The sequence below is a fragment of the Solanum pennellii genome, chromosome 2 (assembly GCF_001406875.1).
Source record: "Solanum pennellii chromosome 2, SPENNV200".
Classification (NCBI taxonomy): Eukaryota; Viridiplantae; Streptophyta; class Magnoliopsida; order Solanales; family Solanaceae; genus Solanum; species Solanum pennellii.
In genome coordinates this window covers 5,882,023-5,954,111 of record NC_028638.1, presented here as the reverse complement: position 1 = coordinate 5,954,111, position 72,089 = coordinate 5,882,023, and positions in this window count along the sequence as shown.

Here is a 72,089-nt window from a genome sequence, read left to right as displayed (position 1 = left end):
CATCATTAATCAATGCACCTTGTTCATCAAAAATTCATATATAGGGAAGTAGATTATTTTTTTTAATAATAAAATAAACCATGTACAAGTTTCTACGAGATCATATTATAACATAATACAAGGCATCTCACATGTACTAGGAAGTAGAAGAACATAGACCATTAGTCAATTTCTTTTATATGGATTATAGATAATATTTCAACAATAAAGTACATTCTAGGCAGTATCTAATGAAATTATAGTTCAGATGAGACACTACTACACTTGCCATTAAGGTCGACACAAGCATGCTTCATATAAGGAGTTCATGGAATGTAAGTTTACATAGGTTAATCCTATTCAAACTATCATGAATTTACCCATATTGGATTTCTTACATATAATTCATCCTCATATTACTTTAAAGGCAGCATCTTAGACATTAACCATGATCAATTCAAATAACAAATAACCTAACATCAAGATCACAAATTACAACTCCATAAATTAGAAGAACCTAGATCAATTCAAACCAAGCCTTCTTAATTTTGATCATACAAGATTTATATCCTCAATTATACCATAATATTGACCTAAAACAGTAGCTACAAGAACCATAACATAATCGAGTTCAACATTCAATCATAAAAAGGGGCATGTTAGAGTGTATTCCTAGAATACTAAGCTAGGCATGTTCAACTCTTCATACATGGATCCACATGGATCCTTCATCATAAAATCATGATAAATTAATGTAAATAACATTATATGCAACCACTTCAACATAATAGAATCATAACTCAATCAATAGCAAGTCAAGATCACAAAGCCCATGGAAGGCTAAATCGTTTTGGGGATGGAGCATGGGTTCATCATGCAATTGGATTGAAAACCACTTCCAAATAATTAGATAATCATCAATAAATTCATATTATTCTCTTTCAATCAACTTAAGAAAGAACCCATGGCTATAATGAAGAAGAAACACTTGATTATATTTTTCTCTTTGAAACCTTTGAGATTAACTCTCTAGATGGAAGGATAACTAGAGATGAAGTAAAACCATACCTTTTTCTAGTTTAAACATATTAAACTTGATTATTCATCCATAGAAAAACAATCTCCAAGCAGTTCTTGAGCTTCACAAACAATGGAGGTTTGGAGGGAATATTTTTGGAGTGAAAGGCTTCAATCGTGTGAGAGGATTCTAGAATGAGGTTATCACGCTTTTGATGACTTATATGCACACAAAAAGAGATAAATAAACGTATTAGGGTAAGGTTAGTACGTGAGGTAAATTTCCCATTAACCCCTTTAATTAAAACAGACGTTGCTTCTAGTTGCACGCCACCATATATGGAGGCACCAACGGGGCATTGGTCTGTCAACAGACCGTGCCTAGCTTTCATCGACTTGTACTTAGCCAAATTCTTGGCTGAGACCTGCCAAATTCAAGTGCGAGTCAATGATACCTGGCCAAAGGGCCGTTGGTTAACCAACTAGCCGTTGTTGGGTCCGTCAATGGACACTGCCAAGGCTGTGTCTCGACCAACCTTGGGTCCTTCTTTTGGGCCTCTTGTGGAACGCTTTTAGAAGACAAACCCGGACGTTTCCAATGTGATTACACACCTTAACCAGTTTTATTCCTTCCACATAAATTTCATTCAAACAAACTACTACAAGACTTCCAAAAAGGCCAAGCCCCATCATGACACATGTTGAACCTCTTAAGGGCTATCTTTTGAACGCCTTGGACATTCTTGGTCATTTGACCTCCAAACTTCTCAAAACTTCATATACAATCATTAAAACTTTATAACTCATTTAGAGGCTTCACAACCTCATGAAAAACAAATAAAAGCATGCATAGACACATGAGGCACATAGGTGATTAGTCGTCAAACATTTTGGTCGTCCCTTGACGTTAGACTTCCAAATCACATCAAACTTTACACACTACCTCTAATGCATAATATAATTCATTTTAGGACCTTATAACCTTACAAAAATATTTTACTCTCTAGACACCCTATCTCATTTTGGGGTCTTAAAATATCTCCCACTGGGGAACATTCGTCCTCGAATTACACTTAGGCTCTTTAATCACAACAAGGATCTCAATGCATCATAGAGCACTTCATAACATTTATAACAACATGAAATCATTTAAGCAATCAATCCACAAAATCAAGCAAAACCATTACTCACTCACTCTATAATGCATCAAAAACATAGGTTGATTTCAACAATACTAAAAATAAGTAGGCACTCATACTTCAATGCACATAGACCTGAGTTAATTGAATCAACAAGGATCTTCATTAGTTATACCTACTGCAATGAAGGTCATACTCAATCAAAACATGCTTTGTGGTGTCCATGGAGGAATGTCCTTCTCCTCAGCACACTAACATATATCATCCGTTCACACCTAAGCAAGGTACAAGGTCAATTTCCTCTTAAATGAGAAATTCTCAACTTTTAAACCAAGATATGCTTATGTTTCCTTTCCTGTGAAGTCTAAATGGTAAATCACACAAGAACATCAAAACAAATAGGATGAAATTTCACAAAATGTCAATTTCTAGCATAGTACTAACTTTCCCTGGACGCATATTTTCATATGAATCACACAAATCATAGGCACAAACATGAACACTTAGATAAACATGCTTTCACTTTTTAAAGAATGAGCTTACAATTATGCACTGCAAATCATAAAAGTCACATAGTTTTTAAGAAAATCAATACATTTCATTTGAAAGAGAGACAACTTTCCATTTTAAGGATAAACATTACAACTCACAAGTGACTTCTACCATGTTTCTTATCTTATCTCATGAAGTCAAATACACAACTGGCATATCAAAATGTAATTTAACATCAGAAAACATGGATTTTATAAAAAAATTTCTTTCATGCACTTTGGAACATTCATAATATTTTCAAGGTAATGTCAATCAATACATACCAAACATATAAGGTCATGCAATTCATACTTTATGCAACACTCTATTCATAAACAAGCTTACTAAAATTTCAACATATTAAAGCTCAAATAATAATAGAAGGTCAATGGAAGAAAATATCTACAACCTTACTACTCAATCACCACTCCCCACTTAGGGTAACCCCAATTAAGAGCAACTTAACCCCAACTTAGGAGGATATTTAACTAAACAATCTTCATTTGTCATCACTTAAAAATGATTACCATTTAGATGGAGTTTACAGTAAGACAAGCAAGGTATTCTAAACTTCATCTCCTAGGAAATTTATCCCTAATTATCAAGTTAGGTCATCTCATTCAACCACATAAGGTTTTTATACAATTCAATAGACACCAAAGTCATACATCATTAGGGGGAACAACAAAAAGACTTTGACATAAGGACTCTTTATTTTCTTTCAACATTAATGTAAGGTAACTTCTAGGTCAAACAAACCCATGTCATCACCCTACAAGGATAAGATTACTACCCCCAATTCTAGGGAAACATGAATTCCGCAACATCAAGGGACTCACAACACACTAAGAAGTTAGAAACAATTCTACAATTTGTCATGCCATAGGACACTCATTCTTTATTTCAAATAGCAAAAATCCTTTTTACATTCATTATTATGTTCATATACATGAATTTTGTACATGTTTCAACAACATATAATCAAATATCAATTTAGTTGATTCTTCAAAAATCCTACAGTAAGCTATTTAGCTTTATTGGGAGCATACTTTCAAATTCCAAAAATGCAACATTTAGGCAATTTATGGGAAAAACATGACAATATGGGATACAAAACTTTACCAAGACAAGCATACTATCATGTCACTTAGGATCAAGTCTATACAAAGGACTCCAATCCATACTAGGCAACTTATCATAGACTACATAGATACAAAGGGAAACATTGGACATTTTTAAGCACATATTCTTAGAGTAGCACGCTTCCATAAGTAGTCACCAAGCATTTCAAGTTCAAATCGTAAAATAAGTCTACCATCATGCAAAACCATTTGGAACACATCATTTAAAAATAACTCATTTTATCCTTAATAACGTCTAACATACTTTAACTATATCATGACCTATATTTTTCAACATAACATACTATTTCACATAGTTTTCATATATAGCTATTATTGGCATCACATCATTAAAACATGCCAAAAATCACCTTCACACATACTCATTCAAACCATAAAACCAAGATAAGCATTTAAACTCACATTTTCTCCCTCAAGCATAGAGAACAATCTCATCCAAACAATCATATCTAAAAACACTACTGGACAAGAAAACGTAAGAGCGATATCTTATAGAGTTAAGTTCTATCGCACGTTATGAGAATGATAAAAAAGTGACTATCTTCCTATCGCCTCTCGTACCATTTTACTTGTCGCGACTCACCATCAATGATACAAGACTCTACTAGAAGTGGCAATGTGAGACTTCTTAGACCCTAAACCACTTTTAAAAACCTCATGCTTTGATACCACGTTTGTCACAAACAGGGAGCACCCCCTAGATTAACATGACGTACTTGAAACTCGGAGGTCTTATACAAGCCCATAGTTATCATTCATCGCATCAATATAGTAAATTTAGCAGAAAATTTAAGACTTTTCATAGCACATCATATGCTAGAAACTTCACTTCACATATACATAAAATATAAGTCATATTACATATTAAGACCCTAAGTCTCTTTTCCATCTTATACTCAAAAACATTAAAATACATTAGGGACACGACCCTTACAAAATAAACATAAGTAAACTATTTAAGACTTTACAATAAACCATAACGTAGGAAATCCTTGGACTTAAGGATTCCTTTCCTTGAGCTTGCGAATAATCTATCAATAGCTTCACTATTCAAGACAACCTTTAAGCATCCACAACCTACACTTCGTGTAAAAAGTAAAGAAGAATGGGATTAGTACCAGAATGCACCAAGTTTGGCAACCATGCAAAAACATGAATTTAAAAAGGGACATTTTCTTGAAGGGTTGCCAAAAACATGAATTTAAAAAGGGACATTTTCTTGAAAACCACATTTCATGCTATTTGAGTAAATCTTTATGAAATCTTTAAAATAATCGCATTTACATAATTTTTTTCATACTTCATAGAAACACAATTAAAGGCTAAACATCATAGAAAACCACATATAGAATTTATGTTCAATTTGAGGTCACTTTACAGTGAGCTCATTCCGCTGTATAGTGAAAATTTATTCATTTGTCTCTCAAGTAATTCTTTAAGGATACATGGTGCAATGTATCACGTTAGGACCAGAAGTAAAATCATACATATCATCTATATAAGACAACATATACCATCATAGAAGTATAATACAACATAGACATAGTTAAGTCAAGACATTCTTCATATAGTCAATAAGTTCAATATCATGCATAAAGACTCATTTTATGTAAATCTTCATAACAAGTAGACCAATACTACGAAGTCATGCATATGGACATAAGCATAAACATACACATTAGGTAACCTTCCTAGGACTTCCTACGGAGATACTTGTGCAATGTCTATGTGGGTTCATTACTTCAACCTATACTATGTGACTAACATTAAGTCCTCCTAGTTAGGATCCTATTCAATTATTTCCATTGTCCATTTTACTTTAGGGAAACTATAGCCTTAACCGACACTAAGACCATGGTCCTAAACATGGAATTTGGTAATTGGGCATCACCTCATGAGAAAACATGGGTGAATCTTACTTCAAGGAAAGTCAACACATCATGTGGGTCCTCAGGTGAGTATTCCTCTAAGGGAAGTCAACACTCTATAAGGTACAAATGGTGAATCTTCCTCCAAGGAAAGTTAACATCTCTCAATGTCAATTCCACTTGGTGCTAAACAAAGTTCACTTTAATCAAAAACATCTATTACATTTATTTATAAAACATAGGCTTAGTATATTTGATTCTCATATGCTTATAGAATACTCAAGCACCTATCTAGTTTAGAGTATTCTTGGGCACACCTCTCAATGTCCCTCTATTAACTAGATCATCATTCACATGTGTGAATGTATATACAGATGTAAACAAAACTTTCACATAACACATTAAAACCACACATGACCATACATTCATATTCATGCATATATAGAAACTATAACTAGAACTATCTAATCAACGTACACATTTGCAATGCATAGGCAAAGTCTCATATCCTTGCCCATACTAGTACACCTATCAAATCATCCTAGCTAAGGAAAAACATATCATGCTTTCATATACATCATCTTAACATACATAGTAGTAGACACTAGTGAATATGAGAACTACATTTCATTTAGACACCATGACCTATACTACTTGTAACATGCATGTGAGTGAGTGTGTGTGTGTACATTGGTCAACATCATCACACAATGTTTATTAATAACATATTGAGGAAGCCACCCTCTTATATCATAATACCCTATCAGGTATAACCACACAACACACAATAGCATAGCAGACAAGTCAACTTCGTATTACACTTAGGACTCCTAACTTGAGCCATTCTTGCATTCACATAGGGGTACATAGGTAAGGGATTATCAACCATTTTTAATTCATCAATGGCATCACTTATGCTTTACCCTAACATGGACATACACATGCTTACACAATAGCCATACAACCTAAATCACAACTACAATAGGAATGTAGGCATAAGCTTCACATAGTATGATCATAAGCACATGTTCATATATTCATCGATTTTCTTTCATGGCTATGGTCAACACATATATAATGGCAATAAAGTTAACACTGCCACCATTAGTGGACCATACGACTCAATTCCATACAAGGCTGCATAAACTATAATACTATAAAGAAAGTATTGTTAATCATTGATCAGTGCACCTTGTTCATCAACAATTCATATATAGGGCAGTATATAAATGTACTTTAATCATAAAACAATCGATGTACATGTTTCTACAAGATAATACTATAACATAATAAAAGGCATCTCACATGTACTAGGAAGTAGAAGAACATAAACAATTAGCCAAATTCTTTTATATGGATTATATATCATATTTCACCCATAAAGTACATACTAGGAAGTAGCTAATAAAATCATAGTCTAAATGAGACACTACTAAACATTCCATTAAGGTCAACACAAGAATGCTTCATATAAGGAGTTCATGGAAGATAAGTTTACATAGGTTAATCCTATTCAAACAATCATGAATTGACCTATATTGGATTCGTTATATATAATTCATCCTCATATTATTTTATAGGAACCAGCTATAGACATTAACCATGATCAATTAATATAACAACTAACCTAACGTCAAGATCTAAAATTATAACTCCATACATTAGAAGAACCTACATCAATTCAAACCAAGCCTTCTTAATTTTGATCATAAAAGATTTATATAAACAATTCAACCATAATATTGACCTAAAACAGTAGCTACAAGAACCATAACATAATCGAGTTCAACAATTAATCATAAAAAGGGCCATATTACAGTGAATTCCTAGAATACTAAGCTAGGCATGTTCAACTCTTCATACATGGATCCACATTGATACTTCATCATAAAATCATGATCAATTCATTTAAATAACATTAGATAAAACCACTTCAACGTAGTAGAATCATAACTCAATCGATAGCAAGTCAAGATCACTAAGACCATGCAAGGATAAATGATTTTGGTGCTGGATGATATCCTCAAATTTACATCTCAAATAAGAAATAAAGCGGTCGTATCGAGTAAAAAATCAATCTAATGAGGTTGGTATCGATCCCACGAGGAAAATAGTTCAGACTGAACTTTATTCTACTATTATTATTATTTAGTCAACTATTTCCCTAGAAAAAAAAGAAAAAAAGGGGGGCTTTATTTCAAAATTAAGGAAAATAATTAACAAAATTAAAGTAAATAACTAACAGATTCAAATCTCGGATCTTAATCAATTAATAAAAGTAACTACGGCTTAAGTGTTCCCCATAGGTTCCTAACTTGATAATTCTAACTATAACAATTCTTTCCTAGTATCTTGCATGTAAAGTGATAAGTTATGTATCTGTAAATCCTTGGTCCGGCATCTAGTAAATTTCACTCCGCACCTTGGTCCAGCTACGTGTTTTTCTATACTAACCCTTACCTTTACCTCATATTAAGCATTTTATTCGATATTTGACTAAGTTATTACCTCGTACCAACCGACACTAGCCTATTAGATAGTGTACACTAAATCTATGTTCATAATTTTTTTCCTATTATCTACCTCCTTGGTCCGGCAAGTAGCATAAAGGCGATTTCTAACGTTGGCCATCCGTTTAAAAGACTTCTAAACGAAATAATTATCAATACATGCAAGACACTATTCTAGAATTGCTATTTTAGTTAGATTTTACCTCATTATTCATCCATGGTTCCCACAACCCTAGTTATGGAGTTTAGTTACCCATGGGCATAATCACACTATTTATGTATTTAATATAATAATTCATCCACTTACTTTAATGAGAAAGAATAAAATCCAGAAATTAACTTGATTAATAAACAAACAATCAATTACAGAAAAAGTGTATCAATTACTGAAATTAATTCTTCAATACTTGAACAAGATAACTAAAAATTATTGATAAGTCTAATAGTCTAACTAAAAGTCTCCACCGAAAAAATGAGGTTTTTTGAACTATTTATAACAAAAACAAAAACCTAATAAAAGAAGGATTCTAATTACTGAAAATCTTTCCATACGCGTCTGAGTCAACGGACCTCGTGACTGACTGTAGTGGTCACGACAGGCCGTCATGGACTCCGTCGTCCCATACTTCACAAATTCTTCGACTACTTTCTTTATTACCCTCAACGAACAGGTATGATGGACCGTTCCAAGCACGGCGGTCCGTCGAGGGTCTCCGTTCTATAATACTTTAACTTATTTGGAACTTGGGTACTAGGACTACTCTTTGATCATTACAACAACCAGCAGGACGGACCGTCGTGGCTATGACGGTCCGTCATGGAATTTCGTAACCTCACACTAGGTCAGCCTTCCCCGTCCTCCTTCAGCAGCTTCTCTCCTCACTACGATGCCACCTACGGACCGTCACAGACTCGACGGACCATCATAAGCTCCGTAGGTGGTATGTTTTGCATATCTCGCTCAAAAACTTCCGTGTTCATCTTTGGAAAGATTTCCTGCATATTAGGAGAAACTTACATAAAAATCAATACAAAAAGGCTTTTTGACACACACTAACCTTACGGAAAAAACATTAAAAGTACCGTTAAACTATGGTACATCAACACCCTCCACTTAATTTCGTTGTTTGTCTCAAGCGAGGCACTATGACTCACTACAAAATCTTTGTACAAGAGTATCCATATTTTAGATTTCGCAATCATTAGAATATCAATCCCGATCATTCTCATCATGTTTATGCATGTTATAACTATTAGGCTTGAATTATGTGGAACCAGACCATGGCACAGACTCACCACACACTGACACATATCCTCTTCAATTTCTCACCGAGGTGCTAATATTTCCGGTATTGCAACTAGTGTCCTCACTTCAAAACACCATCCCAATTTTTCACACAATGATTTCAGTTGAGTATAAGGATTAATTTTCAACACTCACTCTCAGAACAAATTCAGAACTCATTCATACATATTGCCATAAGCTCGCCCTTATTTTCACTGCTTTAAGTTTGCCATACAACTCTTAGGATCACGATAGAACTTTCTTAGCTTGTAGCATATGCTCAGGGTTAGGTAGGGTATATTTAGGTATACTTTAGTGACTTTCTGCGCTCCTTGACATATCTGCTAAATGTACCACCTTTCATCCTTTCATTTCGCCCAATTTCTCAATTTTCTTTTCATCTTGCTGTTTTCACTTTCTAATCCCTATATGTAAGTGACTTTTTTTAGTCACTTCTGTTTTTTTTCTTTCTTTGAACCCCACTTTCCTGAGTATTCCATATTACCACCACCCTCAACTTATGACTTTGCCATGAGTCAAGGTTCACAATACCCACGGTTGGGTCAGGGCCACGACAAGGTTGTTTTCTGCATTAGCCACCCTCAACTTATGCTTTTGGCATAAATTGAGATGCACATGTCCAAGGAGGGACCAGGGTTAACACATTGTTCCTAGAGAAGATCAGTTGGGGTGAAAAAGAAAGACTCTGTTTTTAGGCTCAAATAATTTGGATCAATACGGTATTTTTTTTGGGCTCAAGATTGACTATTTCGAACAAAGGCCTATGATCCTTTCCTTATTGTTCAATTTGGCGTACTTTTATAAAGACTAACTAGGCAAGTTCTAGCTTAATCTCAATGGTGGATCCTTCGAATTTTCCTCTCACTCACTTGAAATTCATTACATTCCCAGATTATTAGATACCTAGTTCGAGTCTTAGATTCAAGGTCATGACGTATTGTATCTCTATGTCATGTTTAGAGCCACACAATTATCAGTAACTATGCCTAGTCATGCATCATTTTCATATCTTGATATCATATTTGTTTTAGCCATCATGCTTTAGAGTTATACTATGTACACAAGATATAACATGTCGGTTCAACAATAAAGTAATCAATCATTTTGGGAAAAAAGAACATAGGCAATAAAACCCCAAAAGAGGATCGTGAATTGGGCTACTCGGACTTCACCTTAGCACTCACTTTAATTTACCCCACCCCCAACAAAAAGATATGCAATTGTCCCCAAAGCATAAAAAAACTGAGTACGAGAGTGGTAGGTGAAGAAAACCTGAGGCGCAAAGCGCCGGCGATCAACAAATTGGTGGGTCCGGTTCCGTAGAACCCACTACCTCTATAGTCTGGACACTCGCAGTAGTGTCCTCATCAGCAACAACACTATCAGCCGTGCCTCCCATTGTCTCCACATCTCTAGAGCTAGATGCCCCGGAAGCTAACTATAGAACCCTAATCTTACGTGCCTCTTCATCAGCAATCGACTCTCTCCTCACAGCCTGCATCTGACGGTGCTCCTTCCTCCTTGCCCTAGCCTCATCATCCTCTCGACCCCTATGCATCTTGGCATGCTCTCGAGGGGGAGGTGGTAGATTCTCAGAAGTGGCAAATAAAGCAGCCAACACTGTGTCCTCAGCAGGCTCTGCAGAAGTGGCCTCAGGCTCAGGCACCGTAGCCTGTACGATCATATCAAGATCTACTCGCAAACTCTCAACCGCAGCCTGAAGGGTCGACACGTCCGCGGGAGGGGCTGGCCGGGCTAGCAACCGCAACTCAAAAGAGTCTAAGCGCTGATGAACCTCCGTGATCTTCCTCCCCAACAGCGGCGCCAAAATTTTATACGCTAAAACATACTTCGAAAATAAGTAGTAAAGAGGTCGTATCAAGTAAAGAACCTAACTAATGAAGTTGGTATCTATCCCACGAGGAAAATTGTTCAGACTTAGCATTGTTCTATTATTACAATTATTTAGTTTACTATTTCCCTAGAAAACAAAAGACAAAAAAGGGGGTTTTTATTTCTAAGTAAATGAAAATATTTAACTAAATTAAAGTAAAAAACTAATAGATTCAAATCTCGGAGCTTAATCAATTAATAAAAGTAACTAGGGATTAAGTGTTCCCCACAGGTTCCTAACTTGATAATTCAAACTCTAACAATTCTTTCCTAGTATCTTGCATGCAAAGTGATAAGTTATGTATCTATATATTCTTGGTCCGGCATCTAGAAAATTTCACTCTGCACCTTGGTCCGGCTACATGTGTTGCTATACCAACCCTTACCTTTACCTCATATTAAGCATTGTATTCGATATTTGACAAAGTTATTACCTCGTACCAACCGACACTTGCCTATTAGATAGTGTACACTAAATATATGTTGATAATTCTTTTCCTATTATCTACCTCCTTGGTTCGGCAAGTAGCATTAAGGAGAGTTTTACCATTGGACATCCGTTAAAAAGACTTCTAAATGAAAGAATTATCAATACATGCAAGACTATTCTAGAATTGCTATTTTAGTTAGATTTTACCTTATTATTCAACCATGGTTCTCACAACCCTAGTTATGGAGTTTAGTTACCCATGGTCAAAATCACACTATTCATATATTTAATATAAGAATTCACGCACTTACTTTAATGAGAAAGAATAATATCCAGAAATTCACTTGATTAATAAACAAAAACAACAAGAATCCATTCCCGAAAAAGTGTACCAATTCCTAAAATTAATTCTTAAATACTTGAACAAGAGAACTAAAAATTATTGAAAGGTCTAACAGTCTAACCAAAAGTTTCCACCGAAAAATGAGGTTTCTCGAACTATTTATATTAAAAAAAAACTAATACTAGAAGGATTCTAATTACTGAAAATCTGTCCAAATGCTTCAGAAATAAAAACAAAGAGCCTTTTGGACACACACTAAACTTAAGGAAAAAGCATTAAAAGTACTGTGAAACCACGATACATCAATGGGGCATGGGTTTGTCATTCAATAGGATTTAAAACCACTTCCAACTCAGTATATAATTATCAATACATTAATATTATGTTTTTGAAATCAATTTAAGAAAGAACTGATGGCTAGAATGAAGAAGAAGCACTTGATCATATTTTTCATTTTGAAACCTTTGAGATTAACTCTCTAGATGGAAGGATAACTAGAGATGAAGGATCATTATACCTTTGTCTAGTTGAAAACCTCTAAAACATGATGATTCATCCATTGAAAATCAGCTCCAATCAGTTCTTGAGCTTCACCAACAATGGAGGTTTGAAGGGAAATATTTTTTGAGGGAAAGGCTTCAATCGTGAGAGACGATTCTAGAATGAGGCGATCACGTTTTTAATGACTTATATACACCCAAAAATAACCTAGAAACCTATTAGGGTAAGGTTAGGACGTGGGATGAATTTCCCATTCAACCCTTTAATTAAAACAGACGCTGCTACTAGTTGCATGCCACCATCGACGGAGGCACTGACCCGACGTTGGTCTGTCAACGGACCGTGCCTAGATTTTGTCGACTGGTAATTAGACAAATTCTTTGATTGAGACCTGTCCAAGGAAAGTTCAAGTCGACCAGACCTGACAAACGGTCCATTGGTGGACCAATAGGCCGTCATTGTGTCTGTCAATGGACACTGCCAATGCAGTGTCTCGACTAGCCTTGGGTCCTTCTTTTGGGCCTCTTGTTGGGCCCTTTTAGAAGTCGTACCCGGACGTTTCCAACGTGATTACACACCTTAAACAGTTTTAGACCTTCCATATTAATTTCATGCAAAAAAAACACCTACAAGACGTCCAAACAGGCCAAGCCCCAACAAGACACACGTTGAACGTCTTAAGGGCTATCTTTCGAACACCTTCGACGTTCTTGGTCATTTGACCTCCAAACATCTTGAAACTTCATATACATTCATTAAAAATCATTATAAATCATTTATAGGCTTCAAAATCTCATGACACACAAATAAAAGCATGCATAGACACATGAGGCACATAGGTGACTAGTTGTCGAACGTTTTAGTCGTCCCTTGAAATTCAACTTCCAAATACTTAAAACTTTACATACTTCCTACAAACCATATTATTATTAATTTTAGGACCTTATAAACTTAATACAAACATGTTAGGCTCTATAAAACCTATCTCATTTTGGGGTCTTACAGAACTCTTCCACCTTAGCCTATATTTTCTTTCTTTTGGAAGAACCTATCAAGAAATGCCCTTCTAAGCACCTCCAACTTATGAGACCCACTTTCAAAGTCATATTGTCCTTCCATTTGGTATACTATGTTTGAGCCACATCATTGAATTGATATGAGCCTAGCTCGACCTTCTCATTAGAACTCACTACCATACAATATAGGATTTGGTAGACCTCATCAAGAAATTCTTGTAAGTATTGATAAACCTTTGACCCATAGAACATTAAAGGGTTCATCCTTGTGAAGTCCCTCACGTGAGAATCCATGGTAATAGAATTTTGGTTCACCTGGGGTCCAAGTTTCTAGTTTGCTTGAGTCGTCATGGCTTGACCTTGAGTAGATATGACTTGAACTTGAGTAGTCATAACTTGTGACAAACTTGTAAAACCCAACCTTTTCTCTCGATGTGTCATGTCCAAAGCTTGGTTATTTGTGGAGATTTATCTTAGGAGGAGCTTTATTGTCTTAAGGAGGAATTCCTGGATTAACAATCTCTTATATAACTCTTTTTGCTACGTCCCTTCTAGTAGTCATAACCTACGACCATGATAAAAGTGTTAGAAGAAAAAGGACACATAGAATTACCACTTTTGAGGCACGAAATTCAAGATTAACAAAGAGGTGAGAATTTCCCAAGCATCACATTGCCTCCTCATTCATAAGTGTGGTGAGCTTCACACCCATGAACAAGACTCTACGTTGACGTGATTTAGTGAGGCATTTAATCTAAGATTACTTCAAACTCATGGTCTGATACCAACTTTGTCATGACCGGGAGCACCCCTTAGACGTAACCAGTATTTCATCATTGGAGAGGACTTGGACTAGCACTTAGCATTCTTCATAACATATCATAGTGCAAAATGCGGTAAATTAAAAACTTATACACAGTGAAGTATACTTACACTTCTCACATATGATATATGGAGTTTACGTTGACTACTCGCTTATGAAGTTTACATAGACTTCTCTTTTAGGAAATATAACGAATACATAAGAAATAGTCTAATACATTGTCTCATTTTAAACCATCTAATAGAGAATTAAATATTGGGCATAGCCCATACTTCAATACAATGAGCTACATATAGGCTTAAAATAAGAGTCTCAAAATTATAATGAAAGTAAACAATCGTCTTTAGACATAACAAAAGGAACAACTAGAATAGAGAAATGGTAACATCCCCGAACATTGAGGACCTACCACTAACGTTGGAGATAGTCCAAGTCATCTTGCAATGTGGCCTCCTATACTTCAATAGACCGAACCTACATTGTTTTGGAAAAGTGAAAGAATATAGGTTATTACAATCACATGTAGTAAGTATGGAAGTATCTGTAAGTAAAACCATTGAACTCATTCATAAAAGGATATTTTGTTCAAAACCATGCTAAGTGAATTTTAAAAGCCTTTATGCACATATAAGATCACATACAAGTCAATGATCATTATATCAATTAAGACAAGTGCATATCCAACACAAGACCAACATTATCATATGGTCATATAAACATGAATTGCATCATATTAAGTTCATATCAATATGAATAATTCCAACATAATGTCATAACAATAATTCATATACAAGAGTTCATAATATAAATGCATAGAAGAACCTTACTCACAACCCTTCCCAAGATTGCAAGTGCAATGCTAATGTGAAGGCCCATAACCCCACATAATCAATTAAACCAACCAAGAGAGCATAAACAATGTCTATATTTCATGTATCTTCATATCATGCATTTCATCATCATATAAAGCCATTTATTATATCCTTCACATAAATTCAACATCATGTAAGGTCAACAACATATAAAGTCAACAATTACATTTCATTCATATCATAAGTACATAAGAACAACATCCTAGGAGTTTCCTCAAGGTCAAATTGTGCCTAGTGTATGTAGAGTCTCATACACCTACCAACACTGAGTAGAACCCCTTAAGTCACCCTAGTTAGTGTTCATTTTATTACTTACATTCATTCATTTTACTTTTGGAAAAATCGTCTTATCCAACAATAAATTATGTGATCTAAACATGGAATTTGGTGTCATGAAACCCTACACCAAAAGGAGGTGCTCTACTTTCCACGGTATAACAAAAACATGAACATAACATTCTAGGTGAATCCACTAGCTAGTATTCTTATGGGATAACATAGTTAAGGAACTAGGAGATATATATTTAACCCTCAATAAGGTAATTAGAATTGGAGTCCTCATCCCATAAGAATCATTGTGAACGTACCTTCCCACATTTGGAAGGGACACCTCTCATTTCTAGTTCGCTCGCTGCTAAGATAAAGTCCCTTTTTTAAACGTCTGTAAGTCTTTCTTAATAATCATATCTTTATATAAGACATGGGAGACTTAATTATTATATAATCATGTCATCATTCATTAGGTATTGCATGAGAATTTCCTTTCATAACAACTCTTCATTTGTGAGGTCAATACATCATAGTCATATCATAGTAAGGCCTACAAGTGATTAAGATTCAACCTTGTATCATCATACACTTAACATGATCTCACAACTTTACATATTCATAACATGTCATAACATTAATAATCTTCTTAATATATTTACATATTATTCTTAAACTGAACATTATTTTTAAGAATAAGCCATCAACATTGAAGTAAGGAACTCAAGATCATAAAGTCTTACCAATTTGCCTCCAAACACCTCCTTAAAGAACTTAGAGTCAATCCAAAAATATTCATCCATAAATACACTTAATATAATCATATAATAGTAATCTATACAAGAACTATGTCAATTGTATCATCACTAATCAAATCAACCTCAAGGTTAAGGGGAAAAGGGTTCAATCATGAAATCTTCCGTAGAACTAGGTCAAAGACTAAGAACTACAACAATTAACCACTATAACCTAATATATCAATATAAACCAAAGGAATTCAACATTAAATTAATTTGAAAGATCATTTACAAAATTGGAAGAAAATCCAACTTTTTGACATCATTGGAAATTCTGAAGAGCCTCTTGGGGAATGAGATCCCAAGAGTGAATTTTTTCCATAGCTTCACAATCCTTGAATATTGATGGAATAAATATTGAGTATTGGAGCCCTAATCATTCTTGGAGTAGGTCTTCAATGGGGTCTTGGAATAGAGAGAGAAAGTAGAGAGATGTTGGACAAAATTTAGGATAGGGAATAATGGGGTGTAAAGTTGTGTTAATGAGGGTTAACTTTTATTTATTCCCCCTAACTAACTATTAACAACCAATTAACCATTTAAAAATTAATTAAGTAATTAAATAATCAACCCACTTAACACTAAAACTTGGTAGTGAACTCTACCCCAAACAATGAACCCCCGTCCCCGAGCTATCGACCATACGACAGTGCCGTCTTGGATTTTCATCATTCTGGTCCGAGAGTGCATTTTGAGAATTCTTTTGAAAACTTGTAAGTTTCAAAAAATTACACAAGACGATGGAGACTCATTCAAATTATGGCTCGTCATTTGTGCTCGTGGATGCACACTGCCTTAAAGTTGTTTTGGTGGGTCAATGAATGTGTCAACCTCGAGGGCTCTTGGGGGGGAGTCCTTGGGAAGTCATATTTTGCCGTTTGGACCCTATACACACACTCTAATTCATTTTTTATATCTTTTCTCTTTTTCCCCAATTTTCACTAAATTCCAACTCCGAAAACTCTTTCAAAGTTGCCAAGGCACAGTAGCTCACATTTCACATTTCTCCGAACGTCATGGTCGTTTCTTGATGCTTTGACTCAACACTTCCAAATTAGTTGCAATACATTTATTTAGTCTTAGAAACATTCTTCAGAATTTATTTTATCATGTGAGGCTCTAGTATAAGTCATGGACTTTTGAAGTGTTACATCATCTAGATGAATGTGTTGTCTTAATTCTGGTTAGGATTCTTAGAATTAAATGAGGACGATGTTTTGTATCCTACGCTATAAGGTGGTGTGTGGTCTATGAATGATTGTGTATTTTGATCTCTACAGGGTAGCTGGCTCAATACTATGTTGGTTTCCATTATGTGATCATGTTGACCAATGAACACACATACTTCATGCATGCCTATTAGTAGGATAGATTCATGGGGAATAATGAAAGGATAGTTCTCATATATTCACTATTGTCTACTACTATGCATGTAAAGTATATATTTATGAAAGTATGAAAAATGTATCTTAACTAGGATAACTTGATAGGTGAACTAGTATAGGTAAGGATATGGGACTTTGCCTATACATTGCACATGTTTACCTTGATAAAATAGTTCCTAGGGTTGTTTCTCTATGTACATGAGTATGAATGCATGGTTAATCTATGAAAATAAAGTATATATTATGATGTCAAGCATATGATATGATGAAGTATGAATCTGTGTAGTGTCTAAATGTTTTTATGTGAAAGGTTTTATCATATAAGTACGCGCACACACACATGAATTAATGAATGAAGCATGCATTATAATACAGTAAGTATAGTATTTTGAGAGATGTTGTTAATTATACTATTAAGTAGACTATAATATAAATATGCTATGTCCATATGAAAGGATATTCTCACATGAGTTAGGTTGATGAAAGGGACTTCTGATCAATAACCTATGAGTTATGCATATGAGGGGTTGATCTCCTAAACCCTATTTTAGGAAATTTATGTTCATTAAGGCTTCTCAGAAAGGGAACTTAGCTTAGCATCTTGTGAACTTGACGATGAGAACTACCCCTCTTCAAAGACGAAGTCCTATTCACCCTATGTTTTCTCATGAGATGAGGACCTAATTCTAATGGGCATGAAGAGGGTTCAATACATATCTCCTATTTCCTTAAATTATGTTGCCGCCATAGGACTTAAAAAGTGGATGCACCTAAGATGCTATCATGATATTAATATTCCACCGTGGAAAGTAAAGAACCTTTTTTTGGTGTGGGGTTCCATGACACTTAATTCCATGTTTAGATCAAATGGTCTTAATGTCGGTTAAGGATATAGTTTCCCTAAAGTAAATTGGAAAATGGAAGTAAAGTAAGGAACCCTTACTAGGATAACCAAAGGGAAGTTGCTTAGTGTAGGTTAGGGTATGGTACTTTACCTATGCATTGCACAAGTAGCTCTAGAAGGGAGTTGTAGGGAGATGTTCTATATGTATATATATATATATATGTCTCTTATGAATGACATTATGTAATTTATTTATTTGCATGATTATATGTGTGATGTTGGCTTATTGATCATATGATGAAGGTCTTACTTTGTTTGCATGTAGTTGACTATAGTTGTCATGTTGATGTAGGAAGTAGATGATGATGCTTGTGGTCTTTTTGTGAGTTTACATAGTATGTGTGATGTTATGGGGCTTCACATCTATATTGCACTACTAGACTTAGATTGGTATTATGAGTAAGGTTATATGATGTCTTCATTAAATGAAGTTCAAATATGCTATTGTTTACTAGTACCTCATTGTGATGGTATTTGTAGTCTTGACTTGTATGTTGTGTATGAATGAGTATCCTATGTGTTCTATGAAGTATGTTTCTCATATATGAAGTATGTGTCTAATGATATGCGATGCTTCCATGAATGTCAATGTTTGAGTCAATGAAGGTTGTATGAATTTCATCTTGGTGAGCTTATGGTGATGCTTGAGTGTGGATGGTAGAATGGGACACTATTCATTCATTGCACCAAGTATTACTTTAAGGTTACTTTGGGATAAGTGGGTTAAGGTAAAAGAAGATAATGTTATGTGCATGATTGAAGTGCTTTAAAAAATACATATGGCTTTGTGTGTAATCTAGAATAGTATCCATGCCTCTATGAAATATGTGAATCATATGGTATAATTGTGCAAATGTAATAAAGATTCTTTAAAAAAAGGCACTTCACATGATTTCTATGTAAAATGTCCTCTTTAAATACATGATGACCATACTTATTGCATTATCTTATTAATACCATTCTTCTTCATATTATTACACGAAATGTAGGTGATTGATGATTATAGGATATATCTTAAAGTGAAGGGCTTGATACATGTTTCCCAAGCTCAAGAAATGGAACCTTAAGATTCAAGGATTTCCTATGTCTAGTCATTATTCATGTTTATGTAACAGCTTGATTATTATCTTATGTTGCTAAGGGTCGTGTCCCTATTCTACTCTATTGGTTTTGAGTCTAAGATGGCAAAACAGACTTAGAGTCTACTGTATTATTACATTTAATATATATATGAAGTAATGATTCTAGATTATTATTTGCTATGAAAATATTTAAATATCCCGCTAAATTTCCTATGAAAATGCAATGAATGATGTCTATGGGTTTGTACAAGACTTCCGAGAGGTCAAATACACCATATTACTTCTAGGGGGTGGTCCCCAATTGTGAAAAATATGGTATCATAGCATGAGGTTATAAAAGTGATTTTAGGGTCCAAAATCTTATATTGCCACGTATATTAGAGTATTGTTCAGTGGTGGTGAGTTGAGACACATCTATGATAGAGAGGCTATAGGACAATAGAGTTTCACTTTCTTCAATACTCTTGTGTCGTGCCATAGAACTAACTCTCGAAGATTTTTCTCATATGTTTTCTTGTCCGATGGTCTTTTAGACGTGATTTCTTGGATGAGATAATGCCTCATGCTTGAGGGAGAAAATGTGTGTTTTGATACTTGTTTTAGTTTTGTGGCTTGATGAGTATATGTTAAGGTAAATTTGAGATATTTTGATTTGATTCCATTTGTGGCTATATATGTGATTCATGAGAAATAGGATGTTTAGTTGAGGAATTATGATTATGATATGGTTATAACCTGTTAATAGTTTTTATGGTTAAATGGAGTTTCCTTTTTGAATGATAGGTTGATTTATGTTATGCATGATGATAGTATAATGTGATTGTATAGGCTTAAAATGCTTTGGAAAAATGTGGGGAATAATGAATGATGAATGTTGCCTTTGTATATGTGTAACGTTTATTCATTGCCTTGTGTTGATTGGATTCTTTTATATAGGCTTACCTAAGTAGGGGATGATGTTAAGTATGGTCTAAATGGTATTTTTTCTAAGTGATGAGGATCTTCGTTGATCTACCTTACTTATGGACTATGTGCAATTTGTTGAAGTTGATTGTTTGCCTCTTAAGTTTTAATGTTGAGCATGACTACATGCGATTTAAAGATTGTTGAATGTTGAGCTCTTAATGAAATAGAAATGTTAATACCCTGTTATCATTAGGATAAGGATGTTCCTCCTATGAGCATGAGAAGAGCCTATGTTTTTTATGCATTGAATATTGAGTGAATGAAGGTTTCTACTTACTTTTATTATATTGAGTGCATGATGATATGGAGTTGGTATTTCTTGTAAGTTTTGTGCATTTAGTATTTCATGTTTATGTGTTGAATGTTCTAAGATGATCTATGGTTCATTGAGTCCTTGAAAGTTTTTAAAGCGTTTCAAGTGTCATTTGAAGATGAATTTTCCTAAGAGGTGGTAGGGGTATTGCAAGACCCATCAAAATGAATTAAGGTGTCTAGATCCTCATATGTGCCTAAAAAGGTTAATAATATGTTAATGAAGTTATTTTCAGAATGTATAGTTGATTTGAAGTGGTTCGGAGGTCAAACATCCAAGAAAGTCCAAGACGCTCGAAAGTTAGTATTTAGACGTGCTAGTGCGTTCTACTATGACTTAATATATTTTCCGTGTTTTTTGGTCCTAAAATTTATAGGAAAGGTCCTTAACATGTGTCTGAACATATTTCGGTTTGCTACATCTGGCCACTACTCCCCTAGTACCACCCAAAGGTTCCTTGAGGAGGACTTAAAATCAGGCAGCACACCGCTTTAGCGAGATTACACGATATCAAGCAACACTCAGAACGTGAGATGATATATTAGACTAAATTCATATATGTTATGTATATTTTCAAAATGAGAAGCCGATGTAAGATTCCTAAGTGAAGAGTCTAAGCAAGCTCCATATATATATATATATGTATATATATATATATATATATATAAGTGGGTGGTCTATGTAAACCTTAATATGTAAGAAAAGTATTAATTTTCTGCACTTTTGAACCAAAAAAATTGAATGACATTGCTAAGAGGATAGTCTTAGTACTCTCCAAGGACGCTGCCGCTAGTTGAATCTATGGGATACTTCTTTGTGGTGACAATCTTGGTATTAGAGCATGAGGTTGAAGTAATATTGGGGTTGATGTCTCACTAAACCACGTCTACGTAGAGTCTTGTTCATGGGTGTGAAGCACGCCACACCTATGAATGAACGTCTATGTGATGCTTAGGAATTCTCACTTATTGGAAATCTTGAAAGTTGTTCCTTATGAGTTGAAACTCTATGTGTCCCTTCTTCTTCTAATCCTTTTCTTGTGGATATTGGAGATTAATTGTAACACCCCTAAAAAAATTTAAGTGAAAATAAAAGCTAATATTTTTATCCTAAAGTTTGGAAGCCGTAAAATGGGTTATAATGATTTTTGGAGGCAGTGATTAAAGTTTCGTGAAGTTTGGAGGTCAAATATCAATGAACTTCCATGACGTTTGAAAGGTTTGCCTTGAAACTTGTTTGTGTGCCTTAGTGTGTTTTGTCAAGTTTTACGTGCTTGTTTTGGATGAAATTTACGTCATAGGTCTTTAACATTTGTACGACTATATTCAGGTTGGAGTCATCCAGGCAAAACTCCCCAACTACAAACTAAGGGGTCTTTCAGGAGGACGAAATTCAAGAGCCTAAAAGTTGTCAAAACTAGGCCGGAACGACGGTGGCGATCGACCCCCAGTAGGCTGGTTGAATCCCCATCGATGGAGGAATATGTCGACGCGTAGGCGTGGGGCGCTTGAGCTCTATTTTGCTAGCCTTTGACCCAATCCACGGACTAGTAGGACATTACATTTGTTTGGCTACTAGGCGTCCATAGTGGCTGTTGGTGAGACCTACAATTTTCTGTAGGGTCTTCGCCAAGGGAAGGTTGTTTTGGGTTTTCACCTAGCCTTTATAAAACTAGTTTGACGACTTCTTAAGGATATTTTAGAAATTTTAAGTGGGTTTATATGTCTTAAACACTTGAGGAATTCACTTTTCAAAATCAAAACCCGAAACCTCTAAAGAACTCTCTAGAACACCATTGAAGCTTGAAGGGAGATGAAAGCTTGAAAGTTAAATTTTCCATAAATTCTTCTCAATTTTTATTGCCTAGAATCAACTAAGGCATGGTTTTCAACCTTGAATATCTATTCTTCAAGGAGGCAATCTTCAATGTGTTTTTCAAAGAATTCTAAAAAAGATGAACTTCTAAATTGTAATCTAGCCATGGGTTCTTGCATAAAACATTTTGAATCATTGTAATATCATTTAATTGATGTTAATTTGGTTATTTCAGACTAAATATACTATGAACCCATGCAGTTCATGAAATCCTAGTTTTGATTATTTTATATGTGATTTGATTATGTCTCAATACTTCTGAATTCTTGCGTAGTTTGATCAGGGCTATCGAAATATGAAAGAATCATGGTAGTATTGTAAGTAGCATGCTCTTAATTGATGAATTCATATTGTATTATCTTCTATTCGTTGGATATTATGATTATTGGATTGAATTGTTGACAATGGCTATTGGTAAGAGCGTTTGTATATTGAGTTGGTTCAATTGGCTATTAATTAGAGTTGTGAGATTTAAATAGTAGTATGCTGACCTAACCTTCTCTATTTTTTCTATTATAGGTCTTAGATGATGATGATATTATGTATAGTCTTCTTATGGTGGCGGTGTTTATGTGCTATACTTGTCAACAATGTTACCTCGTCGGCATTAATTTATGAATTGTGAAACAATGTGGCCTCGTCTGCATTACCTTATGTATTATGGCTTTATCATTTCATAATTTTAATATGTAAGTGTTGTGAATTTCTTTCTTACTTATGTATGTATGTGGATTCAAAACATGAGTTCTTCTAGTTGATAATGTGTATTTCTAGTATGCTATAGTGAAGTAATTATGTGTATTACATGATGTTGAAGTATGGTAATTCTTGATGGATTATATAAGACTTGTGATAACTTAGACTGATGATGGTACAATAGTGAATAGGGTGACCTATAGATGACACTAGTTATTCCTATGTGCTTCTTGGATGATATGCTTGATGTGATATGCTGAAGTATGTGTGTGTCATGATTTAGTAGATTTATGTTCCTTACTTGATACATGTAAAATGTGAAAATGAGTTCTAGAAGTAGTATGCTAAAGATTCCTAGTATTGTATGTGTGATTGACATATGACCTTGAACATTGTTAAGAAGGTGGTTTATGTGGAACCTTCATCCTAGATGGAAGTTTATGATATCCTTGAAGTTGAAAGTCGTAATGGTATTCTTCTTGTGTAAATGGTGGACTTAGGGTTGATTGGCTGGAACAACATGAAGTTATCCATAGGAAAGTGATGGAGTTATCCTCTTAATCATTGTAGGTAGCCTTAGTTGACTCTCTTTGGTAAGGTGTAATATGATTGGGTTGTGAACTAGATATGAAACCTCTTCATATACTCCATTATTGAAATATTCAATGAGAACAAAGGCTTACAACGAGTGAGTATACTTTGGAAGTTTTTCTAACTAAGAAGACATTAGAGAACAATGAAACCCTCGATATTCCTTAACCATGTGCCTATATGGGATGTGCCCTACTTCTACCATTGGCAAGTAGAACAACCTCCATAGGAGTAGCTTCATGACTGCGAATTCCATGAATAGCTAGTATGGTCTGTAGGTTATTTCCTTTTCTCATCATACGGGATACCTGCTAGTATTGGAGAAGTTCTATGAAGTTTAGGTTGTGGTATGGGAGCTATCTAGACATTACACAATTAAATTTTGAAGATGTTAGTGTTGGAGTTCCTAGGTCTTCTCCAAGACCATTATTTGAATGTACATAAATGTTGAATGTCTCTTAATGAACTAATTAAGATAATGACTTAAGTTAAAAAACATGTTAATGATTAAGTACTTGCCTAGAGTATTTTTATGGATTGTCTAGTTAAGGTGAGGAGGGGGAATAGGAATGGTCTCTCCATGTCTTACATACGGAAGTCTTAAGAATATCTCCAGATAGGAAAGTTAATTGATAAAATAGACACCATCGAAACNATTGTCTAGTTAAGGTGAGGAGGGGGAATAGGAATGGTCTCTCCATGTCTTACATACGGAAGTCGTAAGAATATCTCCAGATAGGAAAGTTAATTGATAAAATAGACACCATCGAAACTTAGGTAGTCTTAAGGATTATTTAAGTAAGCTTGGAGAGGGTGTATGGGTAGTCTCTTCTTTAATTACATAAGTAAGTATTATGATAACCTTTGGGAGGAGAATGTCATATCATATGCTATTCTTTGTTATATAGTTTACTTTGAAGTCCCTGTAATGTTGCTATAAATTGGATATGACTTGGACTGTTTTTAAATATTATGCTTGGTGTTTAAATGTGATTCTTATACTTTTAATATGATGTTTTATCTAAAAGAGTGTATTTTTAATTTAAATTTCAATTTCTCATGATTTTATGTATTATGTCATACTTAGTACATGCATTGTACTTATTCCATACATTTTGTCTATCTCTAGAGGTGTATGTGGAAGGTGAGAGGCACCTTGAAGCAATACTTGGAAACAAGGACTCTTTCAAAAAAAGTTGCGGCATGTCCTCAATTGAATCAAGGATATAACTATGTTTAGACTTCTTTATTCAATGTATTTTAATAGACTAAGTATTTCTATAAATCGATTGTATGGGTCGTGTCCCAGGTATTCTTGAGTCTAAGATTAGTGTATGTTGAGACATAGTATTTCCTTTGGTTTTATATAAAAGAAGTTTTGAGAGATTAATAGTGTGAAAAGTTTTAATTACCAACTAATTTTCATACATATATGCAATGAATGATGTCAAAGGACTTGTACAAGACCTCCGAGAGATCAGGTATGCCTCTGTCGCACTCCGAGAACATCATATCTTCTATGGTGTACTCTCAGGATGTGACATGAATACTAGAAGGATGGACAGAGGGAGACTGGAGGAAGATTTGGCTAATGCGGGAGTTCCTCCCCAAGGCAATCAAGTCTCTCCAGAGGACAATGAAGTGGCTCCACAAGAGAAAGCTTCAGCCATTCCTCCACCTATGACGGATGGAGAGATAAGGTCGACATTTTTGACTTAGGCTCAAGCTATGACTACATGAGATCATGAAGTAGCCACTCACGCTCAAGCAATGGCGGCTCAAGCGAAGAGGGAGGTTGGATCCCGTGTTCAACAAAATGCTAGTACCATGGCTTCCTGCTTGAGGGAATTCACTAGGATGAACCCTCATATGTGCTTTGGGTTGAAAGTGAACAAACATCCCCAAGACTTAATTGATGAAGTTTACAAAAATTTTTATGCCATGGGGTTGACTTCAAATGAAAAGGCCTATCAAGCTTCGTATCAACTCAAGGATGTAGATCAGACATAGTATTTCAAGTGGAGAGACGATAGGGCCTTGAGAGCAGGTCCTATCACTTGGGAGGTGTTTAGAATGGATTTCCTTGATCGTTTCTATCATAGAGAGAAAAGGATGGTTAAAGTGGAAGAATTCATCAACCTTCATCAAGGAGGTATGAGTGAGCAAGAGTACTCCTTGAAGTTCACTAAATTGTCCAAATTTGCTCTTTCCTTGGTGTCTAACCCAAGAGATGAGATGACTTACTTTTTGATGGGAGTTTATGATGATTTGGTTTAAGAGTATAGTTCGGAGATGCTACATGAGAACATGGATATTTCTAGGTTGATGTCTGATGCTCAACTAGTTGAAGAGACTAGAATCAAGAGGAAGAATAGGGAGTTCAAGAGGGCCAATTATTAAGAGGGAGCTACTTCAAAGGGTAGGCTTGAGATTCAAGAAAACCCTAGGTTCAAGATGAGGGTTTACAACTGTGATCCTTCCAATTTAACTAAGGAAAACACGTATAGGGTGTCTAACCCTAGGTCCCAAAAGTCATAAAGTGGAAATTCACCTACCAAGAAACCTACTTGTTCCAAGTGTGGTAACAAGCATTAGGGTAAGTGTTTAGTTTGGATGGAAAATTGNCCCTAGGTCCCAAAAGTCATAAAGTGGAAATTCACCTACCAAGAAACCTACTTGTTCCAAGTGTAGTAACAAGCATTAGGGTAAGTGTTTAGTTTGGATGGAAAATTGCTTTGGATGTGGTAAGAGTGGCCATGCAGTTAGGGATTTCCCTAATGTGAGAAGTCAAGAGAATGGGAATGGTTAAGCTCAAGCTAGTGGTTCTAGTTCCGACGCTCCAATGAGGAATAATTATTATGCTCTCCACTCTAGGGGTGAACAAGAAGAGTCCCCTAATGTGGCCATCAGTATATTACAAGTCTTCTCTATTGATATTTATGCTTTACTTGATCCCAGTGCTAACTTATCATTTGTAACTCCTCTAGTAGCTAAAAAGTTTGATGATCTACCTAATATTTTGGTTGAACCATTTTCGGATACAACCCCGGTGCGCGACTCCGTTGAGGCTAGAAGAATAATTAGCAGTTGTTCTATATATATTCCCAATAGAGTTACATGGGTGTATTTAGTAGAACTTGATATGGTTGATTATGATGTAATTTTTGTAATGGATTGTCTCCATGCTTATTTTGTTCCATTGATTGTCAAACAAGAGTGGTTAATTTAAATTTTCCTAATAAACCCATCTTACATTGGAAGGGGGTGACTTAATTTCTAGAGGTCGTATAATTTCTTGCTTAAAATCTTGCAAAATGATCTCTAAAGGGTGTCTTTACCATATTGTAAGAGTAAAAATCTTAAGTCAAATATTCCTCCTATAGACTCGGTTCGCATAGTGAAGGACTTTAAAGAAGTCTTTCCCGATGACTTGCCTGATATTCCTCCTGAGCGAGAAATAGACTTTGGTATTGAGTTTGTACCGGATACCAATCCTCTTTCTATTCCTCCTTACCAAATGGCTCCGGCGGAATTGAAAGAGCTAAAGAGTAAAATCAATGACTTATTAGACAAGGGTTTCATTCAACCTAGTATTTTACCTTGGGAAGGTCCGGTGTTATTTGTTAAGAAGAAGGATGGGTACCTTAGGATGTGCATTGACTATCTCAACTAAATAAGGTCACCATTAAGAACATGTATCATCTACCTCGGATTGACGACTTGTTTAATCAACTCCAAAGGGCAAGCTACTTTTCTAAGATTTACTTGAGGTCGGGGGTATCACCATCTTTGGGTGGGAGGTGAGGATGTACCTTAAATGGCATTTCAAACTAGGTATGGTCACTATGAGTTCCTGATAATGTCCTGTTGTCTCATTAAAGCCCGACGACTTTTATGGACCTCATGAATAGAACGTTTCGGAATTACTTAGATTACTTTGTCATTTTCTTCATTGACAATATATTCATATATTCGAAGAATAAGGTGAATTAGAGGACCGTTTGAGAGTTGTGTTACAAGTCTTTAAGTAACACCAACTATTTTCCAAATATAGCAAGTGTGAATTTTTGTTGAGATCGGTGGCGTTTCTTAATCATATCATCTGAAGTGAGGGTATAAAGGTAGATCCAAAGAAAACTGAGGGGGTTAAGAATCGTCCTAGACCATTGACTCCAACTTACATTAGAAGATTTTTGGATTTAGCCGGGTACTATAGGAGGTTTGTGGATAGTTCTGCATCCATTGCTTCTGCTTTGACTACCTTGACCCAAAAGAGTGTGAAATTTGAGTGACGGAGGCATGTGAAAGAAGATACCAAATTTGAAATAAGCTTATCTCCAATCTGGTGTTGACTTTACTGGATGGTATCAAGGGTTTTGTGGTACATTGTGATGCATCCTGAGTGAGTTTGGTTTATATTGTTATGCAACATGGGAAGGTAGTAGCCTACGCCTCTAGGCAACTAAGGGTACATAAGAAGAATTATCGAACTCACGATTTTGATTTACGAGCCGTAGTTTTTGATTCGAAAATATTGAGGCCTTACACATATGGTGTTCATATGGATGTGTATACCAACCATAAGAGTTTTCAATATGTGCTTACTCAAAAAATATTTAAATCTCCAAGGAAGAAGATGGTTGGAACTATTGAATGATTATGACATGAGTGTTCTCTAAAACCTCGACAAGGCCAACGTGGTTGAGGATGCCCTAAGTCGTATGACCATGGGTAATTTTTCCCTTTTAGAAGAAGGGAAGAATGACCTAGTGAAAGATGTTCATAGANGTTCTCTAAAACCTCGACAAGGCCAACGTGGTTGAGGATGCCCTAAGTCGTATGACCATGGGTAGTTTTTCCCTTTTAGAAGAAGGGAAGAATGACCTAGTGAAAGATGTTCATAGATTGGCTACATTGAGTGTTTTATTGGAAGATTCCCCCAATGGTAGTTTTATGGTTCATAATAAGTCCGAGTCATCATTAATGGTTGAGGTGAAGTCTAAGCAACATCTTGACCCAATATTGATTGGTTGAAGAAATTGGTACTTAGCAAGTTGAATGAGTCGTTCTCCCTAGGGGGTAAGGTACGCTTAGGTACTAAGGTAGATTGTATGTACAAGATGTTGATAATTTGAGGGGAAGGGTGTTAGAAGAAGCTCATGGTTCCTGATGATGTATTTATCCGAGTGCCACAAAAATGTATTGCGATCTTGGAGAGGTATATTGGTGGTATGGTTTGAAAGGGCGCATAGCGGATTTTGTATCCATATGTCCAAATTTCCAAAAATTTCAAGCCGAGCATCTAAATCCTAGTGGTGTAATCCAAGAAATGGGTGTTCCTACTGGGAGTGGGAAGAAATTAATATGGACTTTGTTGTTGGGTTTCCTCGAACCGGTGGCAAAATCACTTAATATGGGTTTTAGTGGATAGATTGACGAAGTCCACTCACTTTATAGCTGTTAATTCTACTTATACGATGGAGTATAATGCAAGAATATACATTAATGAGATTGTAAGTCTTTATAGGAATTTCTTCATCCATCATATCTAATGGAGGATCTCAATTCACATCTCGTTTTTGGAGATCTTTCCAAAGAGGATTGGGTTTATAGGTAAAGCTTATCACCGCTTTTCATACCAAAAATGGATGGTCAAGCGGAGTGTACTATTCAAACCCTATAAGACATGTAATGACTTGTGTTGTTGATTTCAAAGGGAAGTGGGACAATCAACTACCGTTAATTGAGTTCTCTTATGATAATAGCTACCATTAAAGTATTTCGATTGCTCCATTTGAATCACTATATGGAAGGGGATGTAAGTCTCCAATTAGGTGGTTTAAGGTTGTTGAATCTTCACTTCTTGGTTCCAAAATAATCTATGAAGCTTTTGAGAAGGTTTCGGTGATAAGAGATAGGTTGAAAATATGCCGACAATAGAAGAAGAGATCTTGAATTCGCAGTAGGTGATATGCTGTATTTAAAGCTCTCACCTTTGAAAGGGGTGATGAGATTCTACAAAAACGGAAAGTTAAATCCCATTTATATGGGTCTCAATTATGTTTTGAAATGGGTCAGAATTCCGTATTAGTTGAAATTTCCTAGTGAACTATCTTCGATTCATACAGTATTTCACGTCTCCATGCTAAAGAAGTGTATTAGTGATCCCGTATCCATTCTCCCTATTTTAGACATAGGTGTGAATGAGACTCTTTCCTATGAAGAGGTTCCGGTTGAAATTCTAGACCGCCAGGTCAAGAAGTTGAGGAACAAAGAGGTGGCCTCCATTCAAGTCCTACGGAGAAAGCACCTAGTTAGGGGAGCAACATCGGGGGCCGAGGTCGACATTAAGTCCTGTTATTCTCATCTTTTTTCTTAAAATTCTAGCAAAAGTTAAGGTTAGTAATAATCCTCTTAAAAATAATGAATAAAATTGAATTTGGCTTGTTTGCTAAAATATGCATATTATGGTAGAAGTTCATATTAAAATGAATTTTTTTGCAAATATGCTCTTTGGCTTAAATTGCAGTTATTTGTGATTCTGTGTGTTGCCTTCATGAAATGGTGTTGAGTATTTTAATGTATTGAAAGAAGGTTGTCGCATAAGTTATTCTTGTCGTTATGTGAGCGCATGTTGTTATTAATAAGGTAGTTCCTAATGTTGTGATGTTGAGCTCTTATATGTGGTTATTGATGTTTTGATTTGCTATGTATAGTGCCATGACTATATGTTCAATGGGGTTGTGAAGCACTACTTTGAGTTGTAACTCATGTTGATTATATGTTTAGTGGTTGGGCTCCTAGTATTGAGTCTATCGTTTCCCCACAAAAAATATAGTTTCATTCGAGGACTTATATTCCTAAGTGGGGATCACTATGGAAATGTAAGACGTAATCAAAATCCTCACATGATGAACTAGTCATGTTAACAGTGTTTTAAGACCTAAAATTGTCACGACTCGAGAGTACACCCTAGATGATATGGTATTCTCAAATTACAACTCGGCGTACTTGACCTATAGGAAGTCTTGTACAAGCCCTTGAACATCATTCATTGCATATATATGAAAAATGCATTGAATTAAAGCTTTTCTTTCAAAAATATAATGCGCAAGACATTTCATTAAACGTCTAACATATGTCTCATAAACCATCTATGGCATCATGAGTACAAAAATCTTGGGTCACAACCCATAAAAGTCTAAAAACATAAAGGACAACGTAGTACTGATGTCCTCGGATACTATGATGACTCACCAATCTTCTTTACTTGGAAGCCTTGAATCTCTACCCTTGAAAGCCAATCGATACCCTCAAGACCCTACATGTATAACATGTAGACAATATGCGTTAGTACGATATGTGCTAAGTATGAAAACTATCACTAACATAAGATATATCAAAGGGTTAGTCAATAAGAGAAATAACCATAAGAGATAAAGACATAAGCATTACATATACGTCATAAAAAAACTAAATCATCTTAAAACACATAATAACACATGCTTACTTACTTGTCCTTCTTACTCAAGTGAACTACATCACAAGTTACCTCTTTAAGACCCCCAAAATGAGTTAGGGTGTCTAGAAACTCACATGTTCCTATAAGCTTGTTAACATGTGTATATAGTGTTTTAATGTATGCATGATTTATTTGAATTCATTTGGAAGTCAAACGTCCAAGACGTTCGAAAGTCCGCCCTTGAGACTTGCATGTGGGACATGAATGTGCCAACCATGTTTGGATATGTTGCGAGTGTTTTTCGGAGAAACTGATGTTGGAGGTCCTTTACATGTGAAGTTTTATATTTACATTTGAAACATCCATTTACGACTCCCCGAGGGCTATACAAAAGGCCTCAAATAAGACCCAAACTCTTTCAAGACACTGCCTTAGAAGTGTCTACCAACGACCCTCAATAGAAGGCCGTAGGTTCACCTACGCCCCGTCGATGGTGAGGCTTTTTTTGGGACTTAGCCTGTTGAAGTATCAAGGCAGTTTTAAAACCCCATACCCAAACGACGGCCTGCAGTATGGTCCGTCAATGGACCTAGTGGGCATCGATGGGTCTATCGATGCAGGCTGCAACAATTGCCATGCACGCTTCTTTCATTAAGGGGTGAATGGAAAATTCACCCAACGTGCTAAAATGACCCTAGTTGGTTTATTTGGTTATATTTAGGTATATTAAGTTGTCTAAAATTGTGACCACCCCATTCCCAATCCATGATTCAAAATTAGACTTCCCTTTCCCAAAATAGCCTCTCTAGAAACATCCATTAGAGATGAAGCTCAAGAACAGTTGGGAGCTTGGATTCACATGGATTATTCATCAAGTTTCAGTGGTTTTCTTCTACAATAATGTATGGTGATCCTTCATTTTATAGATAACCTTTTTCCTAGAAAGTTCTTCTCAATGTTTTCAAAGAGAATATATGATCAAACCTCTTATCTTTGCACTCTAGACATGGGTTATTTTTTCAAAACATTTTTAATGTCTTCCTCATGATGAATTTATGTTGAAGTATTTGTTGTAACATGAATTTCAATCCAATTGCATGATGAACCCATGCTCCTTTCAACCTTTCATTTTAAACAATGTATGGGTGTTGTTATTTTTATCTTATGTAAATTGAATTGTGATTCAATTATGTTAAAATACTTATATGTACTGCCTATTATATGTATTGATGGTAATTGTTGATGAGTGATCCATGTGGATCAAGGTTTTATGGTTTGAATAAAATTAGCATGTATTTTGGTTATGATGATTTTGAGGTTATGAGTATTATAATTTCATTCAATTATGTTAAGGTGATGATTAGCTACTGCCTATGATCAAGGTGATAGTGAATTATGTGTTGTTCATCCAATATGGATTGATTCTTGAAGACTTTATCTCTACTTTGTATCGTTGGTTAATGTATAATATTCATTGTAATGTCGACTCTATAGTGTATGAATGTTGGATTTCGTTTATGTAAAGATACATGCTGCTACAACCTTATATTGAAATTGTTGAGGAATTGTTTGTATAAATCATGGATGATCAAAGAAAGGGAGTTTTGGTGAGGATGATCAACATTCCTCCAATTCAATATATTGATGATGTAGTGTACTTGATATGATCTTGATCTTGTTATGATTAATGCATGATTAAGATTTTGTTAGTGTACCTTTAACTACTGCCCTTGATATGAATTGTTGACGAAATATGGGTATTGACAAATGATGATCAAAGGTTGCTAAATTGGAAAGAATGGCTCTTTCTCTCTACTTTTAGATAGAATTGTTAGTTGATGAAGCCTTGTATGGAATTGTGTGATATGATCCACTTATGGTGCCGGTATTTACTTTCTTGTTAATATATATCTTATGTGATCATGGCCTCAAAGGAGATTTTGAAGTCTCATGCCTAGTCTCCTATTCTAATTGTGATATAGGTTGTATGACTATTTTATAAGCATATGGATAGCTATGTTAGGGATATGTTTAGGTGCTACCATTGAAGAGTTATAATTGTTAGTAATCCCTTACTTATGTACCTCTATATGACTGTGTTTAAGGTGAGGAGTCTTAAAAGTAGTGATGTTGTTTTGTCTCCTATGGTATCATGTACTGTGTGGTCTATGCTTGAAGGTGTATTGTTGTCCAGAGAGGGTGGCTGCCTCAATGTGTTGTTGATAACCATTATGTGATCATGTTGACCATGTACACACACTTACATATTATGCATGCTTACAAGTAGTATAGGTCCATGGTTTCTAATGAAAGGTTATTCTCATTTGAACTAATGGATACTACGATGCATGTAAAGTATATGTACCTATCAAGTATGTGATGCATCATTAACTAGGATGACTGGATGTGTGTACTAGTATGGGTAAGGGTATGGGACCTTGTCTATGCGTTGCACATGTCTTCCTTTAATGGATAGTTCCTAGCCTTGATTTTCTATTTATATGAATATGAATGCATGATTTTGTTAATGTATGAACATGTGTGGTCTTAATGTGTTGTGTGAAAGGATTGCTCACATACCTATATACATACACACATTAATGATTATCTATTAAATTGGAGAGCCTTGAAAGTTTTGTGTGACATCCGGGAGCACCCCCTAGAAGTAACATGGTGTACTTGACCTCTCGGAGGTCTTATACAAGCCCATAGTTTAATTCATCGAATTGTTGTAGGTAAATTTAAATTGAAAACTTTTCATATGCATAAACTTTACTTCATATATATATATATATATATATATATATAATATCATGAGTAAATATTCACACCTTAAGTCTTTTTTCCATCGTAGACACCACATCATAAGAGTACAATAGGGACACAACCATCAAAACATAATGCATAAGTAAACTTATACACTTTACAGTAAAGACATGACTTAGGAATCCTTGAACTTAAGGATCCCTTTCCTTGATCTTGGGATCATATATAAAGATCCACAATCCTATATACATCCTTTTAGAATCTAGAACCTACACTTTGTGTAAAAAGTCGAGAAGAATGGAGTTAGTACAAGAATGCACAAAGTATGACAACCATGCAAAAACATGCATTTAAAAGGGACATTTTCTTTAAATCATACTTCATGCCTTTTCGAGTAAATCTTCATAAAACCATTATATAATAGAATTTATATCATTTACATACTTCATATATACATATTCAAAGGCCAAACATCATATAAAATAACATATAGAATTTAAGGAACATTTGAGGTCACTTTACAGTGAGCTCTTTTCTGTTTATAGTAAGCATTTTTCTCTAACAATGAACATCTTTCTTTTGACTTCCTAATCTCCCTTGTAACCCTCTGGTGATACTTGGTGCAATGCTTCAACTTAATTCCACAAGGTATCATTTATACAACTTATATAGACAACACATACCCTCATAGAAGTATAATACATGAAAGAAACACTTAGGCCAAGAAATAAGAACATTACAGTAAACTCTTGTCATTATGCATATATACTTTTGCTTCATATCAAACCTTATGATACCTTACTCATAATCCCAATATAAATCTACTATTGCAATGTACAGGTGAAGNATATCAAACCTTATGATACCTTACTCATAATCCCAATATAAATCTACTATTGCAATGTACAGGTCTTCCCCTATAACCTCACACATACTTAGTAGACCTATCATGAGACAACAAGACTTAACATATCCTTCATGTACCACACACAATACTATAGTCAACCAAGATACACTTCAATATAGGGCCTTAGTCACATATTCATATTAGAAATTCATGTCATACATATCCTATCATCATTATAAACTAACACATTGTCATGCAGTTGAACCAGAAACATAGACACATGCATTAGAAAACCTTCCTAGGACTTCCCTCAAGTGACACTTGTGCAATGCATAGGTGAAGTGTCATACCCCCACCTACACTAAGCAACTACCCTTTACTTATCGTAGTTAGGGTTCTTACTTTACTTCAATTGTCCATTTTACTTTAAGGAAACTATATCCTTAACTAATAATAAGACCATGTATGCAAAACATGGAATTTGGTGTCATCCCCTTACACCAAAAAAGGGTGTCTTATATGCCAAGGTAAGACATGAGTATCACTCTAGTATATTAGGTGATATCATTTTCTAGATTCTATCAGGCAACGTAGTTATGGAACTTGGAGGAATCATCAAAACATCACTCTAACACCCTTTTTATGTCATGAGGATCATAGGTTATAGATTAGAAGTCCTTTTATCAACCTATATCATGTGAGAAAACCATTCACATGGACATAACATATGTAAGCATCTATCACATTTAGGGTACTCTTGAGAACAACATTAAAGAGACCGTCTATAGACTAGATCATCATTGATGTGTGTGTTACATACAGATGAGCAAACCTTTCATATAACACCTTTCGACCACACCTGTTCATACTTCACTTCATTGATGCATAGGTGTATAAGTGTTACTATATGAGCCATGCTTTCATATAAACACATTTAGACACTAGGTATAATCATACTTCATGATACCACACACTTCACATTATAACATCAAAGACATGTTCATAACATAACCATGCATTTATATCCATGTACATAAGAGACCAAACCTACGAACTATCCTATTAAGGTGCACATGTGCAATGCATTGACAAGGTTCCATAGACTTACCCATACTAGTACACCTTTCAAGTCATAATATTTAAGGAAACACATATCATACTTTCATAGACATAAACTTAACATGCATAGTAGTAGACACTAATGAGTATGAGAACAACCTTTCATTAGACACTATGATCCTATACTACTTGTAAGCATGCATGTAGAGTTAGGGTGTGTATACATTGGTCAATATGATCACATCATGTCTATCAGCGAAACATTGAGGCTGCCACCCTCTTAGTACCACAATTCCACAATGAATCATAGACCACACAACACATAATAGCATAAGAGGCAAGCCAACGTCATATTACACTTAATACTCCTATCTTTGCTATTCATGCATTCACATAGGGGTGCATAGGTAGGGATCATCATTCATTAATATTTAATTTATGGCATCACCTACACATAAACCTAACATAATCATTCTCCTGCTCATAACAGTAGTAACATAACCTATATTCACAACTATAGTAGAAGACTTGGCATAAGTTATACATAAGGTGATCATCATAACACACATTCAAATATTCATAAATTTGACTTCAAGGCCATGGTCAACACATATATAATGACAATAAAGTAAAAACCACCACCATAAGATGACCATACCACACAATGCCATACAAGGCATCATCTACAATACTATAGAGAAGTAAAAGAGTAGAGCAATTCTTACCAATCCTTTGCCTTTGATCATCAATGAACATTGATACTCTTTCATAAACAATTCAAGTATAGGGAAGTATGCAAAGTACCATAATCATAATAGAAATCATGTGTCGCTACAAGATCATACTACAATCTAATACAATACATCACACACACACACATATATACATATATATATATATATATACACACACACACACACACACTAGGAAGTAGATAGTGATAGATCATCAACATATTTCCCTAGTCTTGTTCATCAATCATATTTGATCAATAATATACTTTTAGAGCATTAGTTAAACATATAGAACATTATCGCCAAAACATGTTTCATCCACCCTAGATTATAGATCACAACATATACATTACTCTACCAAGTCTATAGGATCTAAGAACCTAATTCAATATTTACCAATTCAATGGTTATCTATTCATATTAGATTAATTATACCTTATTATCATTTCATTATACATATAGGACGTAGCAAAGGACAATTCACCATGATCGAGTAACAAAATAACCATCCTAACTTCAAGATTACAAGTTACTACATGATAAACTAGAGGAACCTATATCAATTCATACCTAGCCCTCTTTACTTTGATCATACAAGATTTATACCCACAATTCAACCATGATATTACCATAATACAGTAGCTACAAGAATCTAACATAATCAAATTTCACTTTTATACATTTAAACATCAATGTTATAGTGAATACATAGTGATCTAAGCAAGCCTTATTCAAATGTTCATACATTGGTTCACATGGATAATTCATCAATGATTTACCATCAATATACATACTAGACAGTATACATAAGCATATTAACATAATTGAATCACAAATCGATATGCATAACATCAAGATCATAAAGCCATATATAGGCTAAAATCGACTTTGTGAAAGAGCATGGGTTCATCATGCAATTGGATTGAAAATCACGTCCAAATCAGTAGATAATCATCAATACATTCATATTATGCTTTTGAAAATAATTTAAGAAAGAACTCATTGCTAGATTGAAGAAGAAGGGATATGATCATGGAACTTCTTTGAAAACATTGAGATTAACTCTCGAAGAGAAAGGTTACTTAGAGATGATGGATCACCATACCTTTATTACAAGAAGAATACACTAAAATTTGATGAACAAAATCAATGAAGAAATTCAACCATATCATCAATATTACCGTTATTTAAAGAATCTTGACAAATTTTGAATTTTCTTGAATAGAGTCTTCTACTTTAATTTTATTTAGGTTTTGTCCTAGGGTTTGAGAGAGAAGAGAATGATGAATTTAAAGATGGAATTAGAACTATTTAGGGATTTATAGGACTTGTGAAATCCTTTTTATTTATGTTTTCCAAGTGGAAAAGTAGAGGAAAATTACCTTAAAAACTATTTTCGCGCGACCAAAACGGAACTACTCTATACAATTCACTTAAATGGTGATAACTTTTTACTGGAAAACTAGATGGATGCGAAATTCGTAGAGTTTAAAAGAGATTCAAATAACTTTAATTTCATAGTTTATTGCTCATGTAGTTCTTTATATTCTAAGATATATGCTAATTTCAAGGCAAACCTTTCAAACGTCATGGAAGTTATTGGACGTTTGACCTCCAAACTTCACAAAACTTTACACACTACCTATAAACACTATAATAACTTATAAAAGGACATCATAAGCTTTTAAAACACACATAAACTCTTATACACTGCCTCAATACCACATTATAACTTATTTGAGGAGTTGAAAACATTATGACACAAGCGTTAGGATTTAGTTCCACCTAACTAATTTTTAGGATCTTATAGTGGGTAAAGTGTTCCCTAAACTATATGGTGCTTTACATATGCTATGTTTATGGGAAAAGACTTCGCTCATGATTTAGGTTGATGAACTCTCATATATGACCTATGAGCTAAGCATATAAGCAGTTAAATATCCTAAGACTACATTTTATTAAGTAAAGATAATAAAGACTTTTAATAAAGGGAACTTAGCTTAGCAGTGAGAGAACTTGAATGTGAGGGTTGTCCCTTCCCAATGTGGGAAGGTAGGTTCACCATAATTCTCATGAGGTTGATAAATACAATGTCTCAATAGGCATAAAAAGGGTTTCCATATATACCTCCAAGTTCCATAAACTATGCTTGCCCCGTAGGATCTAGTAAGTGATATCACTTAGTATGCTAGCATGTGTTGCTGTTCTACCTTTGCTAGGTAGAGCCCTTTCATTGGTGTAAGGCTCTACAACACTAAATTCCATGTAGCACCCATGGTCTTAGTGTCGGTTAAGGCTATAGTTTCCCTAATGTAAAATGGACAATGGAAGTAAATGACTAGGACCTTAACTAGGATACCAAAGGGTAGTTTCTTAGTGTAGGTGGGTGTATGGGACTTCACCTTTGCATTGCACAAGTAGCTCTTGAGGGAGTTCCTAGGAAGGTGTTCTAATGTATATGTCTATGTTTATGTTTCTTATGCATGCCATTTTAGAGTTGTCTACTTGTTGTGATTAAATTCATGATATGAGTCTATATGATGTTGTCTTATCCTTATGTGCATAATGTTTGTCTTATTGGCTATATGAATGAAGATCCTACTTGGGTTAGATATAGTTTACTATAGTATTATGTTTGATCTGTGAAGTACATGCTATGATGCTTGTGGTCTTATGATAGGTTTACTAAATATGTGTGAGGTTATGGGGCTTCACATGTATAATGTTCGATGGACTTAGATTAGGATTGTGAGTAAGGCCTTATTTTAAGGGTAATGTAAACTATGTGCCTTGTTATATAAAATGGTTCAATGAATGAATGTGTGGACTTGAAAGGTTGTAGGTATGGTTTCCTTGTGGCTTTTAGGTGATGCTTGAGTATGGATAGTGTTATGGGACATTATTTATACTTTACACAAAGTGTCACTAGAGTGTTATTTGGAATCATTAAGGAGTTAGAATAAAATGGGTTCACAGTAAATGGAAATAACATTAATGTAAATGGGTCAAAATGTGACATAAATTCTATCATTCTATGCGTGATCTTATGTGTTATTACGACCATGTTATATGTCTAAGTGAAGTATTTAAGTTTTATAATTATTAATGTATCAAGTTTTCACAAAAAGACATGATGCATGATTTCAGGTAAAATGTCTTTTTTTAATGCATGTTTTTGCATGGTTGCCATACTTACTGCATTCTTGAACTAACTCCATTCTTCTCTACCATTTTATACAAAGTGTAGGCTATGGATGCTTAAAGTATTACTTTCATGTTTAGGAGCTTGATATGTGATTCCCAAGCTCTAGGAAAGGAATCCTTATGTCCAAGGATTTCCTAAGACTTACTTTACTGTAAAGTCTTTTAATAGTATACTTATGATTTATGTTTTAAGGGTCGTGTACCTAATGTACTATAATTATGATTAGTCTAGCATGGAAAAATGAGAATTAAGTCTTTAACTATGCATTATGATATTATATATATAATGGAAGTTGTAATACCTCCAAAATGACATAGGTAAATCTAGAGCCTAACATAGTTTTCCTGATTCTCTAAGTTCCTAAAATGGTCTATAATGTGGTATTGAAGCAATGTCATAAGTTTTAGGATATTTGGAAGTGAAACGTCAAGGGACAACTAAGACGTTTGATGATTAAGTCACCTATGTTCCTCATGTATGGGTATGTTCCAATATGTCTGTTACATGCCCTTATGAGGTCCTTATATGAGTTAATATAGTTTTTATAGGTATTGTGTCAAGTTTCATGAAATTTGGAGGTCAAAGGTCCATGAATGTTCATGACGTTTGAACGGTTTGCCTTATAACAACCTTGTGTGTCTTGACATGATTCGGTGAGTTTAACGCATTTGTTTTGGATGAAATTGGTGTGGGAGGTTCTAAACTCGTATACGAACATATTTGGGTCATAAACATCCGTGAAGACATCCCAAGAACCATCCAAGAGTCTTTTAGGAAGGACTTATGTTGGTGGCCAAAATTGCCGAAGGTTGTCCCACATGTGGATGGCAAACAACAGCCAGTGTCCTCGTTGACGCCCCGTAGGTGGTGGCATCGATGGGTACTAGAATAGGGAGCATAATATACCTTTTTAAGGCTCAGTACCAAACGATGACGACCAGCACGGGCCAAACAATTAGATGATGCCTATTAGGTGTTGTCCGTCGATCATGTCTGCTTTCCTGTACAACGTACTACAATAATTAGCGATGAAGTTGTAAATTCACCCCATATTCAAATAAGACTTTGGGAGGTTACTTAAGATTACTTCGGATATTGTAAACATGTTTAAAATCCTTTAACACATAGAATAATTCATTCTTAAAAATCAACACCCAAAAATCCCTTAAAAGTTCTCTAGAACTAGATTGGAGCAAAAACTCAAGAAAGGCCTTGGATTGGAGATTTGAGTGGTGATTATTCATGAAATTAGAGGTTTAGATTCATTTAGGTATTGGTTTGAACCTTGAAACTCTATTCACAAGGATTCCAACATTCAAAGAATTTTTTTTAAGTTTTCATAGTTGAATTTGTCCAATTTTATGATCTATCCATGGGTCCTACATTAAAGGATTTAAAGCATTGAATACTGATTGAATTGTTTTTAATTGGATGATTCTAACTAAAATAACCTATGAAACCATGTAATTGATGAAACCTAGTTTTGACTACTTTATGTGTTACTTGATATTGACATAATGTTTTTGTCTTCTGTGTAGTTTTCTATGGGCTATCGAATGATGTAAAAATTGTATTCAATTAATGTATTGGTTGTATTATATTGATAAATATAAATTGATTTGACCTAGATTCATTGATTATTATAGTTTATGTATTGAATTGTTGTTCATGGCCATGGATAAGGGTCTTATGGTATTGAATTGGATGATTTTTCTATGGATTGAAGTGGTGAGATTGGATTGGTGGTAATCTGCCCTAATTCTATTTATTTTATGTTAATTAGACTTCAATTATGTTGTGATAGTTATGGTCCACTTATGGTGGTGGAGTTATGTGCTTTACGTCCAATCGATGTGGCCTTCTCGGTGTTACTTTATGTAATATGATGATCATGTCCTTGCTGGCAAATTACATGAAGTATTATGGTTTTTTATGTAGTTGATTTACGTGAAGTATGACCATATCTGTCTACATGAGATTAAAGTTAAAGTATGTGTTCTTCTATTGATATTGTTAGGTGATCATGTTAGACTATGACTCTGTGTTTATGTGCGTAGTCTTAGAGTTGGTGCATGATTGTTCCTACTTGACTACATGAGTATATGATGGTTGTATTTATAATGTTATATGAATGTGTAGGATGAAATAAAGATGATAAGGGTCATTCCTAAGTTCTTCAAAGAATGATATGGTATATGTCATAAAGTGATGTATGTTGTGTCTTGTTTTGGTAATCTTGTGTCCCTTACTCTATACATGTATGAAGGATATGTGAATGTGAGATACCCTATTGTGTACCTTCAAAGCCTATTGTGCAATTTCTAGATAGTGTCCCATACCACCACCATAAGCCTAATAAACTTCCCCGATGCTAATAGGTATTCCACATGATGAGATTATAATAACCGACATAGACCATTATGGCAAGACATGGAAGCCGGAGTTTNACCATAAGCCTAATAAACTTCCCCGATGCTAATAGGTATTCCACATGATGAGATTATAATAACCTACATAGACCATTATGGCAAGACATGGAAGCCGGAGTTTCATCCTACTCCGATGAAGTTGTTCTACTTGCCAATGGTAAAACATAGACACATCCCATATAGGCACATTGTTAAGGAATATGAAGGGCTTCTTTGTATTGTAGTATCATACATAACTAGAACTACTTCTCTTTCCATATTCACTCGGTGCTAGTCTTAGTTATCATAAATCAATTCTCATTAAGGTTCATATAAATGGGTCCCATATCAAGTTCATGACCCAATTACATTCAACCAACCAAATATAGGTCAACTAGGGCATATCTCACTATGGCGACAAGAAGCTCATCCGACTTTCCTAATGTATGATATGATGTCGTTCCATCCAATCAACCTTAAGTCCATCACTCATTACATTCATTCATTTAAGACTAAGACCCTTTAGGTTCCTAAGGCAAGACATCACATATTCACATAAGCATCAAGTAAGTGACCCAAGTCTACCTAAACAAGACACCACATACTTCCATTTAACACAAATTGCCTATGTTCCTTTAGACTCTTAGGAATGACCCTTAACATTATTTAGTCAACCTATTAATTACCTTAACATTATCAACCTATCCATTTTAGACTCATCTAGCAAATTTAGGATCAACCATGTATCAACTCTAAGACTATACACTTAACACATAGCCATAACATAACACGATTAACTAAATAGTATCAATAGTCTAGCACATACTTTCACATATATGTAGATATGATCACACATCATCAATGCAACTACACAAATAGCCATATAAGTTCAAGTAGTGCCGACAAAGCCATGATCAACAATATTCTAGAAAATAACGCCGACAAGGCCACATAAATTCACATAGCACCGACACTAAAGGTGGACCAAACCAATCATAACATAATTGAAGTATAAATAACATAAACATAAAGAAAATCGCGCACAATACCTCCACTCCATCATAAACACTTCATTTAAATTTTAAATTACTCAATTCGGTAACACAAGACCCTTACCAAAGGCCATAAAAAACAATTCAACATAAAAACTAGAATAATCAATAAACTAGGTTAATTCAATGTAAGTTCATCAATTCAACACAACCTATATATAAATTTACTATAATAATTACATCAATGAATAGCCCACATAAAACTACATAAGAATTCGTCAACATTAGATCATTATAAAGTAACCCTAAAACTTCGTTAAAATCTAGGGTTCATCCAATTCATTGGTTCACATGTAATTTAGATATAAAACATCAATATAGTATCAATTAGTTCATAATTAAATGTTTAGAAATCATTTATGCAAGAACCCATGGTAGAATCATGAAATTGGACATTCAACTATATAAAAAAAATATCTTGAGAAGGAAAACATAAAAATCAATGAAACACACCTAGACGCACAACGTCACTTCAAGGCATATCTTTCCAACGTCATGGACGTTCTTGGACATTTGACGTCCAAACATCTCAAAAATCAACACACTACTTATACATGCTATACGAAATCATTTAAGAACCCTAAAAAGTCATGAATCAGACATAAGAACATATAACTAATATGAGACACATAGGTGACTTAGTCGTCCCTTGACGTTTGACTTCAAACACACCTAACAATTTAGATACAGCCTCTATAACATATATTATACATATTTAGGACCTTAGACCAAAAAGACCAACATGTTAGTCTCTAGTTAAGCTAGGTCATTTTCGGTGTATTACAATCTCCCTCACCTAGACAACATTTGTCCTCGATCGACACTTGCCATTCTCCGAAGACTTCCAAGAATAGAGATTCAACTTACATCACATAATAAAACCATAGCACACATAACCAAGAATAACACAAAAACTTCACATAGCCAAGATATTCACAACACACCAAGAAACTAGAAAAAAATTCTATAACTCATTATGCTACAAAACTCACATGCTTCATTCCAAATAGTAAAAACTCATTTTATAATCGATATCTAGTTATTTACATCAGCTATAACCACATTACATCAATTTTAGATCAAAGAATCAAATAGTCATATTTTCACAAAATATTACAGTGAACTATTTCTAAGGTTACAGTGATTTTACCAAGTTTTTCAAAAATCCAAATTTTAGGCAATTCATTATATAAACATGCTAATACGAAAGTTAACATCATATAAACACATATTAAAAAATAATCATAACTTTATAAAATACACAATGCAAGAAGTTAATGAAATTCAATTCCAACAGAACTCCTAAACATCATTCATATGCAACATGCTTCTTGGACTTCTATCCTATCTACAAACCTACTACCCCACTTAGAAGGAACTCATATCAAAATAAAAGAAAGATAACTTACAATCATCATCATTACTCTCCTTCTCATCCGTTTTCTCCAATCTAGACGAAGTGCATATAAATGCCTCTTTGTTGAAGCATCATCCTTTGGAACACTAGGAGCAACTTGCTTACCCTCTCTTCCTCTAGAAGCACTCATAGGACAATATCTCACCTTGTGCCCTTCCTTATCACAACTAAAGCAACTCCCGGTACCCAAAAGACACTCACCATAATGTTTCTTGCCACAAATTGCACAAGTAGGCTTGCAATCCTTGGAACCACCTCATTTCTCAACCTTAAACTTAGCACTCCTAGATTCTCCTTTAGATTGAATCTTCTTTAAAACCTAGTTTTCTCTTGATTATTACCACCACTCCTTTTCAAACTTTTAGCCATCCTCCTAAGTTAAGACTCTTCAATTGATTATGCATACACCATGACTCTAGCTAGGGTCATATCATCATGCAACATAGCGGTACGATATTCTTCCACCACTAAGTAGGCTACCCTTGCCAAAAAATGACTCATTTAATCTCTTGGATTGTACACAAGAGAAGGGGAATACCTAGACAAAGTTGAGAATTTCAAAGAGTACTCCTTAACACTCATATTGCCTTGTTTGACATTGATAAACTCCTCAACCTTAGTTTCTCTCCTCTCTGGGAGAAAGTACATACCAAGAAAAGCTTCCTTAAATTCTTCCACCTCAAAAGGACCCGATTCTTCCGGACTATTATCCTTCCATTGAGTGTAGAATAATTGGGAAACATCGCTCAACTGGTACGAAGCCAACTCCGCCTTCTCCCATAGTACTCAACAATTTGTACACTTCATCAAGAAACTCTTGGGGATCCTCATTTACCTTAGAGACAAGAAAGATAGGAGGATCCATCCTCACAAAATCTCTATAACTAGATGTCTTAGTTTCTCCAGAACCCTAGATATCATATTCAATTTAGCTTGTATAGTCACGGCTCGGGCTATAGCAATCAAAGCCTCTCTAATTTCCCTATTAGATATATCCGGAACCTCAATACCTCCTTCCAGATTAGGAATAGGATCACCTTGGGAAGGCACTAGATCACCTTGGGAACGTTGGACTCCTTGCCCATCTCGAGGAACATTCTCAACTTTTTCAACTTGAGGAGGAACCTCATCATTCACCCTCTCCTCTTCCTACCTTATAGCGTCAATCCTTCTAGTATTGATCTCCTAGAAGTACAAGGAAACACATAAAAAGGATAATCATAACATTTACTCTACGGCTCGACATATGAGTAGATAAGAAGGGAAACTCTATCGTCCTATAGCCTCTTGCCCATAGATGTGTTGCGACTCACATAGATGGTTAAGACTTTAATATACGTGACTTGATGAGTCTTTTTGATTCCTAATACTACTTTCACAAACCTATGCTCTGATACCAAGCTTGTCACATCATAAGACCACACCCTCGAAGTTAGCGTACAATCTCGGATTGTACCCGGTGTACTCAACATCTCAGAGGTCTTATATAAGCCCTTTCATATTATTCATTGCATAAACATAGAGAAAAGTAGTGCGAAATTAAAACTTTTCACAAAACATGATATATTCTTTAACATCTCTTTCATATAAAAGTAATAGGAAATACTAAGTCTCAATCTCATCATCTTAGACACAAGAATACATGGGACACGGTCCACACTTCAAAAAACGAATATAGAAATACTTAGTCTATTACAATACTTCGAATGAAAAACATTATAGACATATATCCCCTCAAGTCAAGTGAGGACATACTTCAACTTCTATTGAACGATATTCTAATTCCAAGTCTTCACTTCTTAAAGCTCCAGAACTACCAAGAACTATATAGATAGATAAAAGCATGGAATTACTACAACCACATGTACTGAGTATGACATTATACATAAAAATCATGAAATCGGACATTTATTGGAAATATACTTCTTTTTATTTAAAAATCATACTATAATAATAATAAAAATTTTTAAAAACTTAAAAATACATAAAGAAACATTTAAACAACAAAATCATAATTTTTGACTAACTTAACAGTGAGGTACATTCATTGTACAGTGACAAAATTCAATGTTACAGTGAATTGCTTTAGCTTAACATTAGACACCTTTTAGCATGTAATCTTCCCACTCAAAGCTATCCTAAGACTCACTTAAGCAACACAAAGAGAGACCTCCCATATCAACCTCTCTAGGCGCGGCATAAATGATCCTCATGACTACTTATAATGAGTCACATACACACTTCAAGATATCAAACATGTCAACATATAAATAATATGTCATTCTCCTTTCAAAGGCTATCAAAAGACCTACTTAAGTAAATCAAGAAGATAACGTCCATAGTGACCTCTTCAAGATTACCTAAATAGTACTTAAGACTACCTAAGGCTTAGATCATTCCACAAAATCAACCAACTTCCCTTACTAGAGTCATCCTCAACACTTCAAAAGATAAGACATGAAGAGATCATCTTTTATGCCCTATTCACACTTTACCTAAGGAATGCTTAAATCACTTCATATTCGGTACTCATTTATTTACATACTTCTTATCATATGTCAATAGTCCATTAGTTCATTAAGACTCATACATCACATAAAGTACATTCAATTAATGGTCTTGTACAAGACCTAGGAAGTCCATATGACACTTTCAAAGCCTACTGTGCAATGTGTAGATAGCGTCCCATACCACCACCTAAACGTCATAAACTTCTCCAATGATAATAGGTATTCGATATGATAAAAATAGGTAATAACCGACATACACCATGATAGCAAGACATGGAATCCGGAGTTCTATCCTACTCAGATGAGGTTGTTCTACTTGCCAATGGTAGAACTTAGGCACATCCCACGTAGGCACATGGTTAAGGAATATGAAGGGCTTCTTTGTATTCTAGTCTCCTATTTAACTAGAACTACTTCACTTACCATACTCACTCGGTGCTACCTTAGTTCTCATAGATAAATTCTGATTGAGGTTCATATAAATGGGTCGCAAATCTAGTTTATGACCTAATTACATTCAACCAACCAAAGCAAGGTCCACTTGGGAATATCTCACTGTGGCGACAAGAAGCTCATCTTGTCTTTCATAAGGTATGATATAATGCCGTTTCAGCCAATCAACCTTAAGTCCATCACTCATGACATTAAGGTACCATTACGACTAACTACTTCACGATTTATAAACTTACAATTTTGTTCAAGGTTCCATATTAATAACCTTCGTATCATCATGCAAGGTATCACCTATATTCATTTATTAATGACTAATAACCTTTAGGTTCCTACTTAAAGACATCTCATATTAACATAATCATCAAGTAAGGGATCAAAGTCCACCTAAGCAAGACATAACATTCTTCCATTTAACACAAATTGCCTATGTTCCTTTAAACTCTTACGAATGACCCTTAACCTTATTTAGTAAAAATATTCATTACCTTAACATTATCACCCTAGCAATTTTATACTCATCTAGTCAATTTACAATCATCCGTTTATCATTTGTAAGACTACACACTTAACAATAGCCATAACATAACACGATTAACTAAATCGTATCAATTGTCTAACACATACTTTCACATATAGGTAGATAAGATCACACATCATCAATGCAACTATACAAATAGCCCTTTAAGCTCAAGTAGTGCCGACAAAGCCATGATCATCAATATTCTAGAGAGTAACGCCCATAAGGCCACATCAATTCACGTAGCACCGCCACAAAAGGTGGACCAAAAAAATCATAACATAATTGATGTATAAATAACATCAAAATAAAGTAAATGTGGCAGCATACCTCCACTCCATCATCAACAATTCATTTCAATGCTAAATTACTCAATTCGATAACACAAGACACTTACCAAAGCCATAACCAACAATTCAACATAAAAGCTACAGTAATCAATAAACTAGGTTAATTAAATGTGCCTTCATCAATTAAAAACCACGTATATATCAATTTACATAATTACATCAATTAATAGCCCACATAAAACTACATAAGAATTCATCAACATTAGATCAATATGAAGTAACTCAAAAACATAGTTAAAATCAAGGGTTCATCCAATTCATGGTTTCATAGGTAATTTAGATTAAAATGATCAATATTTCATCAATTACATCATAATTCAATGTCTAGAAATCATTTATTGCAAGAACCCATTGTCGAATCATGAAATTGGATAATTCAACTTTAGAAAACATAGAAAACATCTAGAGAATTGGGGATCCTTGATGAAGCTAGTTTCAAGGATAAAAAGCCATACCGCAAGGATGATAATTTTTCACTTTGATGAAGAATTTCCACTCAAAACGTCACCTCCAAGTTGTTCCTTGATTCGGACTTCAATGGAGATTTTGAGAGAATTCTAAGAGATTTTGGGGTTTTGATTTGGATGAATGATATATTCAAATTGTTAAACATTTTTATACACATTTAAAATATCCAATATACCTCTTAATAAACCGCCAATACATCCATTTTTAAGTGGGATGAATTTTAAATTCACCTTTTGACTTGGCAACAGACCTGCACGCAGAAGACAACTTCCACTGACGACTGCCATCGACGGGGCGTCACCCAATTGACGGGCCGTGCTGGCAACTCTAGATGGATTCATGTAAAAAATGGGGTCTTGACCCTAGAATAAACCATCATTGTTGACCTCTCGGAGGTCCCAGACAAGCCTACATACGTCCTCTTTACATCGTATATGTTAATTTTTGCCGAAAAATTAGAACTTTTGTTTGCTTTGAAGTATACATAGACATCATAGTAAAAATTGCATCATATCATATCAGTTCACAACAACCATCTAATAATATGTTATTCAAATGAAGGAAATAGTTCATAACTGCATAAATATAAAGTTGTCAAAATGGCACCAATATGACGTCTGAAAATTAGTAAGAAAGAAATGCTAGTGGAACACCCTCCACTAGCTCATGTCTACTTCTAGGCTAGAATATAAAATATAAGCATCCTCGAAAGTAAGAGGGCTTACCAAGTCCATATGAATGCTCTATGTGTAGATAACTTCAACGTAGTCTCATAAGCTCTAGCGTCCATTTCACTTGCACCTAAAAGTAGAGAATTGTATGAAATTAGTACACACTTGTAATAAGTATGGGTGTATGCAAGTACACACCAAGGACATGCATGACTAAGAATAGCTCTCTCCTAACGATATGAATTATGGAAAGCCATGTTTGTTAGACTTGCAAAATTAGATTAGGAAAGTTATGCTATGAGAGTAACATGCATTATCATTCTTTTCATATTACACACAACACGTAACATATTTCATATAGCACACACAAATATTACATATCATCTATTCTATACCATGAGACCTTGGAATCACAGACTTAACATTAGGACTTCCCAACTGAAGGCTCCACATATGAAACTTAAACTTGGGTGCCTTCTTTAGCAAACACAAATTTGTTTCATTCATTTATACGTACTTCATTTTCATTCATTAATATACCTAGGATTTTATTTAAAACTTCCATTGGGTTCAGTGTGCAATGACCACGAATGACCTAGTGTCATTACTTGAGTCTAGTTCACCTCTTGCTTATCCCATGCAAACACATGTGGTATCATTCATTTCATTGTGTGTATTTTCTTGAGTCTGGCCCCTTTCTTTCTATGGGAACTTTAACTTTAACCGACATAGATCGTGTGATCTCCATGAAATACAGTGTCTGCCCCACAAAAAAAAGAGGTGGAATCACAGGCCAAGGTGAAACCAAAACATGCTAGCGTATATAGGGAATTGAACCCTGCTAGAACCCTATGTTGGAATCATAGGTTCAAAGACTAGGAGATATAAGGAGACCCATACCCGCCTAAATGGACAGTCTCATCTCATAAAATTTAGACGAACCTCTGCCTTCCCGAAAGAAGGAATCACGACTCATAGCTAGCTCATCGGTGCTCCCTATGAAGTTCCATTACATTCATCTCACACATCATAGAAGCTGTCTTATACCATGAGGACATCATTGCTCATTAGATGATTTCTCATCTAATCATTAGTATTAAGTGTGCATTAATCTCAACAATGTGATTAGAGTATTCTAAGAGACTTGTCTCTTTATTAATCTTACACTCTCATACGTGAGTACGGTTTTTGGTAACATTTACTTAGGATCATTTGAGATTGATCTTGTATTTAATATTAGCCACTTATCATGTGGTCACCACATTCATTAACTTTAACAAATTAGCTATTCATAATTACTCACCCCTTTACGTGAATGTTCATTTTGTCATATGCCAATGCACTTGGCCTTTTAGTGGTTTTACACTCTTACTTAACCCTCCTGGGGTCACATAATTTAATCACATATATCTTAGTTTAACTTATTTTTAAACGTACGCTGGACTTATGAACCCATATGTACAAGCCATGAGGCTTTATTAATAATTCGTCTAAGTGACTCATACTTATCCAAGATTATGTGATACACCACTTATTCATCTTTAAGTATGCCAAGATCTCCAGTTCAATCCCTATGGGCAGCATTCATTATATATTTATTCACGTAAGACTTATGTATCAATAAGGAGTTGGGAAAGGGAACCCTACTTCAAATCCCTTGAACAACGTCTTGTATTAATTTTGATTAAAATTTTTTGCATTAGAGGACCCGAGGTCGATACCCATCACCTACATTTCCCTTTTTTTCATTCTTTTCTTTCCTTTTTCGTTTGAGACCAAGAGGGTGTGGGATCGATCCCCCCACAACCTCATTTTACTTTTCTCTAGTTTTTCTCCTAATTTACTCACCTATCCGAGAGGTTACAGACCTCATTTTATTTATTTTTATTCTTGAATGGACTGAACTTTATTTCGGCCAAGGACACACGGGTTCGAATCCCATGTGCCTCATTTCATTTAATTTATTTTCTAGGTTCTCTTACTCGGCTAAGACCATGTTCGATTCCTCCTAACCTCACTTTTGTTATAAAATTTTCAATATCTTGCATATTGTGAGGTTTTGGGTTCAATTCCTAATGACCTCACACCTAAAAAAATTCTAAAAAAAACAAAAATTTCAGCCATGCTTAGCCGAGACCAAATTTCCTCATTTCTGGAAATTTGGTCATCGTTTCGAGTCCATTTTTCTCAATCCTTTGTACGTTAGATTTTTATGACAATTTTCTTGACATTTCGTACATTATTACATGCATTTTACACGTAATTTAATAAAAAAACACTAGGATTTAACATATCATTTTCATACTCCAATTCGTACCATTTTCATGCTCCAATTAAAGACGAAGAGACATGGCCACACATAGACATGGCACACGTTTATCATCACATAATTCCGAACATACATACATGAACATAATAATCATGAAAACACGTTACATTCCTAAATTCTACTAGCAAACATACCCAACCTACAACAATCGATGGTATCTAGTGACAAGGACATGCAAAGGGGAACATTCCTAGTTTTTGGATTAGAATTCGACTAAATCATAGGGTTCTCTTGGGAAAGGGACGAAGAAGAAGAAAACCCATACCTTTTTTGTTGTTTAACACCTTTCAAACTTGATCTCAAGTGTTGCCAACACCCACGAAAAACAATGCTTCTCTAATGAAAACTCACACGCAAACCGTTTGAAAATGTTTTCGATTTTTGTTTTTACTTCAATTTTTCTTTTGAGTTTTAGCGTACAAGTTCTTCAAGAGTGATGAACTTTTTTTTTTTGATTTTTTTGTTCTATTTACTGATGATGAGCGATAGAAAGAGAGTTGATAGGCGTGAGGAAGAGAGTGGAGAGATGTGAGAGTAAATTTAGGAGTAGTTCTTTTAGTTGAAGACTTAGTCAAACTAGGACTCTTTTAAATAAAAATATCTGATTTTCCCTTACTTAAATCAGCAAATTAAATACCAATTAATTCAACTTGATATTGCTTCCACCAAAGATTGAACCCGGGTGGAGCTCATCTCGCGAAAATGTGTTGATTTGGGTTAACCCTACCCGAATTGTCCACTATATTAATTAATTAATTAATTATATACTTAGGTTAATTACAATACTACCCCTAGCCTAGAAAAGACCATTTTACTCCTAGATCCTCCAAACCTAAGATTACCCCTTTCAAGTCTCGTTAAGACTCATCTGGGTGAATTTTAATATTCGGGTGGCCTACATGGCTGCACCCAACTTTGCCTAGATCAACTAATTCACCAAGTTGGTTTGCTTTTCTGTTGCATAGGTTCTGACGTTTGGTTCCACGCGCATCAAGCCGTGTGAACCCAGTTTAATCTAGGCATTTTAGGTATGTTTAGCCAATTACTTAGCATAGTCATTTTCGGGTTGTTACATTATCCCCCCCCCCCCACCTTAAGAACATTCTTCCCTGAATGACATTTTTAATCATCTAGCACAATTCCAATCATAGCATAACATAAGTACTATACACAGTCAAGCTATAGCAACAAAGAATAGAGGATATAAGGAAACTAAGACTTAAGAGTAGGAAGTCTAACCTCAAGAGGTGAAAAGAAGAGGATATCGGGATTTCATATCGGCCTCGGCCTCCGACGTAGAACCCTAAAAAAGATGGTTCCTCCACAATACCTTTACTCTGACAACCTCCTTGTTTCTCAGCCGTTTCACCTGCTAGTCTAAAATCTCAATAAGAACCTCCTCCTAGGAAAAGTCCTTATCAACCCCCAAACCTTCAACATGCAGAAATGATACTGGATCACCAAGGCACTTCATTAACATAGAGACATGAAAGACTGGATGCACAATATCTAGCTCCGCAGGCAATGCCAACTCATAGGACATCTCACCCACACACTATAGAATCTCGTATGTCCTAACTTACCTCGGACTCAATTTCCCCATCCTTCCAAACCTCATAACCCTCTTAATGGGTGATATCTTCAAGTAGACCTGGTCACCAACATCAAACTCTAAGGTCCGCTTCCTGTTATCTGCATAAGACTTCTGCCGACTGTAAGCAGTAGAAAACGTGTCCTAATCACCCTAACCTTCTCTAAGGCCTCATGAATGATCTGTTGACCCAAATTTGATGACTCTCCAACCTCAAACTACCCAACTGGAGACCTACACCTCCTACTGTACAGTGCCTCAAACTGTGCCATTCCAATGCTGATGTGATAGTTGTTATTACACAAGAAGTCTATCAATAGCAGATTGTCGTCCCAACTACCTCTGAAGTCAATCACACACGCGCTCAAGATTTCCTCCAATGTTTGAATGGTGCGCTCTACCTGCCGATCTTTCTGAGGATGGAAAGCAGTATTGAGCTTTACCAGCGTGCCTAAGCTCTTTTAGAAGGATCTCTAGAAATGCGAAGTGAACTGAGCTCCTATATACGAAAAGATTGACAAAGGAATCCCATGCCATCTCACAATCTCATCAATGTACAGTCTCGCATAATCCTCGGCCTTGTAAGTAGACTTCACAGGGATAAAATGGGCGGACTTAGTCATCCAGTCCACAATAACCCATACGGAGTCATGTTGTCTCCTAGTTCTTAGAAGACCAACCACGAAGTCCATGTTAATGACCTCCCACATCCAAGTCGGAACTTCAATCATCTGAGTAAGAAAACTAGGAGTAAGGTGCTCTGCGTTAACCTGCTAACTATTAGGACACTTGAACACATACTTAGTAATGTCCTTCTTCATGACATCCCACCAATAGATCATCTGGAGGTCATGATAAATCTATGTGGAAACTGCATGTATCAAATACCTGGAACCATGGGCCTCTACAACAATCTTGGTTCGCAAATCATTCACATTTGGTACACACATCTTGTCCTGGTACCTATCTATGTTGACACCTTCCAAAGCGAAGGACTAATTCATCTTTATCAGAACAGAGTCCTTCAACTCCATCAACACAGGATATAGATGCTGACCTTTCTTGACTTTAACTACCAAGGATGATTCAAAACTAGGATGAATTGAAACACCCCCACTAGTAGAGTCCATCAACTGCACACCTAGTCTGCCCAGTATGTGTACATCCTTTGCCAACTCCTTCTTCCCATAATCAATGTGGGAGGTACTCCCCATGCTCGACCTGTTCAAAGCATCAACTACAATATTTGCCTTCCCTTGATGGTAGTTGACACTCATATCATAGTCCTTTAACAAATCAAACCATCTCCGCTGACGTAGATTCAACTCCCTCTGGGTGAACATGTACGGGAGACTCTTGTGGTCTGTGAACACATCCGAATGCACCCCCTACAAGTAATGCCTCAACAGCTTCAATGCAATCACCACAGCTGCCAACTCCAGGTCATGAGTTGGATCATTCTTATCATGAAACTTGAGATGTCTGGACGCATAAGCTATCACTGTAACACCCTGCATAAGAACAAAACCCAAACCAACCCTAGATGCGTGACAATAAATAGTGTAACTCTCACCACATTTAGGCAACGTAAGAACTGGGCTGAAGTGAGTCTGCCTTTGAGCTCCTGGAAACTCCTCTCAGAAGTCTCCTCCCATTTGAAATTGACTTTCTTCTTAGCCAAAGATGTCAGAGGGGAAGCAATGGATTATAAACCATCCACGAACCTACGATAGTAACCAGCCAATCCCATAAAGCTACGGATTTGGTGGGAGTAAGAGGTCTTGGCCAGTTCTTAACAACCTCAGTCTTCCTGGGGTCTACCTCCACACCCTGATTAGACACAACATGACCGAGGAAGGTCATCGATCTAAGCCAGAATTCACACTTGCTTAACATGGCATACAACTGATGTTGTCTAAGTTCATGAAAGGTTAGTTTCAAATGTTGTTCATGCTCTTCGTTTGTGTAAGAGTAGATGAGGATGTCTTCGATGCGTACTATGACAAAAAAATCAAGGTATTCATGGAAGACTCGGTTCATGAGGTCCATAAATGTAGCTGGTGCATTAGTGAGACCAAATGACATGATTAAGAACTCATAATGACCATAACGGGTATGAAAGGCTGTCTTTGGGATATCTTCATCCCAAACCTAAGCTGATGATACCCGAACGAAGATCAATCTTTGAGAAGAAACTAGACCCTTGGAGCTGATCGAATAATTCATCTATTCTAGGAAGTGGATACTTATTATTTATAGTGGATTTGTTGAGATACCTAAAATCAATATACATCCTAAGGGTTCCATTTTTCTCTTTCAAAAAAAAAAGTAGAGCGCCCCAAGGGGATATGCGCGGCTGGATGAAGCCCTTATCAGTGAGATCTTTTAACTGCAGCTTTAACTATTTGTGTTTAGCTGGAGCTATTTTTTGGGGAAGAATTGAAATCAGTTCGCTATCGAGATCTAGGTCGATACAAAAATCAATCTCTCGAGGGGGAGGGACTCCAGAAATATTAACGGGAAAAATATCTTGGAACTCATTCACTACAGTCACAGAGTCTATGGAAGGAATGTCATTATCTTGATCACCGACACTCACAAGATGGAATAACACTCACTTGGACATCATATTATTAGATTCTAGGTTCGAAATCAAGGGACTTGAACGACTCGAATTGTACACTTCCCAGAGGAGGTCTACTTCATTAGGGAAATGGAATATCACAACCCTACTACCTCAATCCATGAAGGCATAACATTTATGGATCCAGTAAATACCAAGTATAATGTCGAACTCATTCATGGTTAACTCAACAAGGTTTGTACACATAGTCTTACCACATACTACTATTGGGCAGTCTTTATGAACCCTATCAGCTCTTACATTTTCTCCTAAGGGAGTACTAACTAAGATGCGATCATGCAAAACCTCAGTAGTGTTTAAAAAGTAAGATCAATCAAGGGAGTCGCAGAAGAAAACATAGACCCTGGATAGAGTAAAGCATACACAGAGGTTTAGAAAAATTGCAGCATACTTATGACCACATCAACATATTTCTCCTTCTCCTCCCTGCCCTTCAAGGCGTAGAATCTGTTCCACTTAGGAGGCTCGGCTGCGCAACATTCTGGGGATTAATCATACGAACAGAATTACCTACATCCTGACCTCAATTCTGTGGACCGTTCCTTAACATATGTCCTCTCTTCCCGCAACTAAAGTTGGAATTTGTCCCTAGTCTGCACTCTGTACTTTGAATACGGCCACACTTGCCACATTCCTTTCTGTGACGCTGCAATAACCTCCATTTCCCTTCTTGGGTTTGAGTGTGCCTTTTCTGGGTGCTCCAATCCTCTGAGAGTTAGAGTTCACTGAACTTTGATGCCCTTTCTTAATGCAAGGCTGATCACGAACTCTGAAAGTGCTTCTACAACCACCACTGCCAGGACATGTCTAGTCAGAACGGTTAGGCCTCCTGACCTCACGGACTCTCCTCTTCTTCCTGCTGTCCTCAACCTGCTGAACATGAACCATCAGCATGGACAAGTTCATGCTGTCATGGAGCATCGCATCCCGACACTCCTCTTCCAAGATCTCTGAGATTTCGGTAAGGAACCTGCTCATATCGTCCCTGTTGTTCAACACAAGGGAAGTGACTTACCTATTCCATTTTATGAATTTCAGGGAATATTCCCTGACAATCATTGAACCCTGCTTAAGGTTGACGAAATTCTCAACCTCCACCTCTCTCATCTCTTAGGGAAGAACCTCTTTAGAAAGTCTATCTTAAACAGCTCCCATGAGATCTTACCTCCGCCCAACGCCCTGCTTTGTTGCCACATCTTGCACCAATCATGTGCAACATCCTTCAACTGATATAAACCAAGCTCAACTTCTCAATATTTGTGGGCCCCATTGCCACCAGAATCATATGGACCTCCTCCACGAACTCCTGAGGATCCTCTACAGTCTTAGATCCTTGAAAGATTGTAGGATTCATCCTCACAAAATCTCGCAACCTGTTCGCCATGTTGTGGGCTGGAGGGTTCTCCCGCTGAACCTCCTATATGTTGGCCTGTGCCGTCATAGCCTGAGCCTGCACAATGATGGATTGAGCTATCTCTCCCAAAGCGGTCTGCACCTTTGCATCAGTCAACCCAGCTGGGTTAACTAGCATGACCGCTCCTGTAGCTTGAGCCTGTTGTGGAACTTTGTTGGCCCCTGCAGCTGCTCCTAGTCTTCCTCGACCACTGTTCCCCCTTGTGTTAATTTTCTAAAAAAATAAGAATTTATGTTCGATACACTATTACACCATGAAATCACATACTTAGGAAAGCACAATAAGATCAGAAGAAGGGAAATTTCCTATGCATCACGCGGTCTCAAATTTATGATAGTGATGCACTTCACTACCATGACTTAGAAAATATCCGATGTGATTGATATGAACATCGTTATCCTTAGAATTAAACCTAATGCTCTGATATCATGTTTGTCTCGATTGGGGTCTATCCCCTAGCCGAAACCGGCATTGTTGACCTCTCGAACATCACAAACAAGCCTACATATGTCCTCATTACGTTGTATAGTTTAATTTTGGCGGAAAATTTACAACCTTTGTTTGCTTTGAAGTATACATAGACTTCATAGTAAGAACTTCTTTATATCACATCAGTTCACAACAACCATTTAATCATAATATATTCAAATGAAGGAAATAGTTCATAACTGCATTAATATAAAGTTGTCAAAATGGCACCAATACGACGTCTGAAAGTAAGAAAGAAAGAAACGCTAATGGAACACCCTCCACTAGCTCATGGTTACTTCTAGGCTATAATATAAAATATAAGCATCCTCGTAAGCATGAGGGACTACCAAGTCCGAATGAATGCTCCACGTCTTGAAAGCTTCAACGTAGTCTCGTAAGCTCTAGCGTCCACCTGCACGTACACCTTAAAGTAGAGAATTGTATAAAATTAATACACACCTGTACTAAGAATGAGTGTATTCAAGTACACACCAAGGACATGCATGATTAAGAATAGATCTCTCCTAAAGATATGAATTATGGAAAGCCAAGTCAGTTGGACTTGTTAAATCAAATTAGGAAGGTCATGCTATGAGAGTAACATTCATTATCATTATATTCATATTGCACACAACACATAACATATTTCATATAGCACACACATATATCACATATTATCCATTTGATACCATTAAACCTTGGAATCACGGACTTAACATTAAGACTTCCAAACTGAGGGCTAAATATATGACACCTCAACTTGGGATATTTCTTTAGCAAACACAGAGTCTGCTTCATTCATTCTTACGCACTTCATTTTCATTCATTCAAGTACCTAGTATTTTGTTCAAGACATTCATCGGGTTCACTGTGCAATGACCAAGAATGACCAAGTGTCATTACTTGGGTCTAGTTCACATCTTGATTTTCCTATCCAAACACCTTTTGTATCATTCATTTCATTTTGTGCATTACTTGACGCTGGCCTCATTCTTTCTTTGGGAAGTTCAACTTTAACCGACATAGATAATTTTAGCTCCATGAAATCCAGTGTCTACTCCACATAGAAAAGAGGTGGAATCACCGGCCAAAGTGAAATCAAAACATTCTAGCGTATATAGGGAATTGAACCCTTCTAGAATCCTATGTTGGCTGCATTGGGTTAAAAACCTAGGAGATATATGGAGAGCCATACCCTCCTAAACGGACAGTCTCATCTCATTAGATTTATACAAACTTCTTCCTTCCCGAAAGAAGAAATCGCGACTCATAGCTAGCCTATCGGTGCTTCATATAAAGTTCCATTACATTTATCTCACACATCATAGAGGTTGTCTTCTAGAATGAAAGCATCATTGCTCATTAGATTATTTCTCATCTCATCATTAGTATTAAGTGTACATTAATCTCAATACTGTCATTAGAGTGTTTTTAGAGACAGGTCTCTTTATTAATCTTACACTTTCATAGGTGGGTACGGTTTTTGGTAACATTTATTTAGGTTCATTTTATATTGATCTCGTCTTTCATATTAGCCTCTTATCATGTTGTCACCACATTCATTAACTTTAACATATTAGCTCTTCATAATAACTCACCCCTTTAAGTGAATGTTCATTTCGTCATATGTCAATGCACTTGGCTTTTTAGTGGGTTTCACACTCTTACTTAACCCTCCTGGGGTCACATCATTTCATCACATATATCTTAGGTTAGCTTATTTTTAAAAGTACGCTGGACTTATGAACCCATACGTACAAGGAAATGAGGCTTCATTCATAATTCGTCTAGGTGACTCATACTTACCAAAGATTATGTGGTACAAGACTTATGCATCTTGTAAGTATGCAAAGATCTCAAGTTCAATCCATATGGGCATCATTTATTATATATTTATTCACGTAAGACTTATGTATCAATATTGGGCAAGGGAACCTGATTTCGAATCCTTTGAGCAACACTTAGTCTTGTATTAATTTTGATTTAAAATTTAAGCATTGGGATACACGAGGTCGATCCCCAACACCTACGCTTTCCTTTTTTTTCTTTCTTTTCATTCCTTTTTCGTTTGAGACCAAGAGGGTGTGGGATCGATCCCCCACAACCTCATTTAACCTTTCTTTAGATTTTACCCTAATTTTCTCACCTATCCGAGAGGTTGTGGGTTCGATCCCCACCCACCTCATTTTTTTTTTATTCTTGCATGGACTGATCTTAATTTTGGCTAAGGACACACTGGTTCGAATCCCAATTGCCTCATTTCTTTTAATTAATTTTCTAAGTTCTCTTACTCGGCTAAGACCCAAGTTCGATTCCTCCTAACCTCACTTTTGGTATAAAATTTTCAAAAGCTTGCATATCGTGAGGTCTTGGGTTCAATTCCTAATGACCTCACACGTAAAAAATCATTTAAAAAAAAACAAAAATTTCAGCCATGCTTAGCCGAGACCAAATTTTGGAATTTCAGGAAATTTCATCATCATTTCAAGTCAATTTTTCTCAATCCTTTGTACATAAGATTTTTATGACAATTTGCTGGACATTTCGTACATTATTATATGCATTTTTCAAGTAATTTAATACAAAAACACAAGGATTTACATACAATTTTCATACTCCAATTATACCATTTTAGGCTCCACTTTGAGACTAAGAGACACGGCCACACACACATTCCATACGTTTATTGTGACATAATTCCGATCATACATACATGAGCATAATCATCATGACAACACGTTACAATCCTAAATTCTACCAGCAAACAAACCCAACATACAACAACGGATGGGAAATAGTGACTGGAACATGCAAAGGGGAACATTCCTAGTTCTGGGATTAGTATTCGACTTAATTTTAGGGGTTTCTTGCTAAATGGATCAAGAGAAAGAATACCCATACCTTTTTCGTTGTTTAACACCTTTCAAACGTGATCTCAAGTGAAGCCTACTCCCACGAAAATTAATGCTTCTCCAACGAAACCTCACACGCAAACCATTTGAAAATGTTTTTGCTTTTTGTTATTAGTTTAGTTTTTCTATTAAGTTTTAGAATACAAGTTCTTCAAGAGTGATGAACTTTTTTTTTTTTGTTCTGTTTGCTGATGATGAGCATGATAAAGAGAGTTGATAGGCGTGACAAAGAGAGTGGAGAGATGTGAGAGTAAGTTTAGGAGTAGGAGTTTTAGTTGAAGACTTAGTCAAACTAGGACTCTTTTAAAGTAAAAAATATGATTTTCCATTACATAAATTAGAAAATTAAATACCAATTAATTCAACTTTATATTGCTTCAACCAAGGATCGAACCCGGGTGGACCTCATCTCGCAAGAATGGGTCAATTCGGGTCAACCCTACCCGAATTGTCCACTATATTCATTAATTAATTAATTAATTAAATACTTATGGTAATTACAACACTACCCCTAGACTGGAAAATAATATTTTACCCCTAGACCCTCCAAACCTAAGATTAACCCTTTAAAGTCCGGTTACAACTCATCCGTGTGAATCTTAATATTCGGGTGCCTTACTTGGTTAGACGCAACCTAGCCTAGATCAACTAACTTACTAAGTTTGTTGGATTTGCTGTTGCATAGGTTCTGAGGTCTGGTTCCACGCGCATCAAGCCGTGTGAACCCAGTTTAATCTAGGCATTCTAAGTACGTTTCGTCATTACTTAGCATAGTCATTTTTGGGTTTTTACAGTCCAGAGACTTTCCAAGTCTTTCTTACTTCCCCCAAGCAAAGTCCAATTGACGATACCCATTGAGGGGGCATGAAAAGGCCTACGATCCATCAACTGCTCTGTCGTTTGGGGTCTCCCTGGGACAGCCTTGCCAACAGGTTTGGTTCCTTCCTAAAGGACCCTTGGATGGTCCTTGTGGATAATTTCCCGGAATGTTTCCAACCCAAATACGATCTTCTATGAGTTTAACACCTCTAACATAAATTTTATACAAAAATAACACATAAAACTCAACGAACCACTCCTAGACACACAAGGTCACTTTAATGCATATCTTTTGAAGGTCATGCACGTTCTAGGACATTTGACCTCCAAACTTCTCAAAACTCAACACACCACTTATACATTCTATGATAACTCATTTAAGAACCTTAAAAACTCATGAATCATACATAAGCACATATAACCACATACGTGACTTAGTCATCGAACGTCTTAGTCGTCGAACGTCTTAGTCGTCCCTTGACGTTTGACTTCCAACATAATACTTTAGATACTGCATATATGCCATATATTATACATATTTAGGAACTTATCCCTCAATAACAATATGCTAGGCTCTAGTTAACCTAGGTCATTTTCGGGGTCTTACATTTCTATTGTGTATGGGTCGTGTCCCAAAGTATTCTTGTGCCTAAGATTTGATGAAATGGGAATTAGTATATCCTATGGATTTTATATGAAAGATATTTTAAGTAATTATACAATGTTTGTGAAAAGTATTATTCCGCACTATTTTTCATATATTTATATGTGATGAACGATACAAAAGGGCTTGTACAAGTCCTCCGAGAGGTCAAGTACGCTACTCCCAATCCGAGATTGGCTCTAAAATCTAGGGCGTGGTCTCGAGATGTGACATAAGTCATTTCTAGCATATGATGTGCTATAAATGTTTTAAATTTACCCCTAAACTTACCTATGAAAATGCGATGAATGATAACTATGGGATTGTATAAGACCTCCAAGATGTCAAGTATGCCATGTTACTTCATGGTGGTGCTCTCCAGTCGTGAAAAATGTGGTATCAGAGAATAAGGTTTATGAAAGTGGTTTTAGGTTACAAAAGTCTCATATTGCCACATCTATTACAGTCTTGATCATCGGTGGTGAGTCACGACATATCTATGAGCGAGAGGCTATAGGACGATTAAGTTTAACTTTTTCATCATTTATTGTCGTGCCATAGAACTTAACTCTATAAGATTAGTCTCTTATGTTTTCTTGTACAGTGGTCCTTTAAATATGATTGCTTAGATAAGATGGCATCCTTATGCTTGAGGGAGAAAAGGTGAGTTTGATAGTTACCTAGGTTCTATGGTTTCATGAGTATGTCTGAAGGTGAATTTTGGTATGCTTTGATGATATTATGCCCCTTGGTGGCTATATATGAGATCTACGTGATAGGACATGTTGTGTTCAGAAATGTATGTCATCATATGGTTAAAACATCTTAGAAGTTGTTATGGTTAAAACCGAGTTTCTTTTTGTAATGGTATGTTAATATATGGTTTTGTATGATGGTAGTCAAATGTTATTATTTGATCTTGAAGTGATTAGTGACTACCTATGGAAGCATTCTACCTTAAGTATATGTTTAAATGGCTCATTGTTGCCTTTATTGATATGTGTAATGGTTCAAATCTTGGCTTTGTTTATATGTGTGAACCTTCATAATTGTGTTGCATGGATTGGAGTCTTTTGTATAGGATTGGTCCTAGAAGTGAAGGTAGTGTGCATACTTTGTAGTGTGATGATTTGGGTTTGATTGACCTAGAAGTTACACTACTGTAATGTTAAAAGAGAAGATAGAGTTCCTATATGGTAGGATTTTATATGCCTTGGATGTCCCTATGTAAACTTACTATAATTCCCTTTTTGCTTTGTAATTCCTTTTAAGGGTGATGGTGATGAAGGTTGATAAGCTAAGATCTTCTTCAGGTTGGGTTAAGTTTCTTTTAAATTGGGTTTACCCTAAGTGGGGGATGATGGTGCGAGTAGTAAGGTTGCATATATTTCTATCTTGTCTTTGTATTCTTACTTTTGTTTGAACTAAAGAGTTTCTAATAGCTTCTTCATGATGGGAGTCTTGCATACAAGTACGAGTTGCACGTTCTGAATATGGTATGCATGTCTTAATTTACACTATGTTAAGCATGTTTTTAAGATTCTTAATTGTATGAAAAGAGAATTTTGAATAAATTCATGTTTCTTCATGTTAGTTTTGCATCTTGATATGTTGGTTGTTCCTTTAAATCATGGGTTATGGTAAGAATCATGTTGGAAGTCAATCTTAATGTGTAGTATTTAGCCTTATAATGAAACATTTGAGTATCCTTGAAATGAAACTGATGATCCTCTAAAAAAATTATGTGACTTTTATTATTTGGGAAGTATGAATTTAGGCTCAATATTGCAAAGTGAAGGCATGTTTAGACATTGTCCTTGTGTGTGTCTATAAATTTTAAGATGTTCCCTAAATGATGCATCTTTATCAAAGCTAATGTTATGCTATAGACTAAAACTTGGTGAAATGACTTCCTATCTGTCTGATGTGTGTGGTATGAATTACCATTTTGACTTCACTAGGAAGAAAAATGAGCTTGTTTTGGGTTACAAGTTGAGAAATTCTCATTTTATAGTGAATTGACCTTTGTGCATTGCTTGCCTATGAACTCATGAGATATGTAAGTGTGTTGAGGATAAGTACATTCCTCTTAAAACATAACTAAGAATGGTATGGTTGAGTATGATCTGCATGGTACTAGTTCTAATTACCAAAGATACTTGTTCATTTACCTAACTCAAGTCTATGTGCATAGAAGTATGAGTACCTAATTGCTTCTTGAGTATAGTTGAATATGCCTAGTGTGACTTAAATATTGTTGAATGATGAGATTTTAACGACATGAAGTTAAAAGGCCACGTTAGGATTAGGAGGTGAATGTTCCTCGTATGAACATGACAATATTTTATGTATTTGATGCACTTTGAAAGTAAGTGAATAAAGGTTTTGCTTACTTGTGTTGCATTGAGTGAAAATGGTTTGAAGTTGTGTTCCTCGTAGGTTTGGAGCATTAAATCATATGTGATGATGTTGTGAATACTGTGAGCTGCTCTATGTTTCATTAAAGTCCTTGTTGTGATTAAATTGTTCCAAGTGTCATTCGAGGAAAAATGTTCCCAAAAGGGGGATATTGTAAGACCTCTAAAGTTAGTTAGGGTGTCTATATCCTCACATGTACCAATAAGTTTTTTTAAGTTTTAATTAAGTGTTTAAAAGTATGCATTATTTATCTAAAGTCATTTGGAAGTCAAACGTCCAAGACGTTCGAAAGTTAGCCCTGGAGACGTCCATGTATGACTTGAGTGTGCCAAACATGTTTGTATGTGTTACGAGTGTTTGTTTTTGGTGAAAATAATGTGGAAGATACTTTAAATGTTAAGATTTATATTTACATTCGAAACGTCTTGGTACGACTCCCGAGGGCCTTGCAAAAGGCCCTTAAAAAGGACCCATAGTCTGTTGAGAAAGTGCCTTGGCATTGTCTACCAACGACCCTCAATCAACCGCCAGTAGGATCACCTACGGCATCTCAATTGTGAAGCGTCGATTGGGACTTATTCATGTCAAGGCTCAAGGCAGTTATCAAGCTCCCTACACAAACAACATCCCATAATACGGTCCGTCGATGGACCTACAAAGCGTAGATGGATACGTTGATGCATGCTGCAACAACTACCATACACACTTTTTTTATTAAGGGGTGAATGTAAAATTCCCCACACGTGCTGACCTGACCCTAGTTTTTTTATGTGGTTATTGTTGGGTATATTAAATTTGCTAAAAAATTGACAACCCCATTCCCAATACATGATTCAAAATTAGACTTCCCTCTCCCAAAATAACCTCTCTAGAAATCTCCATTGGAGTTGAAGCTCAATAACAGCGTGGATCTTTGATTCCCATGGGTTATTCATCATGTTTTAGTGTTTTTAATATACAATAAGGTATGATGATCCTTCATCTGTAGATAACATTTCACCTAGAGAGTTCTTCTCAATGTTTTCTAGGAGAAAATATGATCAAACCTCTTATATTGTAATCTAGTCATGGGTTCTTTCTCATAACATTTTAATGGCTTCCTCATGATGAATTGATGTTAATGTATTGATTTTAATGTAAATTTCAATCGAATAGAATGATGAAACCACGCTCCTTTCAAACTCTTATTTTAGTCTATGTCTGGGTATTGTGATTTTGATATTATGTAAATCGAATTGTGATTCAATTTTGTTAAAATGATTATATCTACTTCATTTTATATGTATTGATGCTGAATTGTGTATGGATGATCCATGGGGATAAAGGTTTGAATATATGAATAAATTTAGCCTATGTTTTTGTTATGATGATCTTGACGTTATGAGGATTATAATGTGATTCAATTATATTAAGGTTATGATTATCTATTGTTTATGATTTAATGTGATTATGAATTATGTGTTGTTGGTCTAATATGGATTTATTCTTGAAGCCTGGGCATCTACTTCTTTTCGATTGTTAATGTATAGTATTCACTGTAATCTCGACTCTATAGTGCATGAATGCAGTATTTTGTTTATGTAAAGAGTACTTGTAGCTACTGCCTTATATTGATATTATTGACGAATTATATGTGTAAATCATTGATAATCAAAACAAGGGAGTTTTGATAAGGATGATCTACATTTGTCCGATTCTATAGATTGATGATGTAGAGTACTTGGTATGATCTTTATCTTGTTATGATTAATGAATGATTTCAATTATGCTAGTGTACCTTTAGCTACTGCCCTTAATATTAATTGTTGACTAAATATGGTTATTGATCAATGATGATCAAAGGTTGATGAATTGGTAAAAATGACTCTTCCACTCTACTTTTTTATAGAATTGTTAGTTGATGAAGCCTTCTATGGAATTGTATTGTATGATCCACCTATGGTAGTGGTGTTTACTTTGCTGTTAATATATCTGTGATGTGGTCATGACGTCAAAGGCAATTGTGTTATGCATATGTGATGGTGATGATAACCCAATGTGAAGTCTCATGCCTAGTCTAGTATTCCAGTTGTTATCTAGTTTGTATCGATTATTGTATAAATATGCTAGGGATAGGTTATGTTTCTTCCATTTATGAGTTATAATTGTTAATAATCCCTTACCTATGTACCCCTATATGAATGTGTGAATAGATAAGGTTAGGAGTGTTTAAAGTAATATTGTGTTGTTTTGTCTCCTATGCTATTATGTGTTGTGTGGTCTATGATTGAAGGTGTATTATGGTCTTAAGAGGTTGGCTGTCTCAATGTGTTGTTGATAGCCATTATGTGATCATGTCCACCAATGTACACAGACTTACACATTATGCATGCTTACAAGTAGTATAGGTCCATGCTGTGTAATGAATGGTTATTATCATATGCACTAATGTCTACTACTATTCATGTAGAGTATATGTATCTATGAAGTATGTGATGTATCATCAACTAGGAATACTTGATAGGTGTACTAGTATGGGCAAGGTTATGGGACCTTGTCTATGCGTCGCACATGTGTGCCTTGATATGATAGTTCCTAGGCTTGGTTTTCTATCTAGATGTATATGAATGCATGATTATGTTAATGTGTGAACATGCTTGATATTAATGTGTTCTCTGAAAGGATTGCTCACATATATGTACACACACACATGTATGATGATCTAGTCAATGGATGGGCCTTGAATGGTTTGTCAAGTGTAACCTAAACTAGATGGTGCTTTACATATGCTATGTCCATATTAAAGGACTCCTCACATTATTTAGATTGATGAACACTCATCTATGACTTATGAGACAAGCAGATGAGGAGTTTAATAAAGCGTAATTAACTTAGCACCGAGTGAACTTGAATGTGAGTGGTGTCCTTTCCCAATATTGGAAGGTAGGTTCACCATAATTATCATGAGGTGGATAACTACAATGACTCAATAGGCATAAAAAGGGTTTCCATATATACCTCCAAGTTTCATAAACTATGCTTGCCCCACCGGATCTAGCAATTGATATCATTTAGTGTTCTAGAACGTATGAATGTTCTACCTTTGCTAGGTCGATCATCTTCCATTTGTGTAGAGCTCTACAACACCAAATTCCATGTAGGACCCATGGTCTTGGTGTCGGTTAAGACTATAGTTTCCCTAACGTAAATTGGACAATGGAAGTAAATGACTAGGCCCTAACTATGATAACCTAATGGTAGTTGGTCAGTGTAGGTGGGGCTATGGGACTTCACCTACGCATTGAACAAGTAGTTGTTGAGGGATGTAATAGAAAGGTGTTATAATGTATATGACTATGTTTATGTTTCTTACGCATGCCATTGTAGTGTTGTCTGCTTATTGTGATGAAATGCATGATATCAGTCTATATTAAATGTTCTTATCCTTAAGTGCATACTGTTTGTCCTATTGGCTATATGAATGAAGGTCCTACTTTGGTTACATGTTGACTATAGTGTTCTGTTTGATGTGTGAAGTACATGTTATGATTGTTGTTGTCTTATGATAGTTTAACTAAGTATGTGTGAGGTTATGGGGATTCACATGTACATTGCACCATTGGACTTAGATTAGGATTATGTGTAAGATCTTATGATAAGGGTAATGTGAAGTATGTGCCTTGTTATATGAAATAGTCCTATGAATGTATGTTCTGACTTGAGAGGTTGTAGGTATTGTTTCATCTACCCTTAAGGTGATTCTTGAGTATTAATTGTGTTATGGGACATTATCTATACAATGCACCAAGTGTCAGAGAGGGTTTCTTGGGAAGTTAAGGAGTTAAAATAAATGGGGTTCATTGTAAAAGGAAATAAGATACTGTAAATGGGTCAAAATGTCACTAAAATTATATGTGTGATTTTATGTAATATTTTGACCATAGTATATGCCTAAATGAAGTATTGAAGTTGTATAATGCTTAATGTATCAAGTTTTAAGAAGTTTTCACAAAAAGACGTGATGCTTGATTTCAAGTAAAATGTCCCTTTTAAATGCATGTTTTTTCATGGTTTCCATACTTAGTGCATTCTTGTACTAACTCCATTCTTCTCTACCTTTTTATACAAAGTATAGGTTATTTATTCTTCGTGGATGTCTCTAATGGTGAGGATCTTGATATGTGATTCCCTAACATAAGGAAAGGAATCCTTAAGTCCAAGGATTTCCTAAGCCTTACTTTACGGTAAAGTCTTTTAATAATATACATATGGCTTATGTAGTAAGGGTCATGTCCTTAATTGCCCTAATGATGTTAAGTCTTGGATGCCAAAAATATACTAGAGTTTTTAACTATGTATTACGATATTTTATATATAATGCAACTGACGTTCTAGAATATGATGCACTATGAATGTTTTAATAAACTTTCCGCTAAATTTACCTATGACAATGGGATGAATGATAACTATGGGCTTGTATAAGAACTTCGAGAGGTCAAGTACGCCATGTTACTTCTAGAGGGTGCTCCGGGGTCGTGACAACCTCCAAGTATACGAGTGCAAGGCTAAGGTAGCTTCCCATACTACTACCAAAGCTAAGAACATCTCTTTGGTCATTCTTGTTAATAATCCACTTTCATAATTAAGACCTTAGTTCATCATGTCATATGAGCACTATGCCCCTAAGCCAACTCAAAACATACTTGTGTATTGCATGTGAAGAAGTACTACCTCACACACTAGCATATCTTGATGTCACCCTATGTTGTTTCAATAAGTCTCTAGCAGACTTACTTATTACTAAAGAAACTACAATCTTGTGATTCCCTCAAGACATGCTTGTGCAATGTACATGAGGCAGCCCATACTACACCATATACTAAGCCTATCTTTAAGGCATCGTTAACATGTTCACCCGCCATAGCTTTACCATCTCTTAACATCATTTATGAAGATCCTCTCATTTTTAGTCTACTTTAATAGGAAAGGTGATACGCTCAAATTTACTTCTCGAAATGAAGTAAAAGCGGTAACATCAAATAAAGAATCCGACTAGTGAGGTTCGGATCGTTCCCACGAGGAAAATGGTTCAGACTTATCTGTATTCTTTTATTACTTCTATTTAGTCAATTATTTCCCGGAAACAAATAACTAAAGGGGGTTTTGATTAATGAAAGCAATTAGCTAAATTAAAGTAAACAAGGGACAGGTTCAAGTATTGGAGTTTAATCAAGTAATAAGAGTAACTAGGGCATAAATGTTCCCCACAGGCTCCTAACTCGGTATTTCTAGCTAGAACAATCCTTTCCTAGTATCTTGCATGCAAAGTGATAAGTTAGGTTTCACTAACTTCTTGGTAAGGCATCTACAGAATTGCACTCCCACCTTGGTCCGGCTACGTGTGTTGCTTTACTAAACCTTATCTTTACCTCATATTAAGCATCATATACGATATTTGACTAAGTTGTTAGTTCGTACCAACCGACATTAGCCTATTAGATAGTATATACTAAATCTATGTTTATAATTCTTTTCCTATTATCAACCTCCTTGGTCAAGCAAAAAGTAATAAGGCGAGTTATAATGTTTTCCATCCGTTAAAAGTACTTCTAAGCGAAAGAATTATCAATACATGCAAGACACTATTCTAGAATCGTTATTTTAGCTAGGTTTTACCTTAATATTTACCCATGGTTCTCACAACCCTAGTTATGGAGTTTAGTTACCCATGCTAATAATCACACAATTCATAATAATAATGTAAGAATTCATGCACTTACTTTTTTGACAAAGAACAAAATCGAGAAATTTACTTCAATAAATCAGAAAACACCAATAATCGATTGCAGAAAAGTAATATCAAATCCCAAAATCAAAATTTCAATACTAACACAATAAAACTGAAAAATATCCAAGAGTCTAATTCGAAAAATGAGGTTTTCAGACTATTTATATGAAAGAAAACCTAATAAAAGAGGGAAATCTATTTAAGGAAAAATCTTCCCAAAACGCGTCTGAGTCGACGACCCTCGTGACGGACAACTCTCTTTTCTTCATCAACTCTCTTTTACCCTCGATGGACAGGTGTGACGGACCGTTTCAAGCACGATGATCCATCGAGGGGCTTCGTTAAATGAGACTTAGAATCCTTTTAAGTTGCGTACTAGGACTACTCTCTGTTAGCATTCACGAATGTGCAGGACGGACCGCCATGGCTATGACGGTCCATCGTAAGGTTATGTAGTCCCACACTTGGTCAGAATTCCCCAACTTCCTTCAACAGCCATTATCTTCTCACGACGGTTGAACCCTATAGACCGTCACAGTCACGGTGGACCGTCGTGGGGTTCGTAGGTGGTCACTTCTGCAATTTTAGCTCAAAATCTCCTCATTCTCCTTTGGACAGATTTCCTGGAAATAAATAGAAAACTACATCAAAAATCAATACAAAAAGGCTTTGGACACACACTAAACTTAAGGAAAAGGCATTGGAAGTACCGTGAAACCACGGTACATCAACACCCTCAACTTAAATTCGTTGTTTGTCCTCAAGGGATGCACTTTGACTCACTACAAAGTCTTTGTACAAGAGTATCCGTATTTTAGTTTTCGCAATCATTTGGCTATAAATCCTCATTTTTCTTATTATGTTCATTCATGCTATCACTATTAGGATTGAATTATGTGGATCAGACCATGACATA